At 35.6% G+C, this 72,089-nt stretch overlaps 4 protein-coding genes and 2 long non-coding RNA genes across 14 annotated transcripts; 5 read left to right on the forward strand and 1 right to left on the reverse strand.

Moving 5' to 3' along the window:
- Positions 1 to 20,716: 20,716 nt before the first annotated feature.
- LOC113352829 lies at positions 20,717 to 23,047 on the forward strand. Its single transcript, XM_026596596.1, has 4 exons — positions 20,717 to 20,802; positions 20,885 to 21,470; positions 21,540 to 21,992; positions 22,898 to 23,047. Exons 1-4 carry the CDS (start codon positions 20,717 to 20,719, stop codon positions 23,045 to 23,047), a joined length of 1,275 nt encoding a protein of 424 aa, XP_026452381.1.
- A 1,622-nt stretch (positions 23,048 to 24,669) lies between these two features.
- On the reverse strand, positions 24,670 to 30,575 carry LOC113350475. 8 transcript variants are annotated; one of them, XR_003360870.1, is made up of 10 exons: positions 30,136 to 30,575; positions 28,400 to 28,613; positions 28,182 to 28,321; positions 28,009 to 28,073; positions 27,414 to 27,515; positions 26,450 to 26,541; positions 26,096 to 26,346; positions 25,739 to 25,946; positions 25,497 to 25,589; positions 24,670 to 25,422 (listed from the first exon to the last, which is right to left on the reverse strand). XR_003360870.1 is itself a non-coding variant. In XM_026594613.1 (8 exons), the coding sequence occupies exons 6-8, from the start codon at positions 25,880 to 25,882 to the stop codon at positions 24,898 to 24,900; spliced, it is 609 nt and encodes a 202-aa protein (XP_026450398.1). In that variant the 5' UTR covers positions 25,883 to 25,946; positions 26,096 to 26,346; positions 26,450 to 26,541; positions 27,419 to 28,321; positions 28,400 to 28,613; positions 30,136 to 30,575; the 3' UTR covers positions 24,670 to 24,897. The 8 variants fall into 8 exon arrangements, 3 of the variants coding, with proteins under 3 accessions (XP_026450398.1, XP_026450397.1, XP_026450399.1); XR_003360867.1 differs by having other exon boundaries at positions 27,414 to 28,073; XR_003360869.1 differs by having other exon boundaries at positions 27,419 to 27,515; positions 28,009 to 28,321.
- A 6,988-nt stretch (positions 30,576 to 37,563) lies between these two features.
- LOC113352830 lies at positions 37,564 to 41,755 on the forward strand. The gene is made up of 6 exons (XM_026596597.1): positions 37,564 to 38,267; positions 38,378 to 38,861; positions 39,045 to 39,793; positions 40,189 to 40,417; positions 40,584 to 40,670; positions 41,171 to 41,755. The coding sequence occupies exons 1-6, from the start codon at positions 37,564 to 37,566 to the stop codon at positions 41,753 to 41,755; spliced, it is 2,838 nt and encodes a 945-aa protein (XP_026452382.1).
- A 6,399-nt stretch (positions 41,756 to 48,154) lies between these two features.
- Positions 48,155 to 51,290, forward strand: LOC113354535. Of its 2 annotated transcripts, none has more exons than XR_003361935.1 (5): positions 48,155 to 48,482; positions 48,575 to 48,696; positions 49,525 to 49,568; positions 50,769 to 50,822; positions 51,130 to 51,290. It is a non-coding gene; the product is annotated as an uncharacterized LOC113354535 (long non-coding RNA). The 2 variants fall into 2 exon arrangements; XR_003361934.1 differs by having other exon boundaries at positions 48,155 to 48,409.
- A 187-nt stretch (positions 51,291 to 51,477) lies between these two features.
- LOC113354536 lies at positions 51,478 to 52,559 on the forward strand. The gene is made up of 2 exons (XR_003361936.1): positions 51,478 to 51,813; positions 52,255 to 52,559. It is a non-coding gene; the product is annotated as an uncharacterized LOC113354536 (long non-coding RNA).
- Positions 52,560 to 63,877: 11,318 nt separating this feature from the next.
- On the forward strand, positions 63,878 to 64,696 carry LOC113352831. Its single transcript, XM_026596598.1, has one exon. It carries the CDS (start codon positions 63,878 to 63,880, stop codon positions 64,694 to 64,696), a length of 819 nt encoding a protein of 272 aa, XP_026452383.1.
- Positions 64,697 to 72,089: the final 7,393 nt, after the last annotated feature.

Genomic DNA, 72,089 nt, shown 5'->3' on the forward strand with positions numbered 1-72,089 from the left:
TGTCTTATGAATCAAAACCAACATATATAGCTAGGTGACGTTATGGAACAAATACGTGAGTTGTAAGGTTGCTTCCCAAGATATAATTGATGGTAAATAGTTGGTCGAGCAATAAACTAAAGATGCTTAAACAAAGAACTCAACTAGACCATGTCGAGTGCGCACATGTGCTAACTATATGCTCGATATAACACCAACTGGAGGCAAAGCATCAAAACCTATTAATTTACTACCAACATAAATACTTAACTGGAGAGTCTCTGCAACCAAAGATTTGCATAAACAGTTCGGAAAAATCTAACATTACGTGTTAATATAACAAGACACCATCTAGTAGATGAGTCTATCAATACATTAAAGTATTGAAATAATTGTCCATATTGCAGGGTAAATAAGTCCTGCAATTTCCACCTTGAATCCTTTCTAGGAGTTAATTTTGGTGATTCAGCAACGGGTTATCATAATGTTAATGTTAATGCAATTTAACAACTAATTATCCCAGGGACCAATAACAAAATTTTACATCCTTATCTAATAGAAGCTTCAGGTTCTGTAAAGGATGTCCATGAGCATTTTGAATAGTCTACTCATCTTGGTAGAACTATGGTGTCCATATTGATCATGTATGAGTATGAATAATTCAGGATCATTAAACTTCTGGCTAATGACAACATAGAACTCGACTATTCGAATTCTCTTATGACACACCCCATAAAAGAGAGCCTTATCTTTCTTTACGATGTGCTTCTGGCACAAAAACAAATGAAGTAACAAAATACTCCATAAAAATGCTCATTTATTATTTCAAGGTGGTAATACCAAATATTCCTAAAACTCAACAGATTCTTCTGGAACCTGATAGAATATAAGGCAAACAATACACTACCAGATAAAATGATATACGCTCTTCCGCAGACGTCTATCATACTATTCGAACCTGAAATGATATTTTACATTTCGCAAAACCTCTACAAGGTTATAAAAGTGGTTCGAAAAATTTGTGTTTGTTGTTCCGCTGTCTTTGAGACACATATCTCCATCATACATATCTTTACTGGATAGATTACTTCTGGAATCCATATCCTTTGGTAAAGATATACGAGAGAAAAATAGTAAAGTAATCAACAAAAACATTTGGTAACCATGGGCTACTTCGGGAACCCAAAATTTTATGGCTTATTCCTGAAATCCATGGACCACTTCTAGAGCCTAATATGGATTACCACATAAACCACAGATTACCCATTGGACTGCTTCTGGAGTCGACAACGTCTCATGGATTACTTCGAGAATCCATTATTTACAAAACAAGGAAATAAAATAAACAGAACTTAAAATCAAAAGGAAACATAAACATATATGGTACTTAAAGGAAATAACAAATCTCCATTTTCGTCCCTCGGGGGTCGACGAAATATTAATTTACAAGTGTGCAAATGGATACATGCTTTATAGTAAAATTCCTCAATATCAGTCACATGTCACTTCAGGGACCGCTGATAGAAACCGGATAGCACTTTATAATGGGTCACTTCAGGGACCAAACGGCTAGCGGACCGTGCCTTTTGCATCCATACTATGCTAGACAAAATTCCGGCTTCTGGTGGAATTATTTCAAAATCTCTGGAGATTATTTAGAGCAAGAGAAATTAAATTTATGTTATCCTCTAGGGATACAACAATTTCTCGCTTCGCTGGTATTAAAACTGTAAGTACCATAACAAAAATAATATAGCGGAAAAGTATTAAAGTTTACGGAGTCGCGGTTCTCACCATCCCGCACTTACCAAAAAACATCCGTACAAGTTTGCTATACTTGTAAAACAACTTGCCTCCATTAATAGTGTTACTACCCTGATCAATAGAAGCAGCAGAGTCAGTACTACTATCCACATATATAATCAAAAACACAAATTCAATTCAAAACACAAATATAAATTGTGAAGTTGATTATATGGATTTGTGGGTATCATCCCCGGCAGCTCGACATAAACATCGTCGAACACTGGTTTATCAATTGGCGGCATCGAGCTAATCGTGCTGATAACGTGTTGTAATTTTATGTACCAAACCGTTTACAATTACATTAAACAGAATGTTGATATCTCAGTTAAGATACCTAGCTAAGCTAGTTAGCTAGTATGTTGCATGTAAACATAGATATAGTACACACGGGACCTGAATATACTAATGGAAGAGAGAAATGAAGGAGAGTTTTTATTATTTCATATTTCTGTTCTATCACAGAGTTCACCGTATACAGCACCCCTAAACGGGTATTTATACTTGTATTAGAGAAATGGATATACAATATCGATATATAGTTAAGTGATAACTATCACTGTTCATGAGACACATAAGAGCGGATGTGTCTTTTACTTGCTGGATGTTGTGGGACCCACAGAGACGTGTCCGCCGGTGGATCAGCCACCTAGCACAAACTCGTATAATATGTTTCTTGTTTTCTTTTTAATAGTATTGGTCTGATTTGATCTTTGAACAAATAAAGTCTCTAAGATTCTATGGAGTGGAATTAAAGAAGATATATATATTCCCTCCGTTCCTAATTAATAGGTTTGTTTTGTTTTTAGAGAAAATTAAGGAATTAAGAGAACTAATCATTGAGAATGGTCCTCATGACACTTGTCAATAAAAGAAGTGAAATGAAATGGGCACCATGACACTTGTAAGCAAAAGAAATAATGTGAAATGGTCCACATGACACTTGTCATCAAAAGAAGTTTAAGAGAAAAGTGGTCCCAGAAAATTAAAATAACATTTGACTTTCCCAATTAGGAAACGAGCCTATTTTTTGAAACATCTATTTATAAAAACCAGTGTATTATTTAGGAACGGAGGGAATACATGATAATATTAAAAATCGATCGACTGAACTACTCGATCAGATGTATCTGGACCTTATACCATTTAACCCAGAAGTCTGCCCTGCAAAGAACAGTGGCACAATCAAATATATCAACAAGTTTGATAATTGCCCGTTATAGGCAAAAATCTAAATCTGTGTAAATATTCATTAAAAGATCACACAGAGGGCTTCATATTTAACCACCTGCAATCAATTCCGACTCCAGCACCGGTGTCAATTGTCAAACTCCACAACAGTATTTTATAGAGAAAGCAACTTACTCGGTCAGCACGGAGCAACCAATTTATATAGTTTAGTAGTTTATGATCATTTTGACCTGTTGGGTGCAATAATCAAAAGCAATGAAAAGTCAAATAAATAAAAGTTATTGATACTTAGCTCATTTGTAATGGAAGCGATGGATTTGACGAAACGAGCAAGTCCCGAAATCTCCACAACAGTAACATTGTAAAACTTTGAAAAACAAAATGAGTCACGTGTTCGACATGCTTCCTTAAGACATTAGCGCCCGGCTACACCCAAAAGTGATGATATAGCCCTCATATGTTGGATATCTCCAAGATAAAATACCCTACTACACCTACTACTAGCATATGTAGTAGATGCTCAACTTGAACTATGCAACTCTGAAAAAACCCTTAAAGAAAACCACAAACGCATAAGAAAACAATATAAAAATATCCCCTTTAGAGGTGTCTAAAATATGAAGAAACTCTTTTCCCATAGATTTTACAAAAGTATAGAATTTGTTTACATAATGGAAGAATACAACTTAAGAAGAGGAACTTCCTGATGTGGGACCAAAAATTTTATATAGTCTTTTAAAACTACTAAAAAGTGGGAAGTCCACAATGTGGGACTAATAAGTTTCATTGACAAAAGAAAAACGATTATTTGTTAAAAAAACGTTAAACATGTTGTTTTTCCAACAATCCCCCACATGAATGAAAACCGTGATAAACAGGAAAATACAAATAGATCTTGGTAAATCAACACCCAGTTCCACAATACGACCTGACCGAAAGGACATACGGATCGTCCGTGTGTTGACATCATACTAGTTATTTCAGCGTCCTCTCCCTCACACAAAGTGTATTGACCCCAGGGTCAAACTATGGATTGCACAAATCATAATAGTATATAGAGCTTTCATCTTTAGTTTCTCATAGGTGAGACTAAAGGTTTCTTTCACCAAAGTGAAAATGCATGAACTAATGAACCCTTAGTGACCCTTTCGTCCTAAGTTCCAGTAATACCAAAACCATCAAAACAACATGAAAATCATTTGCTCAAAATGAATTAAATTTCGATAAAAAATGAAAATCACATTAAAACACAGGAAATACCATTTTAGGCAGAGGTGTCCATGAGGTCTTGAACCTTTCCTTAGTGAGATATTACCGTAACTACTTGCTAGAGATAGTGAACGCGATGTCTTGAACTTCTAGCGTTTGATGTAATTCGCGATAACAACCATGCATGATATCTCCAAGATTTCTTCCAAGCTCGTGCTATTGTGTCCATTTTTGCCCCTAGACATATCCAGTTTCTGTGAATGCTCTAGATAATTTGCTCATATTCTCATAGGAAGCGACCCACTTCCTCATTCAGATAGGTGGATTCCATCAAGAGTGTTTACTGATACACCCCACTTCAATCTTAAACTGAAACTATAGAACTCATTAAGACTTATTTAAAAGTTATCCTCCACATGCAGTCACACTGTCACGTCTACACCATAGGGAAAGGACAGAGAATGAAATTCTCTGATAGTGATTACCTTTACCCACCACAAATTAGTTGTCTCATTCGAAACATTGTTCTTGGGATCTCTAGTCAGCAAGGTTGAGTATCCTTCATGGCAAGTTTAATTAATAAGCTTAAGCCCCATCCCCATCGATGCATTTCTAACTATCTCTTTAGATAAATCTTTCGTCAAAGGTTGCGCGATATTCTCCTTGGACTTTATCCAATCAATGGAAATAACGCCAATTAAGATTAGTTATTTTTAGCTTTAGTTGTTATATCTTGGCTAACACAATGTATAAATATAGCTGGCACATGCCTATGTCAGAGAGGAATGTCTTCTAAAAAGCATCTTAGGCACTTGGGCCTCTCTCGTGCTTTATGATGTATTTCAAATGTTGTTGTAGATAGTGGTAAAAGGGGTTCTTTTCGAACTTGTGAAGGGAATAATTTTTTTTAGATTTAAATAATTTAGAAATGTAGAAAATTCAATTAACAAGTGATATAAATTTTATGGAGAAAATAGGGGTGATGATTCCACCATTCAACAATATTTATGTAGTTTTATTTATTTTTTATTATGCAAATTTAATAATTGTTTTGATTCTAACTATTGACAAAAGAAGATTCTCAAAATATCAAAGATTAATCGCAAGCATAATACATCAAGAGTATAAAACTAAGCATGTATTATCAAGAGAAAATATATTTGATTAATAAAAATCATTTAAATCATTTATTTTCAATGCAATTAATCATATATAAATATTGCAAAAATTACCACGTAAATATTGCGAGAAAGGCTTCCTCCGTCACCCCTAGGATTGAGTTTAGCTACTCATGATGAAAAACCTCTCAAATTGATTCATTGATACTCAAAAGTTGTTTACAATCAAGAGAAAATGGAGAAAAACGGTTTACAACAGTGTTTGCGACGCATGTAAAGCGTTCAACAAGAACGATACAACAAAAGTGATGTTGTTCCTAAGTCGCGAGAAAGGAATTGGAAACTGTCGCACTTAAGCGGCACTTTTCAACGACTTTCTCTTACTGTCTAATGTTCTTCGTGTTCTTCCTTGCACCAGCAGGAAGCTTTTCGCTGTGTACTCTTGTATTGATTCTTCTCGACTCCTAAACTATCCCAAATACTCTCCAAACTTGCTAAACTCTTTAGCATTGTATTTATGGTGTTTTAGAACAAAAATATCCGACGATAACACCGTATAATCTCCCATTAATCCCGTCATTGCTCGCTGCCCATATGTAACAATAATTTCCATTTTTGGCTTCTACACACGTAAACTTTGATCCTGCACGCTCTAGTTAACCTTCCCCACGCCTCCGAAGTCATCGAACTCCTCCAAAACACTCCATGCATGGAAAACACACAATCAAACTCATGTTACAGGACACGTTGCTCTATTTTGATCTCGTGACTCAAATCAGGATTTACAGCCACTTACGATCGAATCTGATGCCCACAATGTGTTCCCTATCCCATATCACAACTTCCTACCAAATTTCAGCGATTGAATCGCACTAAAACACCTTCATTTTCTCGATCACAAATTTGCCAGTTTTGAATATATTTTTCCCGCCAAAAAATTGTTTTTGAATATAAAGAGAAGAGGGATGCCCCTTAACCAGAGCTTGGGTGCGAATAGCAATTGGGTGGAAATAGTATTTTTGGGTGGAAATAATAATTTTTATGGGTTCCTCCGGGACATTTCTGGGATGCTTCCGGTGCATTTCTGGGGTGCCTATGATATATTTCTCCAGGGTGTAAAACACTGCTTTTTGAGCCCATTTCGCCGCAAGGGCTTATTTCTCTAAAAATTCCTACAAAGACATAAAAGAACACAATAAATACAAAATTGAGCACTAACAATACATACAATAGAGACATATTAGACATATAAATGCGTCTATCAACACCCCCAAACTTATATTTTCTATTCCTCGAGCAAATTTATTCTAGAAAGGAAAATCATTTGAACCCCTAGGTGGCCCTAGTGGTGGAGTGTTGTCTCCGGAGGGTTTACCAGAGGTGTACCCACAAAACCTTTACTCCATACCCTAGCTATCTAGGCAAAACCTTGGAAACCACTAAAGAACCTTCTTGGTTGGCATACAATTATTGACTCTAAGAGGAAGAACCCTGATGCGAAATTCCAATTGTTGTACACGAGTTTGCACTCAAGCATACTAAAATTCATATAAGTGACAGAGCTCTACTAAGATATTTTCACGATGGACATCATACTCGGAGTCAGACTAATCACATGAAAAGATTAAAAAGATGGAAAAAGAAAAATGTAGATGGTTGAAAAGCGAACGGTGTTTCCCATATCTGTCTGAAGGCCTCTGCCAAGATGAACCTAACCTAAATGACTGAGATACCGGTCTGACTAATATTAACACACTGGCATATACAAGGGAACCAGTGGTTAATAATCCTAACTCTAGGTCAACACAACTGGCATATACAAGGGTACCAGTGGTCCACTTTATTAAACACACATTTATTTAAGAACTAACAACATGATTGGACCTTGTGGACCGAAGCGCATGTTTCTTGTCAGCAGATTACATGGTGATTCCCGTGGATCCTGCATTCCACGCTTGTTTAGGCGACGGAGACAGGGAGAACACACACATATTGATATCCAAGTGTTAGTATTTATTCCGATTGGTCTACTAGTCTGGTCTTTTTTTTTTTTTTTGAAAAGGTAACTCAGTCACTCTATTTCACCCTAGCAAAGGTAACAACTTGAATCGTGTGCCCCACCAAATCACTTGAAATAAAATAAAACTGAAAATAGAAAGTGAAAAGGACTCGACGAGATATGACGAAACTATCATGTTATTTCTAACACATGAGCTCTATGCTTTTATGAATAGACTCTATAGATGTTTCCATCTAGTCAGATTGGTTCCTCAACTCCTAAAACAAAAATGTTTCCATCCACTTATATTGGTTAGTGCTATCCTTAATAAGCATAAATTTTTAGGCTCTGGAGTTTATTTATTGCAACTAAAAGATTTTCCAATACCCCCAAACTTAAATCTAACATTGTCCTCAATGTTCTAAAGATGAAACTAAAAGCATGAATAAGGAGAAACTGTTGCCATTTGAAGCGAAAGAGTTAAGGAAAGATATTACCGTGTTGCATGAGCATTGGATACCTCCCAAGAAGTGCTAAGTTTAAAGTCTTCAGCCAGACTTAGGAAAGGATTAGTCAACTCGAACCATAAAGTAATAGTCGAAATAATTGTGGGTCTTCAAAACTAAATAGAGCTGACCAAAGGAAACTGCAATGAATCAAGAAAGTGGACAAGAATAGCATGCCTTTACCTAGTTTCCTGAAAACTATCGATAATTGCGGTTCAGTTTCAGGTTTTATGAAAGGGTCTAAATAGAATATTTTCATTGGCTGCGTTTCTTCATAGATGGGATCCGAATCACTAGGTCTTAGAGTCTGTAAAAACTCAAATACGAACTTAGAATCACGAAGTAATAACCTAAATAATTACGGATCCTCTAAGTCAATCAGATATGACTTACATAGTTGACCACAGTGAGAGTAGTGGTCATTCTTAGGAAAATGTGTCGATTCTATTAACCTAAAGTACTTAGGCTTAGTCTCAGAACTTAATATTCGACTCATTTGAAACGTTCCCACAGTTGGAAGAAAACTATTTGGTGGGAAAACAAAGTCAATCTGGGTATCATAGCCTGGGCAAACCACATCAACCAGAGGATGGGTTTCTAATAACTGAACTCCTTCATGGACATCATTAGGCTTTGGAAAACGAGTATGAAGGTAATCTTGTAAAATGGTCGAGGCACAGATATCAAGTCCTAAGTGTGGGGACTTTCTGAGAGTTAAATGTAAGGAACTAGGGAAGTGATAATCACCCCCAAACTTAAAGTTTTCAGTGTCTCTAGATAGACCTCTAATTATTTCTTGAATTTTCGTATATTCAGAGTCCTTAAAATATTCAAGAGATTCTTCTAAGTTATTATCAGGTAGTGCATCTTTACTCATCTCTACGGGTCTATCTTCTTCTTCCAAGACTATTGTTTCTAAGTCGCTAGACTCTAAAACAGTATTTTCGAAATGAACTCGTTCCTCTAAACCACTATCGGCTTCGTAATCAAAAGGAAAATATACATCGTCTAAAACGGTGGTATCCCTAATCAAATCCTCGTCCTTTTGAATAGGTGAATAATCATAAAAATTATTTGGATTTGAACTAGAAATAATATAATCACTATACAGCTCAATTGGATTACTAGACTCCTGATCACTATGCCTACATATTTCAGATTCTTCATTACTGCTATCCTCATCATCATAGTACGAAGATGATTGAACCTTATCTAAATAAGTAGTGTCTTTTATTCTAACCTCGTCCTCTATATTAGGAAAATATTCACTATTTACATCAAGGGTAAAATTGGAAACACTATTTTGGAATGTAAGATTATTTCGAGCAAGTCTTTCGTTCGTCTCAGCCATCAGCTTGAGGGATTCCTCTATAGAAAGTTCACTCATTATTGTAGTTCTTTCGTCTAGAATTGCACTATTCATCTCAGCTAACTTACGCGTCGACTCAGCTAACTCCCTGAGGGACTCTTCTAAAGGAGGAATAGGAACAGAGGGATCATAAAAAGGACTACTTTTCAATAGTTTGATTGTATCCTCTAGAGACGAAGAACTAGTACTATAATCTTCTTGCTCGTAAGACTGATGTATGTGTGGATAGTAATTGGTCTCACCAGGGTATGACCCATATCCTTCCAAATGATGGCATTCCCAACCACTATTCCCAACATGGTCGTAGAAAGGATGATGTCCATATTCAAATTCAGGTCGATATTCATTGTATTGGCTTCTATCATACCATCTCGACATTCTTAAATGCAAGGGAATTCTACACAACCACAAACAAGTCTGACTCGACTCCACCAAAGCAAACCTAAAGGTTTATAGCAAACAACAAGCATGATGGCTCCACTTAGATTGTTTTCTAGACCAGCTTCTATTCCTTCGAAAAGGAATTCGTTACAATTTGAGCACACCCCTATGGAATCAATCCGAGCTAATGTAAGTTGAATCGAGGCGAGGGAAGCTTAGTAGAGCTTTGATACCCAAGGCATCACCGCATTAGAAGGCGGCGCAGTCACGCATTCAACTCACAGAAACCATCATGAACTTTGAAGTATGCTTAAAGAGGAACCAATATTTTTCGAACGAGTTTCCTATTAAGCTCGTTACCCTATCGGTCTCGTTCTATTCCAAATTTTAAAGCTTGGGTTCGCGTTAGGTTTCGTTTTCCTAAGGCGGGCAAGAAGGGAGCGGTGATGAAATCCGAACCCTTATCTTGTATTGGCCAGGCCTTGCCCTTTACTGGGAATTTAAAAACAGTCCAAATTCGTCCTCAATCAATGAATCACCTTAAGGAATACAGTAACTCGCTTACAGGAGATTCGCGAGTGTTTCGATAGACTTACCTCCCGTACCAGACGGGGGATGAACCGTTGAAGTCGACTCGGGCCACGACTCCTATGTCATGTACGAACCCGAGGGGCCGAGACGATATAGTAATCGTCGTCCTTCCCTGCAAACAGTTTGTATTTAAGGGTACCCTTCCGTAGGGTTTTTAAAAAAATAATAATAATGAAGTCCAAGAGTCCAGTCCTAAGTCCAAATAAATTAAAGTGAAAAGGAAAAAGAAAAAATAACCTAAAAAAAAAATATAAAAAATCTCTCTTTTTTTTCTTCTCTCTTTTATATATATAAAACAAAAATAAAATTCCTCTTTCGCTCCTTTCGCTTTAAGCTTTTCCTTCCAAGGTCCTTAGTACTCCACTTCGAACCTGCAAATCAAATACAAAAAGAAACGTATAAAGGAAAAAAAATAATAAACCTAGAAAAAAAAAAATTCTACCTAAGCACAGATCCGCGTCGGCGGCGCCAAAAATTTGATGTATTTTCAAATGTTGTTGTAGATAGTGGTAAAAGGGGTTCTTTTCGAACTTGTGAAGGGAATAATTTTTTTTAGATTTAAATAATTTAGAAATGTAGAAAATTCAATTAACAAGTGATATAAATTTTATGGAGAAAATAGGGGTGATGATTCCACCATTCAACAATATTTATGTAGTTTTATTTATTTTATATTATGCAAATTTAATAATTGTTTTGATTCTAACTATTGCCAAAAGCAGATTCTCAAAATATCAAAGATTAATCGCAAGCATAATACATCAAGAGTATAAAACTAAGCATGTATTATCAAGAGAAAATATATTTGACTAATAAAAATCATTTATTTTCAATGAAATTAATCATATATAAATATTGCAAAAATTAATCAAATAAAAATTACCACATAAATATTGCGAGAAAGGCTTCCTCCGTCACCCTTGGGATTGGGTTTAGCTACTCATGATGAAAAACCTCTCAAATTGGTTCATTGATACTCAAAAGTTGTTTACAATCAAGAGAAAATGGAGAAAAACGGTTTACAACAGTGTTTGCGACGCATGTAAAGCGTTCAAAAAGAATGATACAACAGAAGTGCTGTTGTTCCTAAGTCGCGAGAAAGGAATTGGAAACTGTCGCACTTAAGCGACACTTTTCAACGACTTTCTCTTACTGTCTAATGTTCTTCATGTTCTTCCTTGCACCAACAGGAAGCTTTTCGTTGTGTACTCTTGTATTGATTCTTCTCGACTCCTAAACTATCCCAAAGACTCTCCAAACTTGCTAAACTCTTTAGCCTTGTATTTATAATGTTTTAGAACAAAAATATCCGACCATAAAATCGTATAATCTCCCATTAATCCCGTCATTGCTCGCTGCCCATATTTAACAATAATTTCCATTTTTGGCTTCTACACACGTAAACTTTGATCCTGCACGCTCTAGTTAACCTTCCCTACGCCTCCGAAGTCATCGAACTCCTCCAAAACACTCCATGCATGGAAAACACACAATCAAACTCGTGTTACAGGACACGTTGCTCTGTTTTGATCTCGTGACTCAAGGTAGGATTTACATCCACTTACGATCGAATCCGATGCCCACAATGTGTTCCCTATCCCATATCACAACTTCCCACCAAATTTCAGCGATTGAATCGCACTAAAACACCTTCATTTTCTCGATCACAAATATGCCAGTTTTGAATATATTTTTCCCGCCAAAAAGTTGTTTTTGAATTTAAAAAGAAGAGGGATGCCCCTTAACCAGAGCTTGGGTGCGAATAGCAATTGGGTGGAAATAATAATTTTTGGGTGGAAGTAGTAATTTTTATGGGTTCCTCCGGGACATTTCTGGGATGCTTCCGGTTGCATTTCTGGGGTGCCTACGATACATTTCTCCAGGGTGTAAAACACTGCTTTTTGAGCTCATTTCGCCGCAAGGGCTTATTACTCTATAATTTCCTACAAAGACATAAAAGAACACAATAAATACAAAATTGAGCACTAACAATACATACAATAGAGACATATTAGACACATAAATGCGTCTATCACTTTATCTAACGCAACACTCTCAGATTCGAAAATGAATTTATCAATATATTTCTTTTTGGAAATCTTCCAAAAATAAACCCTCTTGCTAGAGTGAAAACATATTCACTCCTAGACTTAGACTCCTTTGTGTCCGCTATCCAGTTTATATCAAAAATTCCCTCAAGGACAACAAGATACCTTTCATAAATCAAACAAAATGTTACAGAGTATTTTAGGTACCGTAATACTATATTAAGTGCATTTAAATTCTCCTGCTCTAGATTACAAGTATACCTACTTAACTTACTCGCACCATAGGAAATGTCTGGACTCTTACAATTCATTAAATTCATCAGACATCCTATAACTCTTGAGTACTCAAGTTGTGATACTCCATTACCCTTATTCTTTTTGAGTATACTAGAAGGATCATACGGAGTACAAGTATGCTTATAATCAAATCAATTGTATCTCTTAAGCACAATTTCAACATAATGAGAACGACTAAGACTATAAATTTTTGATTATCTTCTAATCCTCATCCCTAAGATTACATCAACAAGGACTAAGTCTTTCAAGTCAACGTTCTCATTCAGCGCATGTTTTAAGTGGAATTAATCACATCTATGTTTGTATCAAGTATAAGCCTATCATCCACATACAAGCATACGACCACACAGGCATCCTTAACAAGTTACTTGTAAATATACTTGTCAGATTCTTTAACTTGAATCCACTACTCATTATCACATGATAATATTTCCATGTCACTGTTTACGTGCTTATTTCAAAACCAAACACGATTTGTTCAACTTACAAACATTATCTTCACAACCTTTCACTATAAAGTCCTCAGGTTGGTATATGTAAATTTCTTTATCTAATTCACGGTGTTAGAAAAGTTGTCTTAACATCCATCTGATGTATCTCTAAGTTGTTTAGAATCAAGGAAATCTACACCTTCTTATAATTTATAGCCTTTAACTACCATCCTAGCCTTATATTTTTCCACAGTTCAATATACCTTACGTTTCCTCTTAAATACTCATTTACATCCTATGGTCTTACTCCCTGGAGGTAAACTAGCAAGCACCCAAGCCTGGTTCTGACCGACTGAGTCCATTTCACTAAATGAAGCTTCTTTACGAGTCTGGATCTCGGACTAAGGTAGGCATATTATGAAGTCAGGTCTATAATAATTCTCAATTCTAATCCTTTTATTTCTCCTAGGATCAACTCTACTTCATCTTCCTTTGAAGGTAAATTCTGACTAGTTGATGTAGTTGCAGGAAATCCTACAACACACCCCTTGTATTATCATGACTATGATTTCTAGATCTAAACTTATTTGATATGAAAATAAAGATAAAGATAATGAAAATAGAAAATAAGACACAAGATTTACGTGGTTCGATCAATTTGATCTACATCCACGGGGTTAGGTTTCACTATGATCATTGAATTACATATGAATTACATTGAGACTCCGTTAATGAGTATTTGGAGCTCTCTCTCTCTATGGTTTTTGGGGAAGAATAAGAAGATAATAATACCAGTTACTTTTCTCTCTCCTACCTTTCTCTTTATATAGGATGCTACTTAATGGATGACATCTCATATTTCCTTTTATTTCATATTTCCTATTTCCTTTTATTTCTTATTCTCCGTGCGACGTTATCACACAACCTTTTATGAATGTCACACACTTACATATACTTGTGCGATATTTGGATCCTACATCTTGCCTTTTTTTTCTTGAATATTGCTTGAAGAGCGATCTTCAGGAAAAAATCCGTTGTTGTAATTGTTGGAGCGAGATACATGTTGTTGGAGTAGTCTTTGATCTTTGTTGATGAAAGAACGAGCGAAAGAATACTGGATTTGAAAAGTACGTACTTGCCTTTATTCTTTTGTGAAGTTCCGGAATGTTGCGAAGTAAATAAGAAGTATCATCTTTTGAAGTATGTGAAGTATGAAGTATCCTTGAAGAAGTATAAGAAGCATGAAGTATCCTTGATGAAGTATAATAAATATTCAATTCTCGAAATGTAAGAAGTATCCGTCCTTGAATGAGAATAATAAGTATTGCCTCTATTCATGCGAAATTATTACTCCATTTTTGGTGATTCTTGCCGAGAAGATAAAGAACATAAAATGTTTTCTTGGTAATCCATAGGTGCCTATGTTCTTTATCTATGAGGATGAAATCTTTGAGAAAATGTTGAATGTGCGAATTGTTTCTTCATTCTCATCTTTCCTCTGTCTCATGTTTTGTGCTCATGCGATAATATAATCTCTTCAAGTTGCTTATAATTGTGCGAAATAATTGAGCGAAATGATCATATCGTTCGGATTAATCACACTCTGCGAAATAATCACATTCTGCAAAATTCTGACACATTCTGAATAATCCTACGAAATTCTGACACATTCTGCGAGATTCTGAATAATCCTGCGAAATTCTGACACATTCTGCGAAATTCTGAATAATCCTGCGAAATTCTGAATAATTCTGCGAAATTCTGAATAATTCTGCGAAATTCTGCGATATTATTGCGAAGTTCTGCAATATTATTCCGTACAGTTTTGTAAAGTACTTGTGCGAATATAATGCTTATGTGATGATTATGTTATGAAATGTGTATGCGATGTTTATGCTATGAAATGCTTATGCAATGCTTTTATGATGCGAGTATGATGTTTGTATGATGAGAATGCTTATCTATTGAAATGTATAGCTAATGTTTGTGTTACTTATCTCATTTTGCACGCTAAAATTGATGTAGCTTTAAATTGCTTCCATTCTCCATTTCTCTGGCTTTTTATTTAGTGTATGCATTCCTCTTCGTGTAGTTATTGTTCCTCACAAGTTCTTACTTGTGTTTCATCTTTCCTTTTTCCTGCACTATTAGTATCTCATAACAGTATGATCATAATATCAAGTCTGCGGCATTTTCACTGCCTCAGTTTCATTTTCATGTACATATTCGCAAGCTTGTTTGCTTACATATAATCATTCTCGAAAGCTTACTTGCTTACTCATTTTCTTATGTGGTCTTATTTTGCCTTCCTAGTTAAAGGTCTTATTTTGCCACCTCTTGTCATTGCGACAAAATCGCAGGACGTCTTTGCACTTTTATGCAAAAACCCATTGATCTTGCCTTAACTTTTCCTTTTGTATTATTGCCTCTTCAGGATTGTTGCGACAATATGACAGGCCTAAATATTCTTTCGAAAATAAAGCCCCATGACATTGCCGTCTTGCGACGAAATCGCAGGACGTCTTCACACTTTCATGTAATGACCCATTGATCTTGTCTTATCTTTTTCTCTAGTATTAGTGCCTCTGCAGAATTGTTGCACAAATATGAAAAGCCTTAATACCCTTGCGAGTAAAATGCCTCATGACATTTGCGTCTTAAGACACTTATCAGCTCCCTAATGGAGGGTGCCGCCCTTATCTCCCCCCTGGTTGCCCCTTCAAGGAAGCGTACTTCTACCATAAAAGGTTAGCTCCTCCCATCCGGTCTTAACAACAACCAGTTGTTTTCGCATCCTCTTATCCCTTTTACCTATAGGGATTATGGTTACGAGACTCCACCCTAAGTGGGTTTTTCTTCGGGCCGAGTGCAGTATAAGCCAAGACTTGTAAAGAATGACAAGGACGCTTCAAACGCCCCTGGAACTCTTGACTCAACCGTGTACTTCGGCGTCTTGATCAGATTCTTCACTCCTTGGGAGAGTCCTTATTACCTTAGTCGCCCAACCTAAGTCATATGCTTAGGCTGAGAATCCAAGGTGCCTCTCCCGGATGGGATTTATTGACCCCAAATCTCCATGACTCAGGTTCCAGGGGAGGTGTAACCTTTTCCCTGAGTCATGCTACAGGTACCCCCTTCTATGACGTACTTTAGGTCTTACATTTGCCTCTTGCGAAATTTTATTCGCGAACTAGGGTGTACACCATAAAGGTTCGCCCCATTCTAATCTTAGATTTTTATGGATCTTAGATTGTCTCTTGCGAAATTTTCGCATTTCTTTGTTCTTTTATTCTTTCATTCATTCTTCCATTCTCATAATATCATATCATTTGAAGCAAAGTAAATATTCAAGAGAAGTTCTAATACATTATAATTCTGAAATCTTTGTAATTGTGAAATCTTTGTAATTCTGCGATTGTTTCGCATTTTGTAAATCAAATCAAAAATCTTTTTATTCCCTGTAAAAGAAATATTCTAGAGAAACATATAAATTAAATTTTCTCAGTTTTCTGTAATTTTGAAACCTCGCAATCTTTGTAATTTTGAAGTCTTTGTAATCTTGAAATCTTAGTAATCTTTGAAATCTTTGTAATCGTGCGATTGAATCGCTTTTTTGTAAATCAAATAAAAAATCTTTTTATTCGTTCTTAGTATAAAGTAAAATGTTCAAGGAAGTGGTACTTATCTTTCATGTGAGTCGCTGTTGTTGTTAAAGAAGTGAATAAATTCCTTGAAATGTATGAATTTCGCACATCAAAAAGAAGTGTGAGAAGTGAGACTTGAAACCTTGATCTGCTTCTTGGATTTTCTCGCACCATACCAACTGTGCCAAGCCTCTTTTGTGAAATAATCAAAGTTCTTGCGAAGTAATCAAATTCCAACTGTGTAAGAGGCAATTCTATATAAATTTTGCATAATAAAAATAAACATGCGAGAAGAAAGAATTGATCCCGCGACCTGCTGCTTGCATTCATGCCTCCTGACCAACTGTGCTAACCTTCTCTTGCGAAATAATCAAAGACTGTGCGAAGTAATCAAATACAAACTCTGCGAAATGAATATTTTCGAAGCAAAAATTATTTGGTCGCAGGGAGAATCCAACCCATGTCCTCTAGTTTGCATACTCCTTCTCTGACCATCTGCGCTACTTGTTGCTTGCGAAAGAAACACACAATGTTGTACTTTATTCCATTTCTTCGCCTTTAGGATTTCAAAAATGTACGAAAAATTAAGCTTGATGAGGGATTCGAACTCGATTCTTACAACTCACTCCAGCGAAGCTTGACCAACTGTGCTACCTATTGTTAAAGAATTAATGACACAATATTGCGAAATTATTCATTTTTTCGTTATCTGTAAAAAAAAAAAAACTATGCTCGCAGGGAAGTTCGAACTTGCGACCACGAACGTACATATTGTTTTCTTGACCAACTGTTCAATAATATCTTTGTGAAATAAACGCACAATATTTTTCTCTTATTATTATTTTATTCTCCCATGCAAATGAGAAGAAAATGAAAAATATGTGTCTCTGCGAAATCGAACCCGTGACCTATCGCTTACTCGCTCCAGGTCAAACCATCTGTGAGAATTTCTGTTTGTGATAGAAATTGCAGCATCTGCCTCTTATCTTTTCTTCGTCCTTCCTTAACTTCTTTCACATTTTCCTTCTTCTCCTGAACATGAAAATCTTCCACTGAAACTTCCATTTTCTCCTTAAATTTCACCACAACAACTAATTTTTTCTCTCACTCTTTTCATGTCTTTGAATTGTTGATGATGTTTACTCCCTGAAAGTGTGATTTCTTTCATATAATTTCCATTTTTGACCCTAAATATTGTAGATTTAGAAAAATATGAACAGTAGCTAATCTTCATGAAAATTTCTTGAATCAACAAGTTACAAGAAGGATAAATCCTTTACTCGTTCCCTGTTTCTAGCGCCATTATGTAGTTGCAGGAAATCCTACAACACATCCCTTGTATTATCATGACTATGATTTCTAGATCTAAACTTATTTCATATGAAAATAAAGATAATGAAAATAGAAAATAAGACACAAGATTTACGTGGTTCGATCAATTTGATCTACATCCACGGGGTTAGGTTTCACTATGATCATTGAATTACATATGAATTACATTGAGACTCCATTAATGAGTATTTGGAGCTCTCTCTCTCTCTGGTTTTTGGGGAAGAATAAGAAGATAATAATACCAGTTACTTTTCTCTCTCCTACCTTTCTATTTATATAGGATGCTACTTAGTGGATGATAGCTCATATTTCCTTTTATTTCCTATTTCCTTTTATTTCCTATTTTCTTTTATTTCCTATTTCCTTTTATGAATCTCGCACACTTACATATACTTACGCGATATTTGGATCCTACAGTTGAAAAGACATCTAGGGGATCAACAACACATGTTAAGAAGATACATGTTTCAATATAAACGTGTTCAAAGAACTCAACATCCCTAGACTCCATAAAAGTGTTCATGCCAATGTCAGAAAAAACAGAACTCACAACCAAAAAACTATATGCAGTAGGCATTTATGATATATTATCTAAACACCCCCACACTTTGACGTATGTATAAGAAGGTATTTATGATATATCATCTTTCCATAATCATATGAAGTTTTATCTGATCCTTTAAAGGTTACTCTATTCAGGATATAACAAAATTAGAGGACGACCTTCCCACACAAGTTGGCGGTTAATCCTTTAATAAAAATGGCATAAATCATATCCTTAATGATTGTGTTCTTACGTTCAACTATACCATTAGACTATGGTGAATAAGGAGGTGCAATCTAATGAATAATGCCATTTCACAAGTAAAGTTCTCCTATATTAATGGCATACTCGCGATACCTAACCCTTTTAGTGGTAACATATACTTGGCTTTCAATTTTAAGCTTATACTCTCAAGGATTCTAAGGCATCTTCCTTACCCCTAAGAAATTATACAAGATAGTACCTCGTACAATCATTTACGAAAATTATAAACTACCTTTTACCATCTTAGTTTGGGTTGATTTCATTTCAACTAGGCCTAACTGAATTAATTCTAAGGGCTTAAAATTATTCTGAACAATTTTGCTAAAAGGTTTTATAGCATATTTTGATTCTGCAAAGATTTAACTTTTTTTTTCAATATCCAAGTATCCAAGTGCCCAAGTCCAAGAGAAGTTGAAGAAGTGTGACGAAAAGGAGCAAAACGCTCAAAATCAAGAGAAGGGACAAAGACCGATCATAACTCATCCAAATTAAGGATTTCTCATCATTATCTTGAATAGAATTGAAAGTTAAAAAAATGCAAAAAGAATGAGGTCATTCCGAGTTCGGATGAAAAAGTTATGGCCGAAACTGTTTTTATCAAATACCGAAGACAGTGAAGTCCGCGAACTAGGTTCGCATACCGGGTTCACACACTTAATTCCAAAAATTTCTGCTGGAATTTGAAGTTTGCGGACTGCGTTCGTGAAATTAGGTAGTAGGAAACATGTATTTACACTTTGGAAAGACTAAGGGAACGTTTGAAGTCGTTAGGTCATAATTTCGGGTCGGGTTCTTGAACCAAACTAAATACGTGAAGAACAAGCAATGTAAACCTATAAAAAGGTGTTAGGTTATGTAAAATGATATCACATTATTAGGTCACGAAATTGTAATTCTTGGAGAGGAGAAATATCAAAGCTAGGGTTTCGGTGCGATTCTCAATCGTAACGTTATCTATTAACTTTTCTATCATGTATATCATGGATGTTTCTACATCCATGAGTAGCTAAACACCTATTGATTGAGGATCAATTCTAAGTTGTAAAAAAGATTTGAGTTATTATATTAATCTACTTTGAAGTTCTGCATATGATTATCGTTTGTCTATACTATTTGAATATTTATGATTGATTGATAGATTATTTAGGTGGCCAACTAAATTGATTTGTTGATTCAATCTATTGCTAGTATTGAGTTAGGATATATGTAATCGTCGATTAACTTGTACACAAGTAGAGAACACAAAACCTTGCAGAGGGATTCGGTGGAGCGATTGTTTTTATAAACAACACTAAAAAGTGGACCTTGATCTAAGAGTCTAACTAGTAGGATCAACCTATAAATTCACAAAAGATAAAGCATTCGATTGGATTACACCTTGAGTGATCTACTACTTGGTGGTTCGTTTAATAGAATCTGGTAGGCGATAACTTTCGTATCCAGTGATATAAGGAGTTTAGGGGATATCACTGATCTAAATGTTATTCTACGGTTGGTGATAATCTGTGATTAACAACGAGTAGGAAATTATATTAACTCATTGACGGTTTATATACGAAGAAGGATTACTCGATCATATCTCTCTAATGATTACAAATCAACTTTAATTGCTTTGATTATTTATTTCGTTCATAATCTAAAACAAAACCCCCCTTTGTGACAGTTTGACAACTAAAACTCACTGCTCTTCGTGGGAACGATCCTTACTTCCATTATACTACCAGTTAATTATGTGGAAAGAAGATTATTAATTTGTTGAGGATACAACACCCATCAAATTTTGGCGCCGCTGCTGAGGAGCAGTCGGTAGCTTTAGTCGTTATTTCTTTTATTTTTATTATCGTTTTTAGAATTTCTTGTTAGTTTTTAATTTCGTTTTCTAGATTTTTGGTTTCAGGTACTTAATCTCTGGCACCGAAGGATTGAGATTGTTTGAGGTGTGGTATTCAAACCCGTAAAGGAACGGTACTACAAGCAAGCCAGCAAATACAACAAAAACCTTTAGAAGAAATGGTAGACGGAGATAATCCACCACCACCTCCACCTCCGACGGGGCCTCCTCGAAGGAGGACGCTCAAAGATCTAACATCTCAATCGTTTGATCAACAAAAGCTTTGCATCAAATTAAAGGGATACCTGGAGATGATCCTAATAGACACTTGCAACTATTCAACATAGGTTGACAAGTTTGAAGCCAACTGGAACTGACAAAGGCAGAGCTTTACTTACATCTTTTCCATTTTCTTTGACAGATTCTGCAGAAGAATGGTTTTACAACCTTCCACAAGGAAGTATTACATCATGGAATGACATGCAGAAAGTGTTTCTAGAAAAGTACTTTCCCGCTTCCAAAGCAGCATCTATTCGTAAAGCAATAACTGGAATTGAGCAAATTGTTGGTGAAACTCTTTACGATTATTGGGAACAGTACAAGAAGTTATTGTCTAGCTGTCCACACCACCAAATCAGTGAACAACTCATAGTGCAGTATTTTTATGATGGGATGCTTCAGTCGGAGAGAAATCTCATAGATGCGGCTAGTGGTGGTGCATTAACCAACAAAACCATTGATGAAGCCACAGAACTGATCAAGAACATGGATGCAAACACGCAACAATTTAATACAAGAGGCACGTCGATGGCTAGGAGGGTCAACGATGTCAGTTCTTCTTCACACTTAGAGGAAAGAATAGGTAATATGGAGAAGATGATGCAACAAATGGAGGCTGTGATCATTCCTACTTATGAAGAAGAGGCCGAACAGGTGAACGATGTGTTTCCGAATCAGAGGCAAATGTATGATCCATACTCTAATACTTATAACCCTGGCTAGAAAGATCATCCGAATTTCAGTTATGCAAACAAGCAAGCTGCAGTTTCCAACCCCATTTTCGGAAGACAAGGTGGTTTTCAACAATCACAATTCCAACCACAACATCAGCAGCACAATCAAAGCTCAAGTTTAGAAGAGATGATGAAAGCCATGATGCAGAAACAAAATACAATATTACAACAGAACACACAGTATCAAAAAAAGAACGATGCTACTGTCAAAGATCTACAATTACAAATGGGGCAAATAACAACTGATGTGAATTCACTGAAGGCACAAGCTTCAACAAAGTTGCCATCACAACCTTTCGTAAATCCAAGAGAGCACATCAATGCAGTGACATTAAGAAGTGGAAGACAAGTTGAGGAGCCGCGACAACAAGGTTCTAATCTGGATACAGGAGCAGTACGTGTACCAAATGACGATATTGAAAAGGAAGTAGAGGCGGAAAACGTACCAAAGGAGAAACCAACCTCAATCGGCCAACCTAAGAATAGGTTCCCACTTTTACCATACCACCTCCTTTTCCTAGTCGTTTTGCTAAATCCAGGAAAGAAGCTCAAGACAAGGAGGTCATGGATATTTTCATCAAGATACACATCAACATTCCATTTATTGAGGCCATAAGAACGGTACCCAGGTATGCCAAGGTTTTGAAGGGTATGTGTACAAGGAATGATAGGTTGACTGCTAATGAGATTACTTAGGTGGGCGAAAATGCTACAACTATGTTACCTAAGAAGATGCCTACAAAGTGTGAAGATCCTGGAGGTTTCACAGTTACCATTACCATTGGTAACCGACGATTTGAGCGTGCTTTGCTTGACTTGGAAGCTTGCATAAGTGTTACGTCAGCCGATGTTTATGATTCTTTGAATCTTGGACCTTTAAAAGAGGCGAAGATGATACGGCACAGCAGAAACGATTTGAAATAAACCGACACGCGGAGAATCCACTCCGGTAATAGGACCCAAAAGACGATAAAACAACATCACTCCTTAACGGTGATGATAGAAACTCCAATCCAGGAGCAAATGACAAATAAGCGATCAATGATGATCAATCTCTCAAAGAGAATCGAACAGGTTTTTTAACCAAATGGTGTTTTCACTAAACGATCTAATCCAAGATAAAGAGGAAGTTACACTGCAAATGCTATATATAGCCGGCAAACATAAAACCTAGGAAATCCAAACATTCCTAAATTAGACTAAGAGAATATATTGTTTTCATAACACAAGATAAATCTAAACAACAAACTAATTATCCTAATAAATATAATACTAAAATAGATAAATGTCCAAGATTTATGCAAATCTTGAAATATATGTGACTTGTCACGATATGTTCCATATCAGGCTCCCCTACTGCGACAAAACTCGCCTCGAATTTACACTGAAAATGACAAATTGAGGAGAGGAGTTTGGAACTGCTACTGGTGGTACAACTTGACCTTGAATTATGCATCCGGATCACTAGCCTTTCCGCATAGGAATTTAACTTCTTAGTCTTCATTTTATACGTCAGCCTTTGGTGTTTGTCCCGCCCTCACAGTGTAAGAATTCCCACGAAACTGTCCAAGGGTCTTGACACAAACGGATGGAAGTTTTATACAGAACAAATCAAAAGGATCTTCGTAAGATCTTTCAGGAATTGTCACCTCAACTCCATTCATTTGGAAGGGACTTCCGTTAAGCATCTTATTGTCTTCATTTTCTTTAGCCACACCATTAAATGCCTGGACGTTGTCGTTTTCAGCATCAGCAAGATTTTCTCGACGCTTAACATCACCGGTTGTATGATGCGCACTTTTAGAAACCATTTCTTTTGATTTTCCTGGCGGTCATTTACCTGGCATTAGCTTGATCTTGGTAGTTCCCCGTACAAATTCACAAATGTTATCATGACAACTCGCTCGAATGTCAAACAACCATGGAGCACCCAACACGACATCACAAACATCAGTATCAACTACTTCGTAGAATATTGTGTTGGAGTAGCACTCACTACAACAAAACATGGTTTTTTCAATGAAAAATATCGTCACAAATATTTGATTTTATGTCATAAATATATTTTTCTGACGTTTTTTTGTTGTCGGGCAGTGCGTTATAACACCAGGTGTTGCAAATAATCCAACCGACGCTAAAAGCGTCACTTATGTCGAAGGTTTTTTTCAGTAGTTTTTTTGTGTCACAAAAAATGTTTCTTCGTCACAAATAGCTTATGCGTCACAAATACTGTTTTTTCATTTGTACTGAAAAATCCTTTATGTGACATTCGTGTATGTAACAAAAAGTTTGTATTTATAACGGTTGAAGATGTCACAAACGATCCTTATTTTCAACGCATTAATACGTAGAAAATTGGCGCATACGCGGCGGATACACCCGTCGGTAATAAATCTTATGTATAACGGTTGAAGATGTCACAAACGATCCATAATTTCAACGCATTAATGCGTATAAAATTGGCGCATACACGGCGGATACACCCGTCGGTAATAAATCTTATGTATAACGGTTGAAGATGTCACAAAAGATCCTTATTTTCAACGCATTAATGCGTATAAAATTGGCGCATACGCGGCGGATACACCCGTCGGTAATAAATCTTATGTATAACGGTTGAAGATGTCAAAAACGATCCTTATTTTCAACGCATTAATGCGTTATAAATTGGCGCATAAGCTACGGGTACACCCGTCGGTAATAAATCTTATATATAATGGTTGAAGATGTCACAAACGATCCTTATTTTCAATGCATTAATGCGTTATAAAATTGGCGCATAAGCTACGGGTACACCCATCGCTAATATATGTTATTTTCAACACGTAATAACATCGTGAATAATAATTATATGCTACGTATTATTATGTCGAATAAGAATTATATTTTCCTCGCGTATTTTTTGTAGATACAAACATAATATGGGCCACTTTTATAATCGTGGAATACATATACACATTTTCAACGCGTTTGTTGATGTTACAGTGGGAAGTAGTTTTCTTATTTTTCACAACTACTCAGAAATTGTTGATGTTAGAGTGGGAAGTAGTTTTCATATTTTTCATAACTACTCAGAAATTGTAATTCATGAAAATTAGACTACTGAATCTTTTCGAAAAGAAGCAAATCATTAATAGAAAAGATCTACATTGTTCATTAAATGACACCACTAATTAAGAAACTTAACATTCTAAACTGAAGAAAAGAAACGATACCACTACAAATTTCAAAAGAGAAACATAAAGCTAATTCTAAAGTGAAGAAAAAACGATACCACTTGTGGAAACATAAAGCTAAAAAAAGAAACAGAGATGCAGATCTCAACTGTTGGTCCCTCAACAATCATCTCAAGAGGTGGTTTGACGGTTCTCAGGAGTACTTTGACTGTTCTCAGGAGTGCTTTGACGGTTTCCCTGCATTTCAAGCAACATTCTTCTTATATCCATTGTGTCAGTTACCAGCCCCTGTATTGTGCGATTTTGATCATCAACTCTTTCTTCAAGTTCCTTATTTCTCTTCTCTGTGTCATCTTCCCTCCTAAGAGCTTCGCCTAACTCCGCATTATATTCGATGCTAGACGAGCTAGGTTTTTCATACCCATGACCAAGACCCTTGACATAACCGGATCTTACACCTATCACTTCCTCACATATTTGAGCATCGGTCAAGGGTGTTGAACCTTCAGGTGTAGGCGCAGCTCGGAGTTCAAGCATTTTACCCTACACAATAATAACTCCCAACAAAAAACTTAAAAGAAAATCACAACGAAAATCCTTAGGTTACATAGTTTTCCACGTCCAAACATCATTTTTGCAGTGGGTTAACTTGTAGAATTCAATTTGTTCAACAACTTCACCTGTTTCTGGATCACACTGCAGGTTTCCCCATAAAAAAAATTAGATACAGTATTAACCATAAACTTGTATAACAGAGACAGCACAATTACCATTTCCTCTCTATAGCGGGCAAAAGGTTTTGACCCTGTACAATGAATGGTTGTATTCGCTTGTCGACTTTTTTTACCTTGAGTGCTACTTGTCTGCACTCAAATCCAAAGAAGACGGTTCAATGCAGATTGATGCTACAATAGATATCATAAATACGACTACTACTGAAGTCTGAATACCACCAATATGACTACCACAAATAAATCTTATAAATACAGTAAGGATCGAACACCAATATTACCTGAAACTCATCAGACTCAAACCAAGTGCAAAGTTTCTCCCAATCCTCCTGCTTAACCTGATGATGCGGGTTTTCCCGTTCTGTTCCATCTTGTTTGTACTGCAGGTAGTGTTTGTGAAGTGTGCATCTGAACTGTGTACTCATTTGCTAGCATTGTGTTGACCGCCTTCTGAATGCGTACTACATGTAGATCAATAGTGAATTTTTCCTAAGTTCACAATCACCAAACAAATTTCTGTTAGCACCAGCAACAAAGAAACTACGCAAAGAGAGTTCTAATTAACAAAGCCGTAGTCTGTGCAAGAAGAACATAACAGTAGGGACACTAAAATGATTCAAAAATAAGTATATGATTACCAATATGAGATCATAAAATTTCTTCAGATCTGATTTTCCAATTGACTTCCATTTGGGGCGAGTCGACCACGGTGCAAACTTTTTGACGATGATTCCTATTTCAGTTTGGAATTCAGTGGCCCAATCCCCAGTTGGAATCTTATTACCTGGTTTGATTGTTATTGTAGGCTTTTCTTTCTTTTTCCTTATGTGATCATTAAGCTTTGCATTAAGAGGATCCCCTCTTCCTCCTTTGTTAATCTTTGGCAGATCTATTTGTCAAGAGATATGGGAGTTAGATAATACTGCGTCTGCCGAAAATCAACATAATATTTCCAAGAAAATAATTTGTAGGTATGTGATTAACTCAATTACCAGTGCATGACAACTGAGAGGCTGCGTGTGATGTGCGAGGGGGTCTAACTCCACCTGGTGCCATTATCCCTTGATTAAAATTGGTAGTACTCCTGATAATGAAACACAAAAAGTAAATGATCAACTAACTGTAAGGAAAATAAATCAAAAGCATCAACGTTAACAAGAAAGAACAGTAGACACTCAAAAATCAAATTAATAAAAGAACCAAAAATAACAAAAAAGAAAACCAGAGACTAAAAATCAAAAAAAAAAAAAAATGAAGAAATAAGTTCAAGGAGAAACTTTGATAAATCACCACAAGATTTTTTTTTCTCAAGTTTTCATCACAAAAAATTCTCCCAAATACCAGTTTTGAGTCACCGACCACAAACCCAAAACAGATCTCTGTTTTGGTTGGAGAGATTAGGGATACTGATAGTTAGTATGAGAGATTAGAGATACTGATTTGCACTTACAATAATCAAGATGAAGAGAAATAATTGAAGATCAAAATCAAAGGTCAAGATGGTTACCTCTTTCAAGTTCAGATTTAGGGTTTTGTACTCGAGTTTTTTTATCACAAAAAAGAAGTTTTGTTTCAGTATAAAAGGGAAACGTGATCAGTTATCCGAAGTTTATGGCCACAATCTAGACTAAATAAAAATTTTGGCGGACTTTTTGAAATATCATGAAAATTTGACGGAATATCTTTTTCTTTGGCGGACTAGTAAAAGACTTTTTCCACGATTAAAAAGATTTTATGCCCAATATTTAGGAAGTAAAAATAAAATCATTAAACACAATCTACATATATTCCCAGTATATACAATCTAAATATAGCTAAATATTTAGTGCACATCTAACAAAGTGCAGTAGGAGGGCGCATCTTTGACTTAAAAAATTCATCTCATCTTTACTAATTAGCACTTTTGGGGAAAACAAAAAATCAACATAATAATTTTCAGAATATGAAAACAAGTACCTGACCTTTTAGACATCTTGGGCCTTGGGTGGGGGGAATCCAACAATTAACCGAAACAACATTGGATACAGTAATGAGATGTGATCCATAGTTTCCTTCGAACTCCATCACATAAGCAATCAGTGTCATTACTTGTTTGTGCAGATAATCCATCAAAATTCAATATCTCTAGCAATTATTTTAACTGTTTAGTAGATGAACTCCCAAAAATATGGAACAAAAATTCCATATCACTACAGGAAACATTATCATCTCCACAATCTCTTGATCAATCAAAGATAGAGGATGCAAATCATGTAATGATGTTCAGTACCACTCTCAGTGCACTCTTTGTCATGTATGGGAAAATCATGTGCAATAATGTGTCATATAAGTTCAAAAAATGATATGTAGACCCTAGTATAAAAATAGAAGGGAAGAAACACAACAAAACTTCTTCATTTGTTTAAGAATGAGATCATGGTTCTGCTTTTTCGCACAATTGGAATTTTCCCAGCATGAGTGAGCTGATTATTCAACCTAGGCATGAATTTATATTGATATATGCAAGTGAAGAAGATATTAAGTTAAGAATGACTAAGACAATGAGTAAAACCTTTCCACCAGGTACAATATTAGCCTGCTTCCCTTTACCATTTAGTTTACCTGAAACATCAAAATCTTTGCACAAAGCCGAATAAGCATCACATGCATTGGTTAAAGAATTTACGGCATAATAGAAAGGTAACACCGAGTAATTGTCAAAATCTTCAGATCAAAAAGAAATACATGATTTTCCTCTGTATCATTTCTCCCCTACTTCATTACAATATCAGTTAGTGGACTCTTTGAGCATTCAATCTCTGAAGGCAGAGGCTAACAATTTAACAGTCGCAATTCCAATTCCATATCCAGCTATGTCCTGAAGTCTGGAATCAAATGGAGCACTATTAGTCACATGCTATTACACAACCAAGGAAGCACCAGAAGAAGAGAAAGAACATTACTGGAAAGGTCCAATAGAAATGCCAAACTCTCTGACCAATCTGTCGATCCTTAACAAATCCACACTCAGGTGTACGAAAATATGTGCCCCTTGTCCATATGGGAAGAAAGTACGGTTAACTTCAAAGACGGTACAATTCTCCACTGTGACAGATACTTTCTTTATGGCTTTGCCAACTGTCATGAGATCAAGAATTACTTGGGCAGAAGTCTTATCTGTGCAAACGATTTCCAACAGAGACATCACATGAGCAGGACTGTTCATGAGATAGTGTCTTAGAAACAAATGGCAAACACTGTTCACAGCTCAAATGCATGGTATATAAAGAACGAAACTAAATATAAATAAATAAATAAAAAAGTGGTTCATCTTTTGTAGCTTGAAGAAGGACATCAAATACAAATGTTCAAGTTCAACAGATCACCTTATGAGCCATATGAAATTGAGAAGGCACTTTTTTTTTTATTCTATACCTTTCTAATTGATTGATTGTTTCTTAGATGATATTCACATTACAGATTTAGATGCCAAATTGTAGTCAAGTTAGAGCTAAGCAGATCAACAGAGTCAAACCTAAGCCCATGCTCTCAAGAGTCTATTTGCATTCATAACCCAAATTAATGACAAGGACCAGTATTTGTGTCCGACAGCAGTAAAACCAATATTCCCGCTATTTTGACAAATAAAAATAAGCAGTCAGGCTGGTGTAAACATGAAGTTACATTCGAAGTCAGAATTAGGTCACTGATCACGATATAACTTTTTGCAGACACATGAAACTAAGCAACTTCCATGTTTTCTGAATTAGTAGATCTGTTTTGTTCTTGAATGTTGATCATCTGATACCAGGATTAAGGTTATACATGAATGGAATGGAAGCACGAGTGCACGACTCGCAGAAACTGACGTCTAAAAGAACACACGATGGTTCATAAGGAGACTGTTCTACGCCTCCCTTATATAAAGATAACCATTTTAGATTCTACATACAAATCAACTCAGAAAGAATCAAAATAATTTGAAACTTCTCAGAGAACCCAGTTTACCTGAACTCTAATCAGCAGTAAGAAAGAACAAAAAATCTAAGCTGCAGGCCAATATCTTCCTTTTAGAGGCTAATGGCGAAAACATTTTTTGTCTATGCACTCCATGATAAGAACATCATCCATAGACAAAATAGCCCAGAATTGTGAAGATGCAGTAGCCTTGACTAACTGTGAAAACTACATTACTATGACTTAAGATCCCAACCACCCATTCTAGGTAAAGACTTTTTCCTCCGCGTATAATAAAATCCTAAAAAGGGAACAGTTTCAAGATGAAATACATAAAAAAGAAAAAAATGGTTTGAGCTGGACAACAAAGAAATCAATTATTTTACTAGCATCTATAAAGCTCCTTGATGTTTAAGTAAAAGCTGCATAATAGCGTTGTTCGTACAGCATGATTTTCACTGGGTAATTTTAACGAACAGGTTATGGCTAGTTCAAAAGAAAATCAATTCAAGGAAAACTAAACTTAAATAGATGCAAATATATTTAGTCTTCACAAATTGTCTAAAAATCACCCACTGATCACTAGACAAGGATTTTAAATCCATAAATAACATGATATTTGCCAAGGCATGGAGATAAAGAAGACATTTACAACAAAGAGAAGAGAGAAAAGCATGCACTCAAATCAAATTAGGGCTGAAAGAGATTTGTACAAAAATTAACTCAAGAGAAGAACCCCTACCTGCACGATACTCTGAATCAGTGAAAGAGCATTTTAGGGATTGAATACATATAAAAGCAAAATCCCAACCTGCGAATTTTGATTGAATACAAATTTGAATCGACTAAAATTTGATTGAATTTTGATAGTTAACTTCATCCCAACCTGCAAGATATCAAAATTTAATCAATTTAAATACAAATAAAAGCAAAATACAACCACCGAACAGCTTCAATTCAATCAAAATAAAGGGAAACAATAATAATAAAATTCTGTTGGTGATTTTATTAGGGCTTGTAATTTGTTGTTGTTGATTAGAGCAACAGAGAAGTCTTGCTAAAAAAATTCGTTGGTGATGCATCTCTCACTTTCTCTACTTCTCGATCTCTCGGACTTTCATTGTTTTTGGATTCTTAATTTTAATTGTAGTTCATCATTTCTCTCTAGACTAAACATTACACTGAGCATATGGAAGTGGAGAAGCTGACACTTAAATAGATGTCGTTATCAACGAGAAGGATTTTTGACGTGCTCCGTCCATAATGCTACACGTATCAATAATGTCTTTGTTACTGTCGGAGAAAAAAACCTCAGAAAATTTTATGTTTAGCTTAGACGTGTCGAGAAGGATCTTAGACGTGGCCAATCTAGCTTAGCTTGACTGGTTAATAAACCTCAGAAAATTTTATGTCTGTAGATCGGTTTTCGAGGTTAGTTAGGTCCGTGGATTTCTATCACTATCAGAGTCAGATCTAGACTCCGTTCAACGCTATATGTATTTGTTTGTCTATGTCTCCATGATTTTGATTTTCCTATAATATGCGCATGCCACTCATGTCTGTGGCTTCCGTGTCACTCTATCCGCAGAGCCATACCCCACTCAATCCTATTCGTGTTCGTCCTTCCGTGTGTCCATTCCGTAACATTCTGAGCTTTCGTGTCATTTTGTTTGTTATTGATGTAATTTTGTTGGGTAAGATGTTTTAGTCGGATAATAAATTTGTTCGCCTGTCCGTGTGTCCGTTATTTGCTTACAACTTTGTTTGTGACTTTCGCGTCATTCTATCTGTTGTAAATGTAATTTTGTTGGATAAGATATTTTAGTCAATTCATAAGTGTACTAGTGTTAATCAACTATATTTATCCAAAATTATGTAAGGGCAACTGCCCCCAAGGGATTTGGTTAGGTAGAACAGAAAAAAAAGTTTTCTAAAGTCTTTTAAAAGATAACAATGTTCATAGGAGGGCCAGTGCCCCAGGAACAATGACTGTCTTTACTAGGATTTTTGTCCAATTATTATATGTCAAGGTTCAAAGACAAGCACAAATGAGTGAGTTGAGGCGATGCATCAAATTAAGGATACAAAGTAGAAGACCAAGGTAAAATATCAGTAACACCAGAAAAGGAACGAGTATTCAGCAAACCATCCAGAGAAATATTCATATAGGGTAAATAAATATTCCAAGAGTCTTGAATTTTCATCCAAACCTGTGTAGTCACAGGGCAAAAAACAAACAAATGATCCAACGTCTCATCCTGCAAATTACATAAAGGGCATTCTGGGTTTATAAATAAACCAATGAAGAAAAAAGAAAAAAAAATATATTCATTTGCTTAATATTGGATAAATAGTATTATTACAAGAAACTAGTTGGAAGCCTAACAAGCTAAGCTCCAAACAACGTGGTACTACGTTAGTTGAGCAGGTTGCCGTGCTAGCCTACAGAATATATATCATTTTATATCGTTAGTTAGTTTGACCCTTTGACCCCATTAGCAACAAAAGACTGTTTGACCCAATTAACCATAAAATCTCAATTTTTCAATCATATTTGCCCCCACGAGATGCAATACTTATGATCAAACCAAATTTCCAAAATCAATGGGGTCGACGGACCCATTTGTCTGTTACTTCCTCCGTTCCTGGAGATGATGTTTCCAGCTAATTTTGAAGTCAGAACCCTCCCGAAGCTTCTAAGTTCATAACTTGTATGTCGTTATACCACATTTGAAGTTTGAATCAACACTGAGCTTCATATTTATCGATTTCGATGATGTATCATGCTAAGTTTGAAGTCAGAACCCTCACGAAGATTTTTGGCTCATAGTTTATATGTTGTTATACCACATTTGAAGTTCGAATCAACACCGAGCTTTATATTCATCAATTTTGATGATGTATCTAGCTAAGTTTGAAGACAGGACCATTCTGAATTTCGTGGTCCATCTCTAGGAATCTTATAACCCGAGTTTACCATTTGAATTAAAGCTACTTAATGACCTGTATGACTTGTCAAAATTACTCCATGACCTATGCGACTAGTCGAAACTCAAAACGGAAGCACAAAAACACAAAGAGAAAGCACAACGAAACACACCAATTATCGAAATTTTTCATTTCTCCATTCATTCTTATACAATTTTTGGATTTTTTTATATCAGAATGTCAATAACAATGTGCTAAATTTATTAATATTTTTTTAGATTTTTTTTCATGTCAAAGGTTGATAATTGAACCGAAAACATGAGTTCGTATTAACACAAAAACAATGCACAATAAAACACACTTTCTTTGATCCGTATGACACTCTTAACTTAAATCTACACCGTCCAAAAAATTTCATAATCCGTATGACCTCATCCTACCACATCTTGTCCGTTAAAATTCTTTAACATAAAACGATTTTTTTTTCTTTCACCCACTTTTCTCGTCTCTCATCTTCCCCTCCCTAAAAAAAAAACCCCTAAGTCAAGTTGTGCCTCCCTCAGAAAAAAATAACCCTCACTCAAGATTTGTTTCACCAGTGATTGTTTCAGTATGAAGCAAATAGATTATCCAACGTCTCATCCTGCAAATGACATAAAGGGCATTCTGTGTTTATATATGAATAAACCAATAAAGAAAAAAGAAAAAACAAACATATTCATTTCTTTAATATTGGATAAATAGTATTACAAAAAAACTATTGGAAGCCTAACAAGCTAAGCTCTAAACAACGTACTACTACGTTAGTTGAACAGGTTGCCGTGCCAGCCTACCAGCGAGCCTCATGAGGAACCAGCCAAGAAAACCGAAGCAGATAGGGGCTGATTATGTCAGACTCGAACATGGGACCTCCTCAAGCACATGAAACCTTTGTGCTACCCGTTTTCTTATTAACATCATGATCTTTTAATATCATGATTAATATTGTGATTTTTTTATATCATGATTAATATTGTGATTTTTTATTATTCATTTACATTTATTAATATCGTGATTTTTTATGAACACTTGCATGTCATAGACCGCCTAGCCTGGCCTAGATTAATTTATTGGACAATCTCGGGATTTGCAATTAATTACGATGTCCGACCTGATACCCGACCTGGTGCCCTGCCTGAAAGCTTTTTGTATGCCATTAATCATTTAATATCCTCTTGGAAAGACTAAAATGTACTCCATGTACTAACCCTCAAAATCAATTTTCTTTTTCTACTTCATCACGTTCGATCGATTTTATTTTTAATTTACTGCAATTAAAGTATCAAATTTTGATTACCATAATTCACTTTGATGCAACCACGCGAGGATTGAGTTTTCAATATCTTCAACTTTTATTCGATGTTTGATGTCATTTTTTAAATCCTATGATTTCATTTTAGAAATTATATGATTTCAGTACATAATTATATTGATTTGTCCAGTTCAATTTCTTCGTCTATCCCCCACTATGAAAGTGGTCATCTTATATGGTGATTAAAAACCATTCCAGTACCAATACCCAAATTTTGTTTTCTATTTCATCAAATTCGATCGATTTTTCTGTAAAAAAAATTTTATTTTCTTTCAAATTATTGTTATTAAGTATCAAATTTTTATTTTAGTCATTCAATTGATCGGTGAATATTAAAAATTTATAAGAAAAAAAGCCTTCGAGAAGAAGGCTAATAGAGTTAATGGGAACAAAATTACAACCCAAACAACATAGCCACTCATATTTATTAATGAAATTTTTATTGAATCTAAAGTGGAAAAAAAAAAGCAACTCCACCCCCAAGAATTTATAGGTACGTTGTTATGAAAATTTACATAGGACGCAACACGAGAAAATGTTGAGAAATATATTAACATCCTGGTTGATTAGAACTTCTCCATATCTGAAAATATTTTCTTTTCTCAACTAGTCATTTTTGTTTCTATTTTAGGATCTCCATAAGTTTAGATTTGTATCCTATGTAGATTGTGAAGATCTTATATGAAAATATTATTCCCGACCTGGCACTAGAAAAACACGAAATAGGATTTATCCAAACAAATGGGAGGGAAGTTTTTCGCTAAAACAGAATTAGAATTATGTTTTGGAGGTAAAAAATTTCTCCTAAATATAGTTATTAAAATATCCCACCAAAAACAAGGTAAAAAGAAAAGAAATCGTGTCACACTACCACCCGTAAATAATTCCATCTTCTATCTCATGTTATCAACACGTGTCCGATAAGTACGATGAGTTCTTATCTCAAACGATTCTCTTCCATTCTCTTTCTCGAAAGATAAACTTCTTCTCAAACGATTCTCTTCCAAAGATAAACTTCTTCTAAAATTCTATAGCAAGGATTCAACATTTTAGTGTCGTTTCTCCGCTGCAAGATCGCTATAACATTCTTTTTCTACTGCTCGAGCACCATCACCATGGCACCACCTAAATCATTCAATTCTATAAATCTGTAAGAAATACACTCTGTATTTTTTAAAAAAAATTTTGTACTTAATTTTGTTGTAAGATGTGAGTTTTATTTCGATTCGGCGTTTAGTCAGTTAACGTGTTATAATTTGGTGTTTAGATTGAATACTTTTAGGGTTTTGTTTCAGTTAGGGTTTTAAGATTGCATTGAAAATATTCATATGTATTAGCTCGGTCACAGATCCAAATTGCCTCTAGACTAATTTTAAAATCAAAAAGAGGGGGAAGACTAATTTCTATAGGCAGGAAGTGGAGGTTGATTTGCTCAATGATTATAACTTAGTCTAGTCTGAGCACAACAAGTTTTAGCTTGTTTGTCAAAAGAATGATAAACAGATGTTTAATAAAATGCTTAAATGATAGGTTTGTCTGTCAGTTCTGCTTGACAACAGTTTTGACCCTCTTAGAAATAATACTAGCTTAAGGTCAGTTCTGCAATTGCGGTGATACTCTATGTAGGGTTTTTTACTGGGTTTTTTTGTACTTCAGGCCACTATATTTGCTTCAGAACAAGAGCAGAACAATTAGGGAGTTTTTAAGGAAGATTAAAGATCTCTTTACTTGGAGATGATGATCTTCTTGTTTTGTTGGGACATTTGGTTTTTATTTCGTTAATTATGCTTACTAGTACTTGATTTGGATATAAGCTTCTGTCTTTTGTTGTTATATATAGTGAAAGATCACTGTATAACTTGGTACCTGATTCTTAATCAATCAAAGACATACGCAGCCGAATGTATAATTAAGATCGACAGTTCAAAGAAATAGTTTATTTTATTACATTAGGTGGATAAGGATATCAATGTGACTGTGTTTTGCAGTGTCATGTACTGCGCTAAGACACAACCTTCCTGGGGGTTCGCTAGATTACTGTTTAATTTATTCAAATTTTGATTGATTCATATACCTTACTTTTGATCTGGTGTATGACAATTGCACAATGTGTCGCAGGTTGAACACTATTCATTCTCCGTTGCCCTAAATAAAGATATCAGATTGCGAAGAAGAACCATTTAATTTTGAAGCTGAATCATTAGTCTGGTAATGCCATCGGAAACCATCTATTTCTTTTCTTATTTTCTCATCGGTCTGGTTCAATGAAACTTGTTGTAATATCTATTAGGCTTATATGGATTTTGGATGCATATCATTGAACAACAACCAATCGTCCATGTTTATTAACTTGCTTTTTTTGTTCTTGTGGATGACGAATCTCGTCTATGCCACTACAATTGAGAACACCTTATGCAGTAGCTAGGACAGTAAAAACTAATGATATGAGCATGATCCAAGAGTAAAACAGTACTGTTTGCTGGTAGTCACATACCCACTGTTTAACTCATCTAAAGTTGTTTTTATTATTGTGATAAGCGGCCTAGCAGCGACTTAGTGTTTATGGTTTCAACTTGATATACACTCTGAGTCTAATTTCCTTTGGTTGGATGCAAGGAAGATTTTCAGACACGTATGGTGGTAATTTTTAAATTTCCTTTGGTTGGAATGCTAATTTTACAATCATTTTGTTTAAAACTAGTGGATACTACGGGATTGTGTGATTTATGTTGACGAAGAGTGTCATCTAGGTGCAAGATTCAACAAAGAAACTAGAAAGTTGGCTTCAAACGCTGCTTTCTGACGGACATGGTCGTATTTGGAGACAAATCAAAATAAAACCTTGATTCCTTTCAGTTGCTAAATGATTATAACTTGGTTAATTTTGAATAATATGAGAACTGGTAGTATTATTATACTTGGTTAATTTTGAAATCTATATTGTTGTTGAAATGGTGTCCTATACCGGTGTTTGTGCCCCTTATCCTAATCCTAGAGAAGTCCCATCAGCTGCAACTTGTATTCTTTGAGCCAATATATCTTGGCATCCAAACATTACACATGGTGTCTTTGGTCGCAATGCTAATTTTACAATCATTTTGTTTAAAATTAGTGGATGCTATAGAATTGTGTGATTTATATTGTCGAAGAGTGACATATAGGTGCAGGATTCAACAAAGAAAGTAGATTATTGGGTTAAAGCTCTGCTTTCTGTCAGGCAGGGTCGTATTTAGAGAAAAATCAAAATAAAACCTTGTCGTTTGCAGGTGTTTACAATAAACTCCCTGTTCAAGGGCTTAGATTTTGTTAGAGGATCACATTCCTTACTTTCACCAGATTTGTATTCTGACTTGGTTGTATGAATTTAGCGCTTATGTATGTGCTTAAAATATTAAAATGTTATTACTTTAGGTGGATAAAGATATGAATGTGACTATTTTTTGGAAGTGTCTAAGGTCATGTACTACGCTAAGGCAAAATCTTCCTGGGAGTTTGGATTATTTTTTAATTTTATTCAAAATTTGTTTCATTATAACTTACTTGTTATTTGGGTGTATAATGATTGTTTAATGTGTCGCAGGATGAAACTATACATTGTCCGGTGCCCTAAATAAAGATATCAGATAGTGAAGGAGAGCCATTTACTTTTGAAGTTGAACCATTAGAATCTGGTAATGCTGTTGGCAACCATCTATGCTCTTTTCTTATTTTCTCATTGATCTGGTTCAATAAACTTGTTGTAATATGTGTTAAGCTTATTTGAAAAATTCAATGCATATCATTCAATAACAACCAATTTGCTGGCAGCATACACTGTTCTTATTTTCCATTCTTTTTTCCTGTATTGGAGTGCTGAGTCTAATTAGTTTGTTGTTCAGGAACTGCTACAATATGGATAAGAGTTGGATGCAAGGAAAATCTAGGTTGCATCCTGCATATAAAAGAGGTCTTAATGAATTTATCAAGATTGTTCGCGATCACACAGATAGCATGGGAAGGACTTGTTTCCCTTGTGCCCGATGCAAAAATGGTCATTTAGATCCCATTCAGGTGGTTGAAGATCACTTGCAAGATTTTGGAATACACAAGGATTATACACTATGGATACACCATGGAGAAGATTATGAAATTGTCTCTGATGATGACGATGTTGATGAGGAAGAAACACACGGTTATACAAATAATGGGGTTAGTGAACTTCTTGAAGATGTGTGTGCCAGAGCAAAAAACAATGAATGTTCAGGTACACAAGATAGTTGTGAAAACATAGATATGTTTGACAGTCTCTTGAAGGATGCCTGCGAGTCTTTGTATCCTAATTGCAAGAATTTTTCGAAGTTAGAGTTTGTTATGAGGTTGATGCATATCAAGATAATGAATCACATGAATAACAAGTCATTCCAGATGATCCTTGATTTAATTAAAGCAGCATTTCCTGAAGGTGAGACACTTCCAAACACCTATTACGAGGCTAAGAAACTATTGAGGAACCTTGGACTTGGTTATACAGTAATTCATGCATGCAGATACGACTGTGCACTTTTCTGGAAGGAAAATGAGAATCTTGAAAACTGTCCCAAGTGTAATGAGCCGAGGTATAAAGTTGTCGAGGGAAAAGGAAAGAAGATACCTCAGAAAGTACTGCGTTATTTTCCACTCAAGCCAAGGCTGCAGAGATTGTTCATGTCAAGGATGACTGCTAAAGATATGAAATATTGGAAAAAGATACAGAAAAGGGAGAAAATGTGTTTATGCATCCAACAGATTCTAAAATTTGGCAAGAGCTCGATGAGAATCACAAGTGGTTTGCCAGAGATTCACGTAATGTCCGACTTGGCATTGCAAGCGATGGGTTTATTCCATCTAATGACCTCAATGGAAAACCACATAGTATTTGGCCTGTAATTGTTGTTCCGTATAATTTGCCACCTTGGAGATGCATGAGAGAGCCCTTCATATTTTTGACTCTACTAATACCAGGGCCTAACAGTCCCGGAAATGATATCGACGTTTATCTAAGGACACTGATAGATGAATTAAAAGAGTTATGGGAAATTGGTGTGAAGACTTTTGATGCAGATTCAAAGGAAGTATTTCAGCTTCATGTTGCGTTGTTATGGACGATCAATGATTTTCCTGCATATGGGAACTTGTATGGATGGAGTACTCATGGGTATCTAGCTTGCGCAGTTTGTAATAAAGATACGCGTTCAATGTGGTTGAAGAGTGGACGGAAGATATGTTACATGGGTCATCGTCGTTTTTTGCCTCGAACTCATGCTTGGAGAGACAGGGGCAAACATTTATTTGATGGAAAAGCCTAAAAAGGGTCAAAGCTGAAGGAGTTGTCTGGAGATGACGTGTTATTACAGCTAGAAGTCATCGAGAAACAAGATTTTGGGAAGGCACCGAACACCAAAAAGAGAAAATGTTATGATTTTGAGTTAAATTGGACAAAAAAGAGTATTTTTTTCGAATTGCCATATTGGAAGACTAATAAGTTGCGTCACAATGTTGATGTTATGCATGTGGAGAAAAATATTTGTGATAGTGTTGTAGGAACGCTGATGGACATAGAGAAGAAAACTAAAGATACGATAAGATCTAGAGCAGACCTGGAAAGATTGGGTTTGAAGAAGGAGCTGCATCTAACTAAGAGAGGTAACAAGTTAATCAAGCCACCTGCATCTTATACTTTATCGGTTCCAGAGAGAAAAATATTATGCGAGTGGTTGAAGTCGGTGAAGTTTCCTGACGGCTATGCCTCAAACATTGCTCGGTGTGTAAAGGAAAAAGATGGTAAGGTATCCGGAATGAAGAGCCATGATTGTCATGTATTTCTACAACGGATTCTTCCTGTTGCACTGCGTGGTTTCCTGCCGAAAAATATATCTAGTGCATTAGTTGAGCTTGGTGTTTTCTTAAAGGAATTGTGTTCGAAGACACTAAGACTGGAAGTACTAGAGAAAATGGAAAAGGATGTTTCCGTACTACTATGCAAGTTGGAGCAGATTTTTCCACCAGCATTTTTTGATATTATGGTTCACTTGATAGTTCACTTACCACATGAAGCTATTCTTGGTGGACCCGTGCAATATCGTTGGATGTACCCAATTGAAAGGTAATTACTATCACAATTTCTCTCATTTTTTGAGGTTATACTACTTTGCTCAAGTATACAGATGATGTTCATGTTTCTGAATACGCTGATGCCACCTATTATAAACATCTACATCCGTAGATTGTCTTTTTGAATTAAGTTGATTGGTTATCTATCTGTATATGTCATTTGCTTACAAGTTATCAGATACAAAATCCAGATATGGATATATTTTGCGAAGTGATCAAAGAGAGTGGTGACAACGCTATCTACCCATACTGGATAATTTTCCAAATCCTATTACTTTTGCTAAACTTGACGTGTCTTTCTTTTGATCATAATACAAGTAACTTTGAATACACTGAATCTCTCTATTATATTGTCTTTCATTGAATCAATGTCTGATCTTGAAATAGGTATTTACGCACACTAAAGCAATATGTACGAAACAAGGCACGACCTGAAGGTTCCATTGCCGAGGCATACATCAACAACGAATGTCTTACTTTTTGCTCTATGTATCTACATGGAATTGAAACACGTTTCAACCGGGAATATCGAAATGACGATGGTGGATCTGGAGAACCAATTAAGGAGCTGAGTGTTTTCTCAAATGATGCTCGACCTCTTGGAGCTGCTAAAAATGTGATGTTGGACTTGAAAGATACCGCCAAAGCTAGATTTTGTGTTTTGAACAATACTAAAGAGCTGTTACCATACATTGAGTAAGTGTATATACTTTAGAATTAAGTTATTATAATGCTTATGCATAATTAAAAGAATGACATTTTTGTATATTATGCATATGCAGACAACATATGGAAGAACTAGAAAGGAAGACCCTCGGAATGTGGATATGAGACATGAAAAATATTTTTCTAAATGGTTTGAAGAACGGGTAAGTACTAAATCAGATTATTTTATATACATAGACGTTATCGTTGTTTTTATCGTAATTCGAAGCCATCATTAGTGGCGTAAGTAGCATACTGTTGTAAAAAGATGCAAGTCTGAAACTTAGTATATTCATGCGTATAGATGTGTTAGTTGGATGAGTAGTATTTTAGGTAATTTGAGAATGTCTACTCTTTTTTTACTCTTTTTTATCTCGATTAACTGTGTATATTTAGATGAAACAAGTAATTTTTGAACCGTTGGTGATAATGAAGAGAATGAGATATGTGTAGCCAAGATATATAAACATAATCCGAAAATAAAATGATGACCAGCTAGTACCTAGATGTGTCGCCAATTTTTTTTATTGTACATTATTAACTGCCAATTTTTTCATTTAATGTCTGGACTTTAAAGAGTATCTCCTAAATTCTTATTAAAAATTGAATGTCATTATGCTGTATGGTTCTTGTGGACTAGTATTAATGTTTTATCATTCTGTAGGTAAATCGTTTACGAGAAGAGAATTCTCCTAATGTTTCAGATGAAATGTATTCACTAGCAGTTGGCCCTGATTCACGCGTAGTGCGATATAGTGGGTGTATCACTAATGCAATACGATTTCATACAAGGGATCGGGAAGTAAACTTGCGAACACAGAATAGTGGTGTTGTAGTAAAGGGGGAGCACCAGTCTAATGTTGCTGATTTTTATGGTGTGTTAATAGATGTCTTAGAGCTAAGTTACCTGTATGGAAATAAAGTTTTTCTTTTCAGATGTGATTGGTGGGACACCGACAAGAGAAGGAAAAATATTGTCACCGATAGCCACTTCACTAGTCTTAACTTCTCTCAGACATGGTACAAAGACGATCCTTTTGTTCTTGCTGACCAAGTGCAACAAGTTTTCTACCTTAAAGACCTTAAACTGCGCGGAAAATGGTTTGTTGTTCAGCATGTAATGCCTCGGAATGTTTATGATGTCTTAGAGAAAGAGGTTGGGCCAGAACCAAACAATGACGAGGCATATCAGCAAGATGAACACTTCACAACAGAAAACATAGAACAAGATAATTCTGGAAATGCATAAAGTTGCAATGAGGAAGTTACTAATTCAAGTTGGAAGAGAAATGATGTCGCCGAAGAAGTTGATATAGATACTGTTATTGCTGATCTTGAAGGTTCCGAGGACTATATTGAAGAAGAAGAACTTGAAGGAGAAGGTGGTGTTTTGAGTGAATAAGATAGTGAAGATGAAGGTATTATATCAAGTGGTGAGAGTGATATTGATTAAAAAAATGTGTTTCTCAACCACTTTTTTTTTTTTTTTTGGTGTTTTTTTTGTGTTTTGTGTGTGTGTGTTGTAGACCTCTTTTTTCCTTTCTTTTTGCAAAGGACCTTGGTTGCTAGTTGTTTGGATATGTTGACCTGTTATTTGAATGAAAATTGTCATTTTGAACTATAATAGTAAATAAACTATTGAAGATACTAGGAACGAACAAAAAACAGAGTATGAAAGGAGATGCGCCACACAACTAATTTTACATTAAGAAAATATTTTCCATTCTAGCGGTCATAGAAAAATTGTGCACATTAATAAGCATCGTTAAAATTGTACAACACTAATAAGCATCGTAGTGGATACAAAATTTGAAAGAAAAACTCAAATCATATAAATTCGAATGAGCTAAGAAGTTGTAGTTATAACATGAAAAACTACAAACTATTTCTTTTTACGACATATGAAAACGTTTAAAATAAAAATCATTTATTATGCATTATATACGACAAGGACAACCGTTGTATTTACAACATTTTATATTATCGACAATGTAAAAAGGTATTTCTAATAGATACATGCGCGCAAAAATGTCATTATTGTGACATTATTTTTGAGTGGCAAATAAAGGATTTTACCAACATCATAAAATGTTAGTAATACATGAGCTTACTTGCAACGGATGAGAGTGCTAGGAAAAATATATTATTCTCAACGACTACACAATGTCGTGAATAATTGGATATTTGTGACAGATTTTGGTGTTAACAATATACATGATTATTTGTAACATTTCTGAAATGTCGATTATAGAAAATAATAGTAATTTTAAATTAAAAATTAAAAAATAATAATTTTCCCACACTTAAAAACGTTGCGAAAAATCATATTAATTTTATTTATTTTTTATTTTAAAAATAAATATTTGCGACAGAATAGCAGGTCTAGAAAGTAACCTATTCTGACACTTCTGGGGATATAGCTAACACAATATTTTTGTTACACTAAAACTGTCACACATAATTAATATTTATGACGTTTTCAATGATGTTGCAAACATAATGTCACAAATACGTTTGTTTGTTGTAGCGATTGTTATAGGAATTTTGCAAACACTCAAACAAGTGACTATGCCTTCGTCGTTGGTCACCCATTTAATCTGGTCTGGTACGGGATACTAGTCCATCTCATAACCCAATGCTTCCACCATTTTGATGGAAACCAAATTTTGTTCACAACCTCCATCGATAACAAAATCCAAAAGTCTCTTTTTGCAGTATATATCGACCACGGAAAGTATAGTTTTGTTCCTGCATCTTGACTCTTGCATATATATTAAGTTCCTCTCCAAACAAGGTGGTGATTGATGATAAAAAAAAACATAAATCTTCAACTTCCAAAATGCTTTAAAAAACAACTGATTGATGAGAAGGATAAGAACCGAAACTGAAGTACTTCTCTGATAATTTTTTTTTCTTTCTTATTCTTTATAAAATACCTAGATATCACGACACTCCTCGATCGATCCTTCTAAGAAAAACCCACAGATGAACATCACAGGAAAAGCCTGCTCTGATACCACATGATACGGCACAACGGAAACGATTTGAAATAAACCGACACGCGGAGAATTCACTCCGGTAATAGGAGCCAAAAGAAGATAAAACAAGGAGAATCCACTCCTTAACGGTGATGATAGAAACTCCAATCCAGGAGCAAATGAAAAATAAGCGATCAATGATGATCAATCTCTCAAAGAGAATCAAACAGGTTTTTTAACCAAATGGTATTTTCATTACACGAGCTAATCCAAGTTAAAGAGGAAGTTACACTGCAAATTCTATATATAGCCGGCAAACATAAAACCTATGAAATCCTAACATTCCTAAATTAGCCTAAGAGAATATATTATTTCCATAACACAAGATAAATCTAAACAAGAAACTAATTATCCTAATAAATATAATACTAAAATAGATAAATATCCAAGATTTATGCAAATCTTGAAATATATGTAACTTGTCACGATATGTCCCATATCAGAAGATCACTATTCAATTGGCTAACAAGTCCAATATATATCCTAAGGGATTCTTTGAGGACGTGTCAGTTCAAGTGAATCAGTTAATCTTTCCGGTTGATTTCTACATTGTGGATATGCATAATGGAGATAATTGTTCATCTACTTCATTACTTCTTGGGAGAACGTTTATAAAAACTGCGAAGACGAAGATTGATGTTGATAGTGGTGCACTCACTATGGAATTTGATAAAGAGATCATACAGTTCAATATTTTTGAAACCATGCGCTATCCTAGTGATGTTCACTCTTCTTTCTCCATTGATGTTATTGGTTCGTTAGCACAACAAATGTTTGATTTGAATGCTGAAGATGAACTTGGAGTTGTGTTACGCAATAGTATTGATTTGGACGTTCACGGTAAACCGAACCTGGACGTTGAGTTAGCCAAATATCTAGTGGAGATGTGTGGTGGTTTAACAACATTACAATAAGCTAAACCGGGTAATATTTCTTATATTTCTTTACCCATAACTAATGAGTTTCTTTTACCTTCTATTGTGAAGGCACCGAAACTTGACTTGAAGTCGCTTCTGGATCACTTAAAGTACACGTACTTGGGTGATAAAGAATAACTTCCGGTGATTATTGCAAAGAACCTCACCCAAATACAAGAAGAACGTCTACTTAGGGTTCTGAAAGAGCACAAAATGGCTATTGGTTGGACAATTGCCGATATCAAAAGCATTAGTCCATCCATGTGCATGCATAGAATCCTAATGGAAGTTGATCTCAAGCCAGTACGTGATGTTCAGCGTAGGCTTAACCCCCCAATGATGGAGGTCGTGAAAAAAGAGATCCTCAAATTACTAAGTGTGGGGGTGATTTACCCAATTTCTGACAGTAAATGGGTTAGTCCGGTTCAAGTGGTGCCTAAGAAAGAAGGTGTCACTATTGTTAGAAATCAAGATGATGAACTCGTTCCTACAAGAGTTCAAACAGGATGGAGAGTGTGCATAGACTACAGAAAGCTTAATTCAGCAACCCGAAAGGATCACTTTCCTTTGCCTTTAATTGATCAGATGTTAGAGAGGTTAGCGGGACATTCACATTATTGCTTTTTGGACGGTTATTCGGGCTACAATCAGATTTTTATTGCACCGAAGGATCATGAGAAGACTACTTTTACTTGTCCTTTTGGTACGCTTGCCTATAGAAGGATGTCGTTTGGTCTTTGCAATGCGCCTGCCACTTTTCAGAGATGTATGGTCAATATATTTTCTGACTCTGTGGAACGCATAATTGAGGTATTTATGGATGATTTTAGTGTTTATGGTGATTCATTTGATATTTGTTTACAAAATCTTGAACTTGTTCTTAATTGGGAAAAATGACATTTTATGGTAAACCATGGCATAGTGCTCGGTCATATTGTGTCCTCTCGAGGGCTCGAAGTTGACAAAGAAAAGATAGACTTAATAAGAAACTTACAATATCCCACTTCGGTGAGGGAATCCGTTATTTTCTTGGTCATGCAGGTTTTTACAGGCGGTTTATCAAGGATTTCTCTAAAATCTCAATGCCGATGTGCAAATTATTGCAAAAAGAGGTTATTTTTGACTTCAACAAAGGGTGCAAGGATGCCTTTGATAAGTTGAAAGAGTTGTTGACAACATCACCAATTATCAAGTCACCGGATTGGAGTTTACCATTTGAATTAATCTGTGATGCAAATGACTACGCAGTTGGAGCCGTTTTGGGTCAAAGAGTAGACAAGCTGTCTCATGTGATTTATTATGCATCTAGGACCCTAAACGATGCACAAATAAACTATTCTACCACTGAGAAAGAATTTTTGGCTATAGTGTTTGCACTAGAAAAATTTAGATCCTATTTGGTGGGTTCAAAAGTAGTTGTGTATTCTGATTATGCAGCACTTAGGTACCTACTAAAGAAGAAAGAAGCTAAGGCAAGACTTATACGGATACTACTGTTGCAAGAATTTGATTATGAAATTAAGGATAAAAGAGGTGTTGAAAATACTGTTGTTGATCATCTTAGTAGACTTGTTGTTTCCGAAGAAGAACTCCCTCTACAAGATCGTTTTCCATACGAACAAATTTTCTCAATTGAAGATTCAACACCTTGGTACGCGGATATAGTGAACTATTTGGTTACAATACAAGTACCTAGTACAATGTCTAATTTTCAAAAGCTTAAGCTTAAGAAAATAGCCAAGCAGTATGTGTGGGATGAACCTACTTGTGGAAATACGGTTCTGATCAAATCATCCGTAGGTGCATACCTAATTCTGAATTTCAGTCTATTCTTACTTTTTTTCATACATATGCATGTGGTGGTCACTTTGGTTCTAAACGTACCGCTTTCAAAATACTTGAAAGTGGCTTTTATTGGCCTACCCTATTTGAAGATGCATATATTTTTTGCAAATGTTATGATAGATGTCAACGAACGGGTAATCTAGGTGCTCGAAATCAAATGCCACTCACACCAATTCTTGTTGTTGAAGTATTTGATGTGTGGGGAATTGATTCTATGGGTCCTTTTGTCAATTCTAATGGAAAATTTTATGTACTTCTTGCTGTGGATTATGTTTCAAAATGGGTGGAAGCTAATGCCACTCCTACTATTGATTCTCAAGTTGTTTGTGAGTTTGTGAAGGAACATATTTTCTCTAGACATGGTACACCAAGAGTGGATATCAGTGACGGAGGTTCGCATTTTCAAAAATCCTTCCATGCTTTTCTCAAGAAGTATAACATAACACACAAGGTTGGTACGCCGTATCACTCACAAACTAGTGGGCAAGCTGAAATCTCAAACCGTGAGATTAAATCCATTCTTGAGAAAACCGTAAACACTACACGGAAAGGTTGGAGTTATAGGCTTAACGATGCACTTTGGGCGTATAGAACGACATACAAAACACCGATTGGTATGTCTCCATATCGATTGGTTTATGGCAAAGCTTGTCATCTTCCTGTTGAACTTGAACACAAGGTATATTGGGGCGATAAAGATATGTAACATGGATTATGACAATGCGGGGAAACAAAGGAAGTTACAACTTAATGAGCTAGAGGAGATATGTAATGATGCTTACGAGAGTTCTCGTATTTACAAGGAGAAGATGAAACTTTTCATAACAAGATGATTTCACGGAAGAGTTTTGTTGTGGGTCAAAAAGTTCTTTTATTTTTACTCTCGTCTTAAACTATTTCCTGGTAAGCTAAGGTCCAGATGGATTGGACCCTATGTTGTTGCTAATGTTTATTCTCATGGCGTAGTTGAAATTTCTAGTCTTAGAGATGGAACAAATTTAAAGGTGAACGACCATATATTGAAGCCATATTATGAAAGCATTGCTTATGTGGATATGGATGTACAACGATTTCATGATTATCTCCCTCTGGAGGAGTAATTGACGGAATGCCAAGTCGGGCTGAGGACATTAAAGTAAGCGCTAAATGGGAGGCAACCCATCGGCTTTGTATCTCTATTACTTTTGTTTTTAATTTTCTTAGTTTTGCATATCATATTTTGCAATCCCATCTTAGATTTTACAAGTCCTATATCTATAATGAAAGTTTTGACGAATTCTCGTCAGAAAATTCTGACTGCACATTTGTTACGGAAATAGCTCTCGAGACTTCATACGAAGTCCGATTTGAGTGGTTGACCCCCACTTTTAAAGAGGACGGACATACCTTTCTTTTCCAAAAAGAAAATGTGAATTCGGAGTCTGTTACGTAGGAGCGATAGGCCTGGACATTTTAGTTTCGATATTTTTCCAGAACTTTTTCAGATTGCACGTCAGTCAGTTCGGAAGAAAAGTCAGACCGTTTATTGAAAAACTGTGAAATTTTGACACCTTACACTAGTGGATAATGGGTTTTAAACCACTTCCTAGGCTTTAATAAAAACAACTTCCTTCGGCTAGTGGTAACTGTATCAGCTGTGAGACACAGTAGTTTTCATGATAAAAATTAAACATGTTTCATTCACAGTCGTTCTATAAAGGGGTATTTTTGTAATAAACCATAGCTCTTTTATCGAGTAAAAGAATGACTATGGGAGAAAAAAGTTTCTATAGTACCGGTGCCAGGCGTTAATACCCACACGTTTCTCTCTTCAGTACCCTAACTCATTCACAGAACGAGATCCCCTACTTATGCAAATAATATACCCATCTTCTTCATCCCCAAATCATCAACTTTTTACTTTTATCACCATCAACAGTTCAATTTTCACAAGCTTTCTTATTATTTCGTTCTCATACTCAAATTCAATAAATCCTCCAAGAAATAAAAATCCAATTTGTTTCTCATTAATTAGAAATCAAAGACGAACCTCACTTCACATCACAGATCGAATTCACTCTCAAAATCGTAGCTTCATCATAATCCCTATCTCAAAATCAAAACGTATGTATCATCAGAAATTAATAGAAAAATTTATTACCCTAGATCTAGTCTCTTTGCTCCTGAAATCATCAGGGTAATATCAATATTGTTCTTATTTGGTAAATTTGATAGACTTTTTGTATTATTAACGATATAATTTCTCTTCGTCTTCTCCCATTTTTGCAGGGTGTTTCCTTTTCTATTTTTACCTTCAACAGAACTCCTCAACTAAAGTGGTTTTAAGATCTCTTCTTTAAGTTTAAGAAATAAAACCCCTTAATCTAATATTGAATCTTCTCTTACTGCGGGTAATAATATTCTCAAAAACCCTTTACTTAATTTGATTGTTTTTTTGTATCTGAAAACCTTGATTTACAGGGGGTTAGTCCACGAGTGAGTTTGGGGGAGTTTAATGTATTTTGAATCTTGGGGATTTTGAGGGAGTGTAAGAGAGTGTGGGGAGTTTGAGAGAGTTTGGTGTTTTGAGTGTGGGGAGTTTGAGAGACTCTCCAGAAATCTCTACTTTTTTGAGAGATTTGGAGTGAGGAAAAAATACACTATAAACTCCCTAGAACTCCCCAGAACTCCCACAAAAACACCAACTCCCTAGCATTCTAATTTTAACGACTAACCGGGAGTTTGAGAGTTTCTTTCAAACTCCCCCACGACTAACAGGGTTTTCTAGGGAGTTCGGGAGACTCTTCTAAACTCTCCCACGACTAACAGAGATTTCGAGAGACTCCTTTGAACTCCCCCACGACTAACAGGAAAAAACCAAACTACACCCAACTCCCCCAACTCACTTGAGGACTAACACCCTATTAGTTTTGTTTTATTGAAGTTTTGAGTGTTCAAGATCGAATAAATCTTGTTGGTACTCTTAAATTAGTTTCGTAGATTTGAGTTTCTGGGTTTTAATAAAGGGTAAAGGATAATCTAACGCCAACTGTCATAAGGATAAGCTAATGTCAATGAATTAGGATTAAATCTGTTTTTGAATAAGGGTTTTAATTTGATTTGGGATTTTTGTTGTTGATGTTGCTTAAGGATAAACTACTGATATTGTTATATTTAAATTAATATAGTCTTTTTGATTTTTATTTTTTATAAAAATAGATTAAAATTGTTTGTTACAGGAAATTTCGAGGCAAAGTTGAATCAGAAGGAAGAGAAAAAGAAGGTAATTTATATATTGGGTTTTCAGATAATAACCAGCTTCTCACTTTGGTTATTATGCTGTGAAGTTGAACATAAAACTTATTGATGATGCCTACCATGTAAACTATCCTTGAGAGTTATTATTGAACTGTTATGGAAATATGTGTGGCAAGACATGCCTGCTATGGAATTTACTATTTAATATTGTGTGTGTGTGCCATTCTGTTGTGACATTAGTTGATCGACATAATGTTTTCTTTATTTGGCTTTACAACTTTCATTCTTTAAGCAGTTTATCAGATTTGCTATTTGAAAACTATCAGATTTCATTTGAAGGATAAATAAGAGTCATGATCTCTTTTTGTAGGAGAAGAAGAGGTGTGTAGAGATAATATTAAGTTGAGTTTTTTTCTTGTGTTTAGCATACATTGCGTATATAACATGTTTGAGAGAATGGTAGAAAGAATGTGTAGAAGCTGGCGCTGTCACAAGTTATATAAAATTAGATTTAGTAGTGGTAGGTATAGTGAGAGTTTGTGTAAAATATTGAAATATGAAAATTTTATGAAATTATTGTGTTCTAGGAATGATCAGTTTCAAAGACAAAAATGCACATGATGTATATCTTTTGTCAAGGCAAATGGTCCACAATTTAATTATTGATTGATCACATTTCTAAACCGTAGTGCTCTTAAACTGGAATTGAAAGGTTAATCTTTAAAGATGGTCACAACCATAGTCAAGAGATTCAGGGTTTTTTTTAATTTTTAATTTGGGTTTCTATATGTAGTAATCCTAATTCCAGTTAGGGATTTGTTTTAAATTGTATGTCCTTAACTTGATGAAGCTCAAAAATGGTATTAAGTTCACTTGATGTGTAGAATGTTTTAGATTTATAGAGTTTTTTTTGTTCCATCATGATTCTTTGGAGACACTACATGTTTTTTCAACTGTCATGGCAAGTTCTTCACAACATCGAAGGAGACCCAATGTTTTTGTTGTTGCTTAGTCTGTATCTACTGTAGGTTCTGTATTGGTTTATAATTCACTTGAAAAGGTTCATCTAGACTGTATATGATTTATTTGAATCTGAGTTCGAACTCTTAAAGGCGTGGTTACTAGAAGAAGAAGTGCTTCTAGTTGCTTTAATATTTTTCTAGTTTTATGAAGATATGATGTTAATTTAGGGATACAAATTCAGTTATGTGTTTATGATGTGCAGGAAAATAGGAAACGGGAGGGAAAGAACACATGGATGCAGCTTATATCTTAACTGGTAAAAGGGATTGTACTAACTCCTTTTATTTTTCCTGATGAAATGCAATATCTCGTCACTCCATGTCTGCCTTAAGTCATTTAACTTTGTATATTATATATGAAGATGGTGAATCCTTGATATTAGTGATACTAGTCACCATGAGGTTCAATTAGACGTATGATGACCAGGGCACATTATTCTGTTTGAAAAGAGTCGAGTAAGTTCTCTCGCATGGATGTAATTGGTTGCTAGAACAGAGTAGTGTTTGATTAATGTGTTTTCAATAGTTTCATAACACACCATTAGTTTTTCCTTTTTTATGAAGGTATATACGAGGTGGCTACAGAAGATGCACAACAATGAAAATGAAGCCGCATAGGTTGGGTAGAATCTCTTTCAGGAAAATCAAAGGTAAGCGTAACTATTTACAACGCCGCAGTAGTTATAACTGGATTTACGTTTCATGACTTGCTTCACACAAGGAGTTTGCTATTATGAAGGTTTACTTGCTTCTCTGTTTGTTTTCCCTTCTAATCTTGATTTGATGATCGACATGATTGGTATGTAAATAAAGACTTTACCTGCTTATTTAGGACTTTGAGAAGAATAGTTTCTTGTGCCAAATGTTGTGGATATTAATAGACAATATATGATTATGGGACTTGTCCAAGTTTATTTACTGCAAGAACAATCTCTATTAAGTTTTTTACTTTATGTATATATTTGACCACCACATGATGTTTCCTTTCGCTTTAAAATCTTGTACACAACAAAGATTTCCTTCAATATAAGAATATCAGATCTAATTCCTATCTGCTATCTTTATAAGATGATCCTTATGCAAATTGAAATGTCTTGTATGATAACCGATTTGTTTTGTTTCCTACCCAGTGTCTAGGTGAAAGAAATTCAGAATCCAGACATTATGTTTTAAACGATTAATTTTCTTGGTATTTGTTTGGATGAAGTTGGACTTGTACGTTGTGACTTTAATGAATTCAACATAATGGTAAGTAGTTCAGACCTTGTAGATTATTTCATATATGTCTGGTATTCTGAAGTTGCATCACTCTTAGTTAATGCTTTTACCCTATGTAAATGGTAGATTGATGACGACTAGAAGGTTACCATGATTGACTTTCCTCAAATGGTGTCTGTTAATCATCACAATGGGTGGGTAGTATTAATATATGAATTTCTGTCGATGGAAAATATCTATGTTTCACTGCATTTTGTATGCTAAAATTGCGTTATGATCATAATACTAAATACTCCTGGTTGATCGTGAAAACTGTTCATGTTCCACGTTCCTATTTGATCGTTATATTTCATCGTGCCAACTAGAAATATAGCTAATCTTGATTTGAGATGGGATGGCATGAGTTATTTGCGTTTTTTCATCCAAGTTTGAGCAGTATGGTGTGCTAATGTTCATCTTTTGCTTTTATAGGGTTTTGAAGTTAACAAAGTACATTCTATGAATGGTGGAGCTACAACAGAAAGAACAATAGATTTGGTGCAGCTAGAAACACCAGTGTTGCAGTTCAGATTTTAAAAATTGCTGCAAAACATGCTACATGGTAGTTAGCTGCAAAATGAATGACATTCTTCAGTTTTCTTTCTCTCATGTTACTTCTTGTGGGTTAAATTCTAAACTATATGAAGATTGTTAAGTTTTTTGTTGTAAGGTTTGTAAAAAAATTGAATTACTGTTGAAATTTTTATATCTTAAAGTGGTTGAATTTGTACATTGAATCCATCTTTCAATGTAAATATTTATTTAACTTTACTTTTGATCTTATTTCTGATTTGGCTTGATATTCAGTTGAATCAGCTTGAGATTCAGCTGAATCAAATCTTTTTTTTTTTGTAAAATATAAGCAAAATAATCCAACTGATGAACACAGTCGTTTTTAGAGATATTACCTATTGTCTTGGCAGTGGTTTAACTTCCATTTTCCACTAGTTTTATAGAAAACACGTAGGTGAACAACTTTTGTTTAGAATGTTTTCCTAGTTCCCTCCCCATTGGTACAGGTTTTGAGTTTTTCAGGGTTGTTATGTCAGAAATCAGAATTTTCGGTTTTGAGCATTGAGGACAATGTTGAGTGTAAGTGTGGGCGAGCATTTAATATCTACTATTTTCATATACACATAATAACAATACTCTTTGATTTCTTCCATTCTTGAGACTTCATCTTTTGGAGTTAATTATGAGGTATTTAGGATGACACTCTAAACCTTTCAAGGTTGAAACAGTTCTTACGGCTATAGATTGAGTTCCACTTTATCATTCTAAAATCCTTAATTATATATACTTTCATAATTGATTGTGAAACTAAGCTATGGTAGTCGTTTGAAAGATTTATCCTCGCAATTAATCATTACTGAATCACTTCATTTTTATTTTTGCAGTTATATGTTTCTCTAAAGTGATTTGGTGGGATCCTGATACTGCCGTGAATGTTGTAGCAAGGTAATCATTGGTTGAGTTTATAAAAGCCCCATAAGACAATTGTCTTACACTCATAAAGAGTGAGCCGGAAAAAAAAAAGAGAGAAAAGGAAAAGAAAAAAATATATTTATATAAGGCTCCTCTTCATTTATCGACAATTGGATAGCAATACGTGTGAAACGTTGTCCCTGTCTCCGTCGCCTAAGCAAGCGTGGAACGCAAGATCCAAGGCAACTATCACATATTTGTTGAAAAGGAACATGCTCTTAGAATATCTAATCATGTAGTCGATAAAAATAAAAACCATATCATCATTATATAGCAAGTCAAAGAGACTATTGATGAGGTTCTTGACACTTGGGTGGCAGTATGCGTGAAACGTTGTCCCTGTCTCCGTCGCCTAAGCAGGCATGGAACGCAGGATCCAAGGAAACATGCGCTTAGAATATCTAATCATGTGGTCAAGTTAAATGGGTGCTTCGCTCAACTATTGCGCTATAAATATATATCCTTTGACGACATTCATACAAGTATTGTGGGTAACATCTTTCACTTAAGTCAACATTTGCACACTTCATTTTTATATTTCCATTATCTTGTCTATCCATGTGATTCCAGTAGAGTGTTGTGACAAACGTTGCAACAAGTACGATGACTATTTTAGTAGAATTTTGCAATCAGGTTGAATGATACACGTAAGTAATTACTTATGTGTGATGATTGGAATGTATGTGGGATGTTTGTAGCTAGAGAACATATGCAAGCTAATTATTTGGCTTTTTTCTTTGTGTCTATCTTTAGTGGTTCTTCCAAGGAGAGAAAAAAACCTAGGTTTTGTGGGTATACCTCTTGTAATCCCTCATGAGACTATAACTCGTCCACCAGGGACACCTAGGGGTTTAAAGACCTGTTATTCATGCTAAGAGTAACCGTATCCTCAACGAGATGAAGTTGTTGTATTTAGGATTATTTTTATTTAGTTTGCTCGAGGACTAGCAAAAGCTAAGTGTGGGGGAATTTGATAAGTGCATAATTCATATGAGTTTAGTATCCATAACATACTTGTTTTAGCCATTATTCTTGCATACTTTCGTATTATTACTTTGGTTTCTCTTATTTGTCTCAAATAGGTGAATCATCCAAAAAAGAGCTACAAAGTTCTGAAAAGAGCTATAAAGAAAAGTATTCCAAGTATCCAAGTGCCCACATCCAAGAGAAGTTGAAGAAGTGCGACGAAGAGGAGCAAAACGCTCAAAATCAAGAGAATGGCCAAAGACCGATCTTAACTCATTAAAATTAGGATTTCTCATCCTTATCTTTAAGAGAATTTAAATATAAAAATAATGCAAAAAGAATGAGGCCATCCCGAGTTCGGATGAAGAAGTTGTGGCCAAAACAATTTTTATCAAATACCAAAGACAGTGAAGTCCGCGAATTAGGTTCGCATACCGGGTTCGCCGACTTAATTCCGAAAATTTCTGCTGGAGTTTGAAGTTTGCGGACTGGTTTCGAGAACTTAGATAGTAGGAAAGATGTATTTACACTTTGGAAGGACTAAGGGAACGTTTGGAGTCGTTAGGTCATAATTTCGGGTCGGGTTCTTGAACAAAACTAAATACGTGAAGACCAAGCAATGTAAACCTATAAAAAGGTGTTAGGTTATGTAAAATGATATCACATCATTAGGTCACGAAATTGTAAGTCTTGGAGAGGAGAAATATCAAAGCTAGGGTTTCGGAGCGATTCTCAATCGTAACGTTATCTCTTAACTTTTCTATCATATATATCATGGATGTTTCTACATCCATGAGTAGCTAAACACCTATTGATTTAGGATGAATTCTAAGTTGTAAACAATATTTGAGTTATTATATTAATTTACTTTGAAGTTCTTCATATGATTATCGTTTGTTTATACTATTTGAATATTTATGATTGATTGATATATTATTTAGGTGGCCAACTAAATTGATTTGTTGATTCAATCTATTGCTAGTATTGAGTTAGGAGATAAGTAATCGTCGAATAACTTTTACATAAGTAGAGAACACAAAACCTTGCAGATGGATTCTGTGGAGCGATTGTGTATGTAAAAAATACTAAAAAGTGGACCTTGATCTAAGAGTCTAACTAGTAGGATCAACCTATAAATTCACAAAATATAAAGCATTCGATTGGATTACACCTTGAGTGATCTACTACTTGGTGGTTCGTTGAATAAAATCTGGTAGGCGAGAACTTCCGTATCCAGTGATATAAGGAGTTTAGGGGATAGCACTGATCTAGCTGTTATTCTACGGTTGGTGATAATATGTGATTAACGAAGAGTAGGCAATTATAATATCTCATTGACGGTTTATATACGAAGAAGGATTCCTTGATCATATCTCTCTATTGATTACAATTCAACTTTAATTGCTTTGATTATCTATTTCGTTTACAATCTAAAACAAAACCCCCCTTTGTGACACTTTGACAACTAAAACTCACTGCTCTCTGTGGAAACGATCCTTACTTCCATTATATTACCAGTTAGTTGTGTGGAAATAAGATTATTAATTTGTTGAGGGTACGACACCCATCATACGCAGCCTAAGCTAGCCAGTTTATGCATTGACTTATAAGTTTAAGGTTCCAAGTCTATCATGCAAACATTCAACCACACAAAAGAAAACACAAGAATTAGTATGTTCATTTCATCATTTTTTTTCGTTAAGCTTATATAGACCCTAAGTTTTATAACCCTTGCCTAAAAAACCACTGACGTTAGTTACAACAAGCTTTCCAGATTCAATTGATATCTTAAATCTTTACCATCTACAACTGAACAAGATACAAGATTCTTGCATATGTCCGAAACATGAAAATGTGAGAACATTACAGATATGAGCTTATGCTCGACCTTTCCTTTTTATGCAACCTCTGTCACAGATGAGTTACTCATATAGAGTTTCTCGACATTCCCTATCCTCTGATAGGAGGTGAACAAGTCTCTCACAATAGTTATTAAAATAACTTCCGACATCATGGCACTGATCTTGTTCTAGTTTGCTTCAACTAAATTATCATTAACGTTCTACTAATTAATGTTTTTATGTTGCCTACAAATTACTGCCATATGGCCTAGAATTTTACAAACATAACAATCACCCTTAATTAAAGTAATGCTAGATTCAGGTTTACGAAACATATTTTTCTAAAATATCACCTTTGTCAGCTTTTTCTAATACTCTGACTTGGGAGACAATAATTTCCCAATCACCTAAAGCACCACATCTCACAAACCTTAGTTCCGAATCAGAAAGTAAAATATGAGTTTTGAAGATAACATCTATATTTACAAACTTCGTTTGAATCACCATTTCAAAAAACTCATGGCTACCCCATAAAAACTACTTTTGTTAACAACAAATTTCTGCTCGTCAGAATTTTTCAAGAACGTTTCTTTGTTTTGTAAAACATCAAAAAAATACTTTTACAACTCCAAAAATTTTGAAATTTTACGTGGGTAAATATCAAGATGTCTACTACATTAGGTCAAAAGGGTTCATTAAAATTCCTTCTAGGATAAAATATAAATTCGAAACTCTACAGGTGACTAAAAATTCGCTTTTTGTTTTCACTCCACAATTAACATCCATGATTATTACAAACTCTAATGTCTTAAGATTGTTGGGTGCAATAATCAAAAACAATGAAAAATGATGGATCTGACGAAATGAGCAAGCCCTGAGATCTGCGCAATAGTAATAAAAACTTTGAAAAACAGAATGAATCACGTGTTCGACACGCTGTCCTGAATACATTAGAGTCCGTCTACATCCAAAAGTGATGCTATAGCTCTCACAAGATGGATATCTCCAGGATAAAATACCCTACCACACCTACTACTAGCATATGTAGTAGATGCTCAACTTGAACTTGGCAACTCCAAAAAAATCCTTAAGGAAATCCGCAAACGGATAAGAAAACAATATAAAAATATTTTCCATTCGGAGGTCTGTCTAAAATATGGAGAAGCCCATTTCCCATAGATTTTACAAAAGTAGAGAATTTGTTTACATAATGGAAGAATACAACTTAAGAAGAGGAACTCCCTGATGTGGGACTAAAAAATTTATATAGCCTTTTAAACCTACTAAAAAGTGGAAAGTCCACAATGTGGGACTAATAAGTTTCATTCACAAAAGAAAACCGATTATTTGCTTTATTTAGTTTAAAAAAACGTTAACCATGTTGTTATTCCACGATATATGTGAAATGACTAGATGAACACGGGAAAGTTATTTGTTGGCCAAGAATGGTTGAACGTAGATGAATGCAAAAATTATTTGAAGGAACTTGGATTTTACAATTTTAAATGTAAAGTGGATGGTCAACACGGTCAAACAGAGTCAATCGGTTGACTGGACACTAAACTTATAGTTGAACAAAGTTAGACACCAAACGCAAAGGAATACCATTTTATGGGCACCAAAATCAAAATATCCCACGTTTATTACAATATGGAAAGTTAAATCAATTCATAACTTTGTGTCTTCTCCGTCCTTTCGGCAACGGATTTTTCATTTTACGTACAAAGGAATAAGCAAAAACAGAAAAACTCTACATATTGACATACCGGACCCAACTGTCCCACACTTGTCAAATTCGATTGGGAGAAATTAAAGGCCAGATGTATAGGAACCATTGTTCGCCCTAATTGGTACAAACATTTCACTTTCCAAACCAATCCTACAGACATTTGAATGGTTCTCTTTTGTTTGCATATATACAATTAATTAATTTGATTAGTTAGTTAAAGTCTAATTAACAAATCAATTATGCTTTGATTTTGTTTTGCGCCGTAATATATCTTCGTCTGTCGGAACAAAGTTATTGATTAACTTTTACGATTCCATTTCTAATTGGTTGTTCATGATACTTAGTTGACTAATGCAAATTATATATGTAATCATAGAACAAATTTGCCTTTCTTTTGTACCAGAACTTTATTTTTTCTATTAGTGAGTGAGTTGATATATTCTCCTCTAGCTACCTCCCCGTATATACCAAATGCATGAACGTTAATTGTTGACAAATGCCTACGCATTAATTCGTCAGACTTGTGAACCCAAGCACTAGCTTGTTTATTATAAATACTTTTTCTTATTAGTCATTGATTCGAACCGTTAAACAAATTTTTAGCTTGTCTGATGCATATAGTACATGATCACTGATTAAGCTTTAGTTAAATGGCCGACACGATAATAGATAAGCTTTCGCTAATTGGTGGACATGATAATACGCATATGTAAGCACTTTTAACGCGTAACTATATAATCATATCTATGATGAAGCATTTTCTACGCAGAATAAATTTGATTAGTTAACAATTGAACATCAAAGTCACGACTGAGTGAGGAAATGAATTTCACGGCCAAAGCCAGTAAAAAATATTGTATCAGAAAACATAGTTAGCTAGCACAACTAGCTAATTGATTTTATTTTGTTTATTATGGTTTCTCTGGTATATCATCTTGGAAATGCATACTTCTGCTTCATGCTGTGAACCTTCAAACTTGGAGTACTGACTGTAGTATGTATGTCTGTGCTGTAGACAGCATGTGAGTATAGATAAGAGATAATAGAGATGAGATTGGGAAACCAAACAGTAGTTACGATATCTTGTTTTTAGTGGTGGTGGTGATGCTGGTCTGTCAGTGGGGACTGACTGAAAAAGAAAAGTAGACTATCTTTTTATTGGAGACTTATTAGAAATAACAGATATTTAGAATTACGAGACACCTTGACACGAGGAAACGATCATTAATGAGACAGCGGGTTGGGATATACAAGATCAAATAGTAAGAGATATAGTCTGAATGAGTTATCTATATATATATATATATAGATAATGTTTTTATTACTTTTCTATATCTTAACTAGCTACTTTACTTTACTTTAATATATGAATATCGTAGTAGAATAAACCAATATGATAGAGATTAGATCAATCAGAGATCAGAGATAGAGGGAGAGAGATAGATAGCGAGCGAGAAAGAGAGAGGTACTTGGGATCCTTATATAAAGGATCAACAGGCCTTCAGTTTCTTTTCACACACAGAAAAAATCCTCTTATAAAACAGTTGGTCAGGGATAGATTTCCGGTATAGAGTTAACAGAGAGATCTGATGATCGAAGGGAACTAGCTAGCAAGCTATCTTCAGTTGTCCGGCGTACACAGTACAGGTAATAATAATTGATATGCATGGGTTTATATGGTGACAGAAGAGAGTGAACACACATGGTTTTCTTGCATGAATGATGCTTGAAGGACTGCGTGCTTACTCTCCATCTGTCACCCCAACCACATCATATTATATTATCTCCCTCTCATTTCAATAAGTATATGTGTAGGTTTCAATCAAATATCCTTAGATCCGGGACTCCAAATAATATCGATATCATGGTTATTTGGTGATAGAAGAGAGTGAGCACACATGATTTTCTTGCATGAATCCTCGCATGCTTGAAACACTGCGTGCTTACTCTTTATCTGTCACCCAAACCACCTAATCTTAACTCTCTCTCTCTTCTCTACTTAACTGGTCTATCAGCTCTCTCTCTCTCCCTCGCTCTCTCTCTCTGATCCATGAGATGGTGTAAGTTAAAGTACCATAGTTTTGTTTAGCATCAGATATTACCTTTGTTTTAGAAACTTCATTAAACTATGTTTCAGTTGGTTTTTTTTTTTTTGAAAAGAGTTCTCAGTTGGTTTTGAACGGGTTGTTCTCTTATTATTTAACCCAGTATACTTAGCAATTTTTTTTTGTACTTTAGGGTGTATGTTTCATGTTTCACTAGTTATATGTACTGATTTGAGTAGCTAGGGTATAGTAAAAGTTCACATTCACGACTTGACAATTTATTTATGTTAACCCTAGTTAGACACCCAAATTATATCCTGGCTGATTTGATCTTCAAACCCTATATCTTTTTGTTATTTTTTTTCATAAAATATAATTTTTTGTTATATTTGAAGATATATATTTTATGTCGGTGAAAGATATTTCAGTTAAAGTGAAAAGATGGTCACTTGGTACCGTCGACTCCACGTCCCAGTTTGAATGAGACTATTGAAGAAGGCAAGAACGAGTGTGTGGGTACCAAAAACCACACTCGACGCGCGGCGTCATATGGAAGAAGGAGTAACTTAGCATCTCTAGAGTTATGTACATAATATCTTAACTTAGTTTCTTTAATTTGTAAGTAAAAGGATATTTTTGTAAATTCATTTCTACTCTCTAGTACTTAAGAAAAATATCTAAGAGAGAGAGGGATCGAATTTTATTTTCTCTAACTTCATCTTCTTCCCCAAAAACTAGATCTAGAGCTCCAAAACTCATTAATGGAGTCTTATGTAAACCCCAAATTTATAGTGAAGAACCATGGATGTAGATCCCATTATGGATCGAACCATGTAAAAATATTGCGTCTCCTTTTCATTTTTAACTATTAATCTTTTATTTGTGGTTGAAATATATTTGGATCTTGGAAGGAAGTAGAAATGAAGGATTGGATGCAGCTATGGATTTTCCGTAGTTACATTTTAGCGCTAGAAGGACGGTCTGAACCTCCGATGTGTTGATTCAAGGAAAAGATCCAGAAATTTTGATGAAGTTTGGTCAAAATGTTCAGAAGTGCTAATACTCATTAGTTCCAGTGAGCTAATAGGGAGGTCTCAGTCAACGACTTCTATCTTCAGACAAGAAACGATGAGAGATAAGGAAAGATGAGAGAGATAAGAGCAAATCTGGAAAAATCTTCCACCGGAGTAGAATCAAACAGAGACATCGTCAATAATTTAGTCTCAAAAGGACAAATCTCTTCCTTAATCTATTTAATTTTCTGGTTAACTATTCAGATCTGGAAGTTTTGGACGCACTAAAAGTTTTTCTTCATGAAAACTTGATTTTCTTTTGTTATCGAGAATCAAAACAAGTTTTGTTCACAGATTTACAAAAATTGTTCACTAACTTGATTGGTTGTTTGCTGTATGATTAGATCTAGAAATTGAGACAGAATGGAAGCAGCGAAGTGGTACTACAAGTTTCATGTGCATGAATTAATGAAGACGAAAGAGGAGCTCGGTTGTACACAAGCTTCGTCAGCCGGTAATGACAAAGCCTTGATAGTTCACGAAGTGATCAATGGTGCGAGATAGAGGAGCAATGATGTCTTCATTAGAACACATGGAAGCTAAAGCCGTTCGTAACGTGTCAGTGGGATTTTATGAAGAATTATCTTCAGTTAGCCAGGACATATTCAAAAGGAACGTACCAAGGAGGGAATAAAGTTGAGGCATCAAGACAGAGGTGAATAATGATCAACTCAAGTTCTAGGAAGACGAAACAGACTCCAATTCAGTGAAGAAGTCCAGGAAAACCAAGAAACCCAGCGAAAAAGAGATGCTATGAAGCTTATTTCTCCAGTGAAACACCGTAAGCCGAAACACCGCGTGATTCAACCCAGACTCGACGAATCAGTCTAGACGAGGTATCACCGTCAGTACACTTCGCCTGATCAATCATAATGCATATCTCGTCAACTATAAAGCTCGGGACATCTACCAATTCAACGAAGTATTATCATCTGTGAACAACCAGTATAAAGCGAAGTTCAGTTAGCATCAGAAGCTCACTTCGCCAGTCAATCGATTCAAGAGCCACGAGCAACGAGATCAAAGGGGAGTATTAGCATCCCAAATTTTAATAATTTCTACGAGGAAAAATATTAATCATGATATAAATCACTAGGAATATCTTATCATAGTAGGAATATGTACAAAAATGAATGAATAATCGGACGACATGATGCAGTAGTGTTCATCTTGACTTAATAAAACACAAATAGTTGAACGACGTGATATAAATTTATTTATTTTTCTTACAAATATATACTTTCAGTCTTGTTGAGTACATACTAATCAAGGACTGAAACTCACAGGAGCACGTACAATTAACATAGCAAAGAAAGCTATCGTAGAGGATCGACAAAGCATTACAGAAGATGAAGTGAGAACACGTGCTACTCATAAGGCCTTTTCACTGAAGAATTACTCATAAGACCTGATTTGGAGGATATTCAGTTTAACAATATCAATTCCGAAGAGGTTGCTATATTGGATGCAACTTTTACTGAAGACGAAGTATTTTCTGCAATCAAAGATTTAGGGAATGACAAATCACCTGGACCAGATGGTTACCCAATTATGTTCATCTTCAAATGCTGGTATTTTATTAAACATGATCTCATGGCAGTGGTGCATGAGTTTTGTGATAAGGGGAGTACTGATAAGAGACATAATGCCACTTTTATTGCCCTAGTGCCAAAGAGAGACTGCATTGAAACTATTAAAGATTGTAGACCTATTTGTTTACTGACTAGTGTCTATAAAATTATTTCAAAGGTGCTTGCCACTAGGATGAAGATGGTTATGGACAAGCTCATCTCTCCAGTCCAATGTGCTTACATGGAAGGAAGAGAAATTATTGATGGTACACTCATTGCCAATGAAATGGTGGACTCTAGACTAACTTCTGGTAACCCTGGTTTGATTTGTAAGATTGACTTAGAAAAAGATTTTGATAGAGTGAGTTGGGATTTTCTTGAAAATATGTTACAGAAAATGGGTTTTACATCAAATTGGTGCAAATGGGTAAGGTTTTGTTACTCCACCGCTTCCTTCTCATTCCTTATTAATGGCTCTTCTTTTGGTTACTTCAAAAGCTCAAGAGGAGTTAGGCAGGGAGATCCACTTTATCCACTTCTTTTCAATATTTCTATGGAAGGATTTTCTAGGTACTTGGATAGAGCTGCAAACTTGGGTCTATTTAGCGGTTTTTCTAATGTGCAAAATGGTATAATGATTAATCATCTACATTATGCAAATGACGCTATTTTTTTACTTGACAATTCTAGAGAAGAACTTCACAATTTATTTTCTTCCTTGAAGTGCTTTGAACTCATTGCAGGTCTAAAGATTAATACTACCAAAACTAGACTCATTCCTATTGGTGACTGCCCTAATCTGCAATCATGGGCTGTGGAGCTTGGATGTAGTACTGACAAGTTACCTTTCATTTATCTGGGCATGCCTCTAGGGGCTAAATCAAACTCTAAAGCCATATGGGATCCCATTTTGCTTAAGTTTGATGTTAGACTCTATCAATGGAATAGATGCTCTTATTCAAAGGGAGGTAAGCTTACAATTTTAAAATGTTTGCTTTCTTCACTACCAATGTACTACTTCTCATTGTTTAGAGATCCAGCTTCTATTATTCATAAGCTTGAAAAGAAGATGAGAGATTTTCTTTGGGAACATAATTCTGGTTCAAAAGTCTCTCATTTAGTTAATTGGGATATGGTCAATGCCTCTAAAGAGAGAGGTGGAATTGGTGTGTTAAACCTAAAGCAGATGAACATTGCCTTACTTGCCAAATGATGTTGGATATTTGGGTCTGAAAAAAATCATCTCTGGTACAAGATTATTGAGGAGAAATTTGGTGCAGTTTCATCCTTCTGGATTCCAAGTAAAATCTCGACATCAACTAGTGGTATTTCTTGTTGGAAGATTATGGAAGACACAAGACAGTTGATCAATAAATACTCCTCCTTCATTATTCACTCTGGTAACAAAGTTTCTTTTTGGTTTGATAACTGGTCTGGAGACGAAGCTTTATATTTAGCTTTTCCAAATATTTTCAGTTTGGTAAAGGATAAATTCTTGAGTATTGCCTTTCATATTTCTCCTGATGGTAATTGGATCTTTGATTTTAAAAGAAGATTGAGAAACTCAGAAGCAAACCAGTTTGCTAACCTCCTGGTACGTATTGGTGTCTCCCCTCCTCAACTTAATGATCAGTTTGACACTATAAGATGGTCTCTGGGAACTAATGGTGTGTTTTCTGTAAAAAGTTTATATGCCAAACTTATCGAAGCCGATGGAGTAGCTGATTTTCCAAAATATTTCATATGGAACAAGATAGTTCCTCCTAATATTACTTTCCTCTTATGGTGTGTGGTTCATGGTAAGCTTAATACTCTTGATCTTCTTAATCGTAAGGGCTTAAATCTAGATAATTGTTGCATTATGTGTTGTAATGAGGCAGAATCTGTATTTCATCTCCTTATCCATTGTAAAGTAGCTTTCAAAGTTTGGTCTTCTATTACTCCTTCTAACTGGGCATGGACTTTTCCGGAGTCTGTTTATGATTTTGCAAAATGCTGGAACAATGCCTTTCAGGTAGGAAGCAGTTCAGTTTGGAACTTAATCCCGACAGCCGTGGTTTGTGTTTTATGGAGAGAAAGAAATGCTCGCATTTTCGAAAGAAGACATACTTTCAAAACAGACAATGATCTTTCTTTGGATGCTAAATCTTTAGTAATAGTTTGAGCAGTTGCTTTTGGGCATCATTTTGTAGTTTCAACTCACAGTTGGGAGGTGACTTTTGATTGATGTAGTTTTTAGATTTTCTGTTCTTTTTCTTTGCTACATCTTGTAGCCATTTTGTATATTCTTCTTATCTTAATATATCTCTCTTTCGATAAAAAAAAAAAAAAAAAAAAAAAAAAAAAAAAAAGAAAAAAAAAATAATGCGTGCTACTGCTGACAACTGATCTACATAAGATGACATCGATCAAAGGAGAACATATTAATTAGAAGTATATAATACTTCGTCAACAATTAAGTATCACGGAAAGGAAGAATATAGGAGCGAAAACTACTTCGTCATCCACCATCTAAGCTACTTGGGCGAAGTGAAGCAGCAAACTGAACCAGCGAATCAACTCACCATCACTAACTCAGCAAAGCAACTCACTCGGATACTAACTCGAAAGACAGCGCTTCGTCGATCAAACTCAAATATGCTACATCGTGCAAGGGTCACAAACAGAGCCGCAAAGGGAAAAAGGGAAGTATTCTTTACCCTATCTTCTCTGGTAGCTAAAATTATCTGAATATAAGTGCAGCTATGTTCTTAATAGTATCATACACCTTAAGTAATAAACAAAAACAATTATCTAGTACAAACTCTCGTTACTTGCATGGGATACCTGAATTGCTAAGCAAGATTAATAAAGAATTTATTAATTATAAGATGAAACAGATGAAGAGCGAAGGGGCAGGTGTGGACATTTATCATGAGCAAGCACGAACTGGACTTGGAAGTTACTTATACATCGACAGCAAAGTTAAAGGGTTCCTGGTTGATGGAAAGATTCAACTGCTTCAGAAGCGATCAAGAAAGAATGGTGACATGAAGAAACAACCAACGAAGAGAAGAAGAGACACCAGCGATATTTACTTCGTCATCAGTTTATGCGAAGGAAGAAGATGCAGTCTAACGTCTACTTCGTCACCAACCATCCACCGCGAGATTCAAATGTCACTTCGTCCACCGCCAACCAGCAAACCACTTCGTAGGAGCCATTTCGTGAAAGGAAGGATAACAAAAGAAGACGTGTCAATAGAACTTACTTCGTCAAGAGGCATCCAAAAATAGCAAAGTAAAGCAAAGACCAACCCAGCCTTCCCATCCCAGAAATACGAAGTAAACACAAGAAGAGAAACCACTTCGTGAAGAAGAGAAGATACAGTAGTAATAGCTACTTCGTCCGCAAACTCCGGGGAAGACTCCCAGCAACTTGAGCGAAACCAGCGAGCAAAAGAGAAAGGCGAAGTACCACTTCGTCTAAACATGAGAAGAAACCAGATCACGAAGAAGAAACATCCAGCGATGTGCAACCACGAAATAAGGGACATAGGCAGGGCTTACTTCGCAACCAGCAGAGATCAAGGACATATTCAAAGCCAGCGAAGACGCTTACTCCACGAAGTTAAACCAACCCACGAAGGAAAAACGACTACATTACCAGCAAAGAAAGATGCAAATAAAGATGTACCACCTACTGCCAATAGCTATACACGAACAACACAGACAAAAAGGAAGTACCCTCTCCCCTCATCTTTGATTTAATTGGTCACCCAGCTTGAATTAAGCATTAGTAGAGTCGGTTATTATAAACTAAAGCGGTGATGCTATGCAATTATATATTGTCTATTAATTGTCTATTGATTAGTTCAATGAATAATCTATGTATCAGGCTTGTATCAGGCTGTAATCAGCGCATCATCAATTGAATTACACCGGCAAGAGATGACTTCAACAAAATCAATGAAGGAAAAATGAACCCAAATCCAACAGGCAAGCCAAGTACTTCTTAACAGCAAGAATGACGAAAAGATTGAACCAATGATGATAAAGTATACGGTAATGGGAAAGCAAGGACAAGCACTTCGCTACAACTTAACAACAATGATTTCATCTCGCATACAAACATCAACTCGCCATCACATCTAGATAAGTACCATTAAATTAAAAGATCTTCGTTTATATATATAGCATAGCATGATATATTGTCTCTATAAGAAATACTCATCACGAGGAAGAAAAGAGCAAAAGTAAAACCTGAGATTAGGGGGCAAAATAAGATTAAAAGAAAGGGTTCAGATGACCTTAAAACCTTCGCCTAGGAAGGCTGGGAATCCACGGCGTGCACCCTGGTCCTAAACGCACGTAGTGGGCAACTCTCAGACAGATAGCTAGGGGTATATCCTATCCGCCGAGGGTCCTTTTTATGATGGCCTTCGGTAAGGGGTACAGAGTCCGATCAGGGCGCCGAGGTACACGGTTGAGTTAAGAATGCCTGGGGTGTCTGGAGCGTACCTGGCCGTTCTAAGCAAGTCATGACTACGATGCACTTGGTCCCAAAGAATCCCACCTAGGGTGTGACTTCGTAACCAATAGGCATATCGGCGAAAGGGATAAGAAGTCACGAAAACAACTGATGTCGTATAACCGGATGGGAAGAGCTCAACATGCATGTTAGGGGTAACTTCCTTGAAGGGGCATTCAGTGGGAAGGGACGGCACCCTCCAGATTAGGGAGATGTGTGACCAAAGATAAGGAAATATCGCGGGGCTATTATTCATGGGAATAACTAGGCCTATTGTATTGTCGCAAAGTAAAACCTCAGTAGAGAATGTTAAGGAGAGGTTGATGGATCGTTATTCGCAAGGATAACGAGCGCCTTGGGCTTCGTCGAAGGAAGACCCTTAATGACAGGGTGGGGCGCTATAAGAACCTTAATTAGGAGGCGAATTAAGACCCCGTATAGCCACATACGAGTAGAAGATTGGAGCTAAGACCTTGACCGTAACAATTTTCAACACCCACATTATGGAGGCATAGCCATAGTTATCCTGGAGAGGAGGCATAGCCATAATACTTCGCACGTATACAAGGGCAGAGGCAAGTATATACTTCGTCATCAAAACGGATGAATTTCCTTAAGGATCGCTCTTCAAGCAATACTCAAGGAAAAAAGGGATGAATTTCGACATCGTATATACTATAGGTAAGCATATTATTCCTGTTCATTCATCGTATAAGTATTGCATAAGCATTTTCGTGACATCCATTAATCATATATATATTCATCGCACACGCTACATACTTCCTTTACTTTAAGGAATGATTCTTCTTACTTCGCGTATATAATCCGCAAAAAGACAAGGGCAAGTGATCAAGAATGGTTACTTCGTATACTTTGAAATTCTTATGATTCATACTTCTTAAAGATTATATTTATCGCAACAGATACTTCTTGAAGATAATTAGTGGGAGATACATCTTAAACTTCGTAAGGGTACTTCGCATACTTCAAAGTATTTCTTACACTGCATACTTCGTACTTCTTACACTTCATACTTCTTAAACTTCGTAAAGATATTTTGCATACTTCGTACTTCTTACACTTCATACTTCTTAAACTTCGTAAGGATACTTCGCATACTTCATACTTCATACTTCGTGCTTCATACTTCGTACTTCTTATACTTCGCGTACTTCATACTTCGTATATTTTAAGGTATAATGTATATTTCATACAACAAGACTTCGGAACTTCGCAAAAGAACAAGAGGCAAGTATATACTTTTCAAGATATTATTCTTTCGCTCGTTCCTTCTTCAACAAAGGTCAAAGTCATCCACTCAAGCACCACACCTCTCACTCCAAGAACAACACCAAAACGGATTTTTCCTTAAGGATCGCTCTTCAAGCAATACTCAAGGAAAAAAGGGCAAAATGTGGTACCAAAAACCACACTCGACGCGTGGCGCCATATGGAAGAAGGATTAACTTAGCATCTCTAAAATTATGTACATCGTATCTTAGCTTAGTGTCTTTAATTTGTAAGTAAAAGGATATTTTTGTAAATTCATTTCTACTCTCTACTACTTAAGAAAATATCTAAGATAGAGAGAGGGATCAGATTTTATTTTCGCTAACTTCATCTTCTTCCCCAAAAACTAGATCTAGAGCTCCAAAACTCATTAACCGAGTCTTATGTAAACCCAAAATTTATAGTGAAGAATCATGGATGTAGATCCCATTATGGATCGAACCATGTAAACATCTTGCATATCCTTTTCATTTTTAACTATTAATTTTTTATTTGTGGTTGAAATATGTTTGGATCTTGGACAGAAGTAGAAATGAAGGATTGGGTGTAGTTATGGATTTTCCGTAGTTACAGAGTGGGAGCAATAAGGCTAGCAGGCATCAGATTTCCATAGTCAGCAGCCAAACTGCTGCCCAGCATCAAACAATAAGAATATCTTATAGACGACCGGACAAGCGCAACGCCACTACTTCATCAAATCAATCCTCCTTCTCATGTATGGAGCAAGACTACATGTCCCCACGCAAGCTTCTTTCATGGTATGAGCGGCAGCGGTTATCAAGCTTCGAGTAGATGAAAACGGAACAATATATTGAGCATTAACATAGATGCCTATTCTATACGGAGCTAGAGAGATGAAACAACTGATCATATCTTTAGCATTAGATGCAAGATTACTGCTTGTATATGGAGGCCCGTTCCTTCTTAGGCACCCTAACTAGTTGAAAGTTGAATGCGAAATAATCAGAGTAGAGCCATACAGAAATCATCTTACTGTGGTATGTGATGCCCTAATTGATGACCTAGGTAGGACATTTACCAACTAATTCTTGTTACAGTTCATGATTTTCATGTAATAGTATCACTGTGTGTGTGAATTGTTAAATAGTACCCCATCCCCTAGGGCAACCTAGGTCCCATGCTTGGTAATTCTTGGACAATCCTAACCTCGCAAGCCGGTTTTTGAGGTTAGTTAGGCCTGAGGATTCCTAACATGGTATCAGAACCAAGTCCCTCTCAACGCTACCCGTGTGTCCGTGGTTTCCGTACCACTCTGTATTTGTATCTCCGCCAGTGTGCATCTGTGGTTTCCGTAACATTCTGTATCCCCGCCAGTGTGCATCCGTGCAACTCCGTCTGTGTAGTCCTAGTCGTTGAGGAGGGTGTTAAATAGTACCACATCGCCTTGGACAATCCTAATCTTACAAGTCGGTTTTTGAGGTTAGTTAGACCCGAGAATTCCTAACATGAATATTCTAAACAAATCTTATATATTGTACTCCTACATACAAAGTCTTGTTTGTAAGGCTAGATAAAAAATATTATGGAGGTTCCCAACACCCAAAAGAATAGTCTAATTCTCCACTTGATTCCACTTGTAGGGAACCAAGTTGGGAATTAAATTGTGGGCGTATGATGGCTGTATGTTTTCCAATTTTTCTTAAAAATGTATAACAATTTTACTTAAAAAGGTTTGGTCTCGTGATTGGCCTCAAAAAGTGTGTTTTTTCCTTTGGCACCGCGGTCTAAACAGGCTGCCTACTTTGGATAATCTCCATCAAAGGAATTCTGCCCTCGTCTCAGGTGGAGGAAACACCATTCCTAATATTTGTTGTCTTTGTAAGCTTTATCCAGAGATGAATGTTCAAATTCAATTGTCTTGGGGTTTTTATTTAAGGGATTATAAATGGCCCATAACATTTTTCCATGTTTAACAGAACATAAGAAGCAAGGGTCGAAATGTTCTAGGCAAATAAAAAGAACGATTTTTTTGGGACCATGATTTTTTGGGGGGACCATGATCCTATTAGGCCACCTACCCTACAATGTTAAAGGATGTCCTAAAATCAGATGAGATTACTAATTTGGTCCTTACCTAATTAAATTAACACTAACCTAATAACTACATCTAACTTAATCAAAAAGAAAAACCTAAATATAATCCTAATCTAACCTAGCCGCACAAAAAAAAAGAAAAAAAAACAGTTTTGAGGAACTGTTCTCCTCTTCTTCTTTCCTCTTCCCCCATTTAAACATTATCTTCATCGATTAATCGTCGATTCATAAAATTTTCATCGTCGATTAATCAATCGACTATAAGAATGGTTCTTCGAAAGAAAACCAATAGACTCCCAGGAACAGGTCCCCCATTAGGACATCTAGCAAATCAGCCAAGTGATTTTGAGATTCATAAAGAAGTGGAAGAGCCAAGTGAATCCATAATCCAATATAATAGACGCAGTAAGAAGCCTGATTCTGCCATGGGACCGATTCGCAGGTATTTTCCAACAAACCCATACTTTTAATTTGATTTTGATTCGTTTAATTGAATAGAAATCATCAAAATAGGGTTCGAATGGGAGTTACAGTGTGTTGTTCGGTTAGGACGAATTTCTAGAAAACCCTAGTTTGTTAACCGAACTTTGTGAAAGGAAGAGCACGAAGAACAGTTCGGTTTTATAGGATTCAAAACCGGGTCACCGAACTGCCAGTTTGGTTAGTTCGCAAAAAAGTCTAAAAATTTTTTCTAACAGAACTTCACCAGTTTTGCAACAATTTTTTTTCCACTTGTAACCGAACTGTACAATTTTTCCCGTTATTTTGAGTTTTTGAGTAACCGAACTGAGCTATCTTGTTCGGTTGGTTCGCATAATATTCTAAAACTATTTAGTAACCGAACTTTACCAAAAAAAAAAATCAATATAACCGAACTATGCTATTTTTCCTTATATGTTGAGTTTCAATTTAACCGAACTTGTCCAACTATGTTGTGTTGCATACATGTGGAGTTCGGTTTATTCGCAAAAAACCTTGACAAACCGAACTTTTCACTATTAGTTACCAATGTTGAGTTCGGTTTATTCGCAAAAAACCTTGACAAACCGAACTCTTCAGCATTTGCATACATGTGGAGTTCGGTTTGATCGCAAAAAACCTTGACAAACCGAACTCTTTACTATTAGTGACCAATGTTGAGTTCGGTTTATTCGCAAAAAACCTTGACGAACCGAACTCTTCAGTATTTGCACACATGTGGAGTTCGGTCTGTTCGCAAAAAACCTATTCAAACTGAACCTTACGCTGAGAAACCTTATGTTGCATCTGATTTAGTCAATCATTTATCGGTTAAGCTAATATATTTTGTTTTCTTGATTAGAGGAAAACAACCTTTACTGTAAGATCTGAGAACTCCAACACCTCGAGGCAAAGTACATTGTGGTGCCAGTTAGCGTGGAACCAAAAATGCTAAGTATGGAGGTGGGTTATTAGCGGGTGTTGTCATCCAAGATGGTGTCAATAGAGATAATATTGACAACGTAAGCCAACAAGTTAATGAAGAGATTGTGGAAGAGATGGGAAGTGAAGAACATAATCAAGGCGGAGAAGATGAACTACCTCAAGGAGGAGGAAATGAGGGCGGCGATGATGAGGGTGAAAAAGAGGAGGAAGACGGAGACAAGGATGGAGATAAGGATGATGATGGATCAGAGGAGGACTCGGATAAAGAGGAAGAAGAAGAGGAACAAGCAGACATAGTG

This window comes from Papaver somniferum, chromosome 2, assembly GCF_003573695.1.
Source record: "Papaver somniferum cultivar HN1 chromosome 2, ASM357369v1, whole genome shotgun sequence".
Lineage (NCBI taxonomy): Eukaryota > Viridiplantae > Streptophyta > Magnoliopsida > Ranunculales > Papaveraceae > Papaver > Papaver somniferum.

Coding starts and splice junctions, on each gene's coding strand:
- LOC113352831 (XM_026596598.1), top strand. CDS start 63,878: ATGGAAGACACAAGACAGTTGATCAATAAATACTCCTCCTTCATTATT.
- LOC113350475 (XM_026594613.1), bottom strand. CDS start 25,882: ATGAGTACACAGTTCAGATGCACACTTCACAAACACTACCTGCAGTAC. Junction 25,590..25,738: donor TTGAGTCTGATGAGTTTCAG/GTAATATTGGTG, acceptor ATTTGAGTGCAG/ACAAGTAGCACTCAAGGTAA. Junction 25,270..25,496: donor CCCGCTATAGAGAGGAAATG/GTAATTGTGCTG, acceptor ATTATTGTGTAG/GGTAAAATGCTTGAACTCCG.
- LOC113352829 (XM_026596596.1), top strand. CDS start 20,717: ATGGTAGACGGAGATAATCCACCACCACCTCCACCTCCGACGGGGCCT. Junction 21,471..21,539: donor ATGAAGAAGAGGCCGAACAG/GTGAACGATGTG, acceptor AACCCTGGCTAG/AAAGATCATCCGAATTTCAG. Junction 21,993..22,897: donor AGGAAGTAGAGGCGGAAAAC/GTACCAAAGGAG, acceptor GTTCCATATCAG/GCTCCCCTACTGCGACAAAA.
- LOC113352830 (XM_026596597.1), top strand. CDS start 37,564: ATGGATAAGAGTTGGATGCAAGGAAAATCTAGGTTGCATCCTGCATAT. Junction 38,862..39,044: donor ATGGGTATCTAGCTTGCGCA/GTTTGTAATAAA, acceptor GTGTTATTACAG/CTAGAAGTCATCGAGAAACA. Junction 40,671..41,170: donor CTAAATGGTTTGAAGAACGG/GTAAGTACTAAA, acceptor ATCATTCTGTAG/GTAAATCGTTTACGAGAAGA.